Consider the following 72089-nt stretch of genomic DNA (forward strand, 5'->3'; position numbering starts at 1 on the left):
ATATATATAACATATATATATACATATATATATATATATATATATATTGTATATATATATATAACTGTTGTATATATATATATCTATATATATATATTGTATTATATATATATACACTATTTTTATATATATATATACACACATATATATATATATATAAACACATTTAATATAATATATATATATATATATATCTATAATATCATACCATAATTACCAAAGATAGTAGATATATATATATAGAGAAAGAAAGAAATACATATAGAAAGACAAAAAAGAGAACGAGAGAGAGAAATAAAAAGAAGAAAGAAAGGAACAGAAAAAATAGAGAGAGAGACAACATACATAAAGAAAAAAAATAAAGGTAAAGAAAGGACAGAAGAAATAGATAGAGAGATTAACAAAGAAAGAAAGAGAGAGATAAATATATAGAAAAAGAAATAAAGACAGAGAGAAGAAAAAGCGAGAAAAATGGAAGAGAGAGATAGGAAAGAGAGGAAAGACAGAAAGAAAGATATAGAGAGCACAGCAGAGAGAGAGAGAAGAGAGAAGTATAGATAAAGGAAAGAGAAAAATAGAGATAGAGTAGAGAGGAGAAGAGGGATAGAGAGATAGAGAAGATAGAGAGAAAAAGAGAGAGAAAGGAAAAAGAGAGAAGAAAGAAAGAGAGAAAAGATAGAAAGAGAGAGATATAGAAAGACTAAAGGAAAGAGAGAAGAAAGAGAGAATAGAGAAAAAAGAGAAAGAGAGAAAGAGAAGAAGAAAAAGCAGGAAAGAGAGAAAGAAGATAGAGATAGGAAGGAGAGAGAAAGAGAGAGAATAAAGAGAGAAAGAAGAGAGAAAGAGAGAAGAGAAAGAGAGAGAGAGATAGAAAGAGAGAACGAAAGGAGAGAAAGAGAGAAGAGAGACAGAGAGTAAAGAGAGAGACAGAAAGAGAGATAGAGAGATACATGGGAAAGAGAGAAAGAAGTAAAGGAAAGGAGAGAAAGAGAAAGAGAGAGAGAGAGAGAGAGAGAGAGAGAGAGATGAGAGAAGAGAGAGAAAGAGATAAAGAGAAAGAGAGAGAGAGAAATTAGAGAGATAGAGAGAAACAGAGAGAGATCGACAGAACAGAAAGAACAGACAGAAAAGAAAAGAGGAAAGACAGAAAGAGAGAGAGACAAGAGAAAGGAAGAGAGAGAGAGAGACGAGAGAGAAAAAAATAGAGAGAGGACAGAGAAAGATAGAGAGAGAGTAGAGGAAACAAAGAGAGAGGAGAGAGAAAAAAAGAGAGAGAGAGAACAGGAGAAAGAGAAAGAAAGGAAGAGAGAGAGAGAGACAAACAGGAGAAGGAGAGAGAGAGGACACACAGAGAGATAGAGAGAGAGACACCACAGAAGAGAGAAGAGACAGACAGAGAGAGAGAGAGAGAGACAGAATACTGAGAGAGAGGGGGAGAGAGAGAGAGAGAGAGAGAGAGAGAGAGGGGAGAGAGGAGGTCGAGGAGAGAGGGAGGAGAGAGAGGGGAGAGAGAGAGACAGGGGGAGAGAGGGAGAGAGGGAGGGAGGGGAGAGAGAGAGAGAGAGAGAGAGAGAGCGAGAGAGGATAGAGAGAGAGAGAGAGAAGAGAGAGAGATATATGAGAGAAAAAAAATACAGAGATGATAAAAAGGTATAGAGAGAAGAGACAGAAAGATAGAGAGAGATATAAAAAAGATAGAGATAAAGAGAGAGAGAGAAAGAGAAAGATGATTGAGATATTAGATTAGAGATATAAAAAGAGAGAGATAAGAGATGATAGAAATATAGATAGAAAATAGACAATATATAGACAAACAGGAGATAGAAATATAGAGAGAGAGGATATAGAGATAGATAGAGAGAGAGAGAGATACAAAATGGAGACGAGAGGAGATATATATAGAGATATATAGTAGAGATTATATATAATAGATAGAGATAGATAGAGATTAGAGAGAGCGGAGGAGCAGGACACAAAAAAAAGGAGATAGATAGAGATAGAGACAAACACATGTATAGATATAGAGTAAGATTATATATATATAGATACAACACAAAAATGTATATATAATATATTACATATATAGATATATATATTATATTAGAGACAAAAACACACACACAGGGAGAATATATATATAAGAGATGAACATAGACTATATATACAAACATGTATATATATATCATATAATTATAGCTACACACATGGAGATATATATATATATATATATACACACACACAGGTATAGATATATATATATAGATATAGATAGATAGACACACATGGAGTGGAATATAGAGATATATATATACACACATGTATGTATGTATATATAATTAGATAGATATTAGCATATATATATATTATTATACAACACACAGGGATGTATGTATGTATATATATGATATATCTATATAGATATATACACAAACACACATGTATATATATAGAATATATTATATATATATATATCTATATATAACACACACACACATGTAATATACACATGTATATATAGGGAGAAGAGAGATAGAGATAAACAGATATACATATAGAGAAAAAGAAAAAGAGAGTAGACAAGAAAGAGAAAATGAGATAAATTAAGTATAAAGAAATACAAATATATAGATAAAAATTAAAGATAGAGAATAGAGACGGAAGATAGTTGATAGAGAGGATATATATAAGAGAGTACAAAGAAATAGAGAGAGAGAGAGAGGATATGAAAAATATATATATTAAAATTAAAATAGAGAGACAGAAGATATATATATAGATAAAATATAGAGATACAGAGGAAATATAGATAGATATAGATAATATAGAAATAAGAAAACAGGGAGAGGATAGATACAGATAGACACAAAGGGAGGTAGATAGAGAGATAGAGATAGATAAGATAGAGAGATAGAGATAGAGATATAGATATATAAAGGGGTGGAATAGATAGAGAGATAGTATATATATGATAAAAATGTATATGATATATATACATATATATATATATATACATGTAGTATATATGTAGGTATATATATAGAAATGTATGGAGATATGGAGGTGTAGATTTAGGAGTAGATAGAGATATATATATAATATATAGATATATATATATATATATATATATATATATATATAATTATATAATATATATATATATATATCTATATATATATATATATATATATATATATATATATATACATACATACATACATATACATATATATATATATATACATATATATATATATACACATATATACACATACATATACATATATACATATATATATATATATATATATATATACATATACATATACATATACATATACATATACATACATACTTTTTTTATAATAAACAGCAATACTTAGAAAATCTCTTATATGTTGAGATAATATTGAAAAATGTGAAAGGCCAAGACATCTGTGAAAATCTACTGATCAGACCTGATTAAACATATCCTCAATATACAGATAAATAGAGGAAAAGGCACTTTGAGTTTAAGAATACGCGGATTGCTTTCACAGTCTTAACTCACTGAGGTTTATTCAAGTAATGTGTTAAAACAATGAACATTGATAGACAAAGATTCAGGGTGCTTTCGCACCTGACCATCTATGTGCAGTTCAGACTAAATCTGGTGCATATGCCAGTTTGGTTTGATTCATCTGGGCTTGTGTGAATGCTGTCAGTCAAACAGCTTGGTCTTCCCCGTTCAAACTGGTACTGATCCCATCACCTTGCATCCAACCTACATCAGCCCCACATACCTTGTATGTTGTTGAGTATTTCCTTGAGGTAGCCAAAGCTGTTAAGTAAAGGGTCCTGTTCTTCATCCTGGGGAGAGAAATAAACATTATGAGTGATTATGACATCTAAGACATCATTTGCCATTCAGAGTAGTTTTATCTAATTTAATACTTTAATATTCAGTTTCAGGCTCTATTATGTTGAATGTGTGCTGTAAAACCAAACTTTTCTAATAATACGTACATCAATTTATTAAGAATATTCTGCATAAAAACAGACATGGCTGATTCAAAAATGTATCAATAGGACCAGAGATAGTTATCATTTAAAATAATTACGATACCAATACCCTTAAAGTGATACAGGTACAAATAGAGTACTTTTTTTCTACTTCATTCAATTACTAGCATGTACTCCTCCCCATCCAGAGAGAGAGAGATTTTAATAAAATGCCAAATCTGCAACCACCACCAGCAAATCATTCAGCCATCAGTACTGTGGCGAGCGATTGCGAGTTGAGGGAATGAGCCTGTGTGTGCAGTGAGTGTGAAGTCAGCTGTAATGTAGTCGTGCAGTGTGTGCAGTTTATTTGTAGGTGAATAAATGCTACAACTCCTCAACACCTGATGAATTGAAGGGGCTCTAGCTAGCCCCGACAAAAACGACTCATGCTTAAGGTGGGCTGATTGTTAAGGTGGACCAGCTATTCTCTTGTGACAGGCAGCTCCTCAGAGTTTTTGAAGTGAAGCATGATGTCATGAACATAGATAGAGATTGCTCCAGTCTCATTCTACTAGACTTAAGTGCAGCTTTTGATACATAGGTTAATGGAGCCTTTATAAACAGACGTTTGCAGCGGTTTTTTTAGCACATTTGTCATATCTTAGGTTTTTTGTTTCAATTAGTGACAGTGTCTTTAGCCCTGATAAGTGTTCCAGATTTACAGTTTAGGACCAATCTTTTTTTGTATATGCTTCCCTTAATAACCTGTGCACAGCCTGAGGTGCTCAGACAACCTGCTGGCTGTGTCCAGATTTAAGACCAGAGGGGGTGTGCATTTGTTGTCAGGTCAGCTAAATGCTGTCTTTACATTACTTTTTAAAACTTGATTTTTATCAGTTAGCATGTGACTAATTGTTGTGTATGTTTGTCATCTTGTGTTTTATAAGCTTCACATTTATTTTATTTTTTAACATCTTGTTTCTGCCCTTTGTTTTCATTATTCATTTTGGGTAAGGCACTGGTGTTAATGGTTTATGCCTTTTGATTTTATCCCTGTATCTTTGTTTAGATTATAGTTTGTTGTGTCTAAAGCACTTTGTAAGATGTTTTAAACGGCTATACAAATAAACTAAATCATTTATTATGCACCTATATAAACTATGCTTTTTTAAGATGATGTTTTAAGATTTAAGGTACGACATGCAACAAAGGTCACAAGGCTGAAATTGAACCCAGGACGTTGTGTTCATGTGGCATGAGCTGTGACCCTTCGGCTACGAAGACAAAATATGTTTCAATTGCACTATTTTTGCTTGTTGATGTGATTAGTGATCCAGTACCTGCAATAAGGATAGTTAATGCTAATATAGCATTATTAACACATAAGACTTATAAAAGGTCCTTATTACCAGCTTTTTTTGGCCTATCCAAAACAGCACATTTAAAGAATTGTGCTACAGTGTAGTGACATCAGTGCCAGAGGTAGCGGAGTGAAGGAGTTTAACTGTGAGATCACTCCATGTGCAACACATCACCTTCCGTCAAGAGACCAATCTTGAGACTATCAAGCAGACAGGCATAAGCTTACGTGGTTTCAGACCAATTTTTAAATAAGTCAATAACACCAGAAAAAAAGTATTTAAAAGGACACTAGACCTGGGCCCTGTTTCAGAAAACAGGTCTAACAAACTCTGAGCATAAGACTGACCTCTGAGTTGACTAACCCAGAACAGCTGATCAGAAATAGTAGGCTGAACCTGAACACAAACAGCCATCACCAATGGATCTCCAATATTACGATTCACCATGGCAACAGGGAAATAAAAGGCAGTAACCATTTGAATCCAGAGGTTGTAGAGATTTTAATGGATGTATATGTGGACTGTCCACGTTTATCTTTAAAAAAAAGAGCTTGAGTTGAGCGGGGAAAAGTTTCAATAAGTTCATACCAAGTATTATTCAGTGTTGTCCATTATGTCATCATTTGCCAGACTAACGCTTCCTTAGAGGATGATACAGTGGTGGAATCTGACTGATTGGGATGTAGCCTTCAATACATTTTAAATATATTCCATCATATTTATCTGATGGGGACAAAACACAGGATTCAGCAAGTGAAGAGTAGTTGAAGATTTAATACATAATAGGAGATCAAACTCATAGAGACATGACTGTAAGATCACAATGCAGTAATTATGCATTTGTGGTTTGCACTTTAAAAGGTGTCAAGGTTCATTTTAAACAACTGTTTGGATCTTTATTTCAGCTACTTCAACAAATGATGTTAATACTTGTTCAGACTATATGCAGCCTATTTAAAAAACGCACTTTCAAACTAATACATTCTACAGCTGCACCGATATTATAATCATGCTCCATCAGTGCGACCAATCTCATCAGGAGTGATAGAGATAATTATTCATGGATCATTCGTGTTGAAATCTTCATAGGTGTTTTTAAAATGGAACTGAGATTACACATTATGTGCAATAAACATTTCAGTGGAACTGCTCTAACAAACTAACAGCTGTTTTATGCGCATGACGTCACAATAGGAAAAAGTTACTTTGAAAAAGAACTTGCATAAACTTAATTAAATAAAACCTGCCAGCCAGCAGGTTAAGTTTGAGTTTAAGTTAACTCTCTTTCTGGAACTAAAAACCCAGAATTTCCATCATCTCAGGCTTAACAAACTCAAGAGTTTTCACTAATCCCTATAATGTCTTGAACAGGGCCCTGACACATGCCGTTTCTTCTACACCAGTATACAAAATATGTAAGTGGATGACAAAAATAAGGAGTGATTTAGAAATTATTGTGGATGTCATTCCTGTGATTCTCACTGGAAAAGGTTTCAGGAGTAATTTTGAACTGAAAAAAAATGAGTGGGTAAAAAAATCAGAAATCTTTCTGCCCGCTGAACAGTGGCTCTCTTGTCGTTTGGAAGCAGACCATTAAATAATAAAAAAGACACCCGCCAATATATTCATCAAATCGCCCAACCATCTAACCTTAATTCAGTTAAAATTAGCAATAATATTTTTTGTGTTTAACTCACCAGTGTTGTGTGGGTATTCCATCTGGAATTCCTCTTGATAGCTCCAACAACAGTACTAATTTCACCCTGGACGATGTAGATATTCTTGTCCACCATGCTGCTTTCTGAAAGAAGAACAGAGGAGGGGATTGTTGGCTTTGGCAGAAAATCAAGCCAGGGCTTGGCGATAATTATATATCAACACGTATAGTTCCTCTATACAACCGTTTTGTCATTAAAATCTCATATCAAGATATCATGGTTAAAAATATTTTTGTAGATTGAACTTCTGACATCAGTCAGCCTGGCAAAGACCGTCTATCCTGCTGTCTTTTAAACTCTTCAAAAAACCTTAACTGATGTCAGTCGGTAAGATCATCACTTCAGAAGCATTTAATTCACTGATGTCTGGTGTTAATTTAAAGTAAAAAAATGTGGGTAACTAGACTATACACAAATACAGAATTTACATGAGAGATTAGCATATACTGGCTACTACATACCACTGACCAATCATTTAAACTGTCTGATAGTGCTTCTCATTGCAAACATATTTTATCTACAACAATTCATGTGCGTACACTGGAATTCATTTTAAGCTTTGGATAAACAATCATTTAGACAAGTATCCAATATCAAAATCTGAAATTCTGTATATGAAAATTAAGTCTGTAAGCTTAAAGTCAAACTAAAGAACTCTCTATCTCTCTAAATGAATATAGATTCTACGAACCAAACAGAAAATTGCCATGTGTACCTTGACAATTCCTAAAACCAATAAGGATAACCAAACAAAATCAAAATGACATACTGTTCATATTTGACAAGCAGTATACTGCAAAATTGTTGGATTAACCTTTTTCCCTGTGTCATGAAAGCCATGCCAGATAATACTCTTACATTACAGGAAGATTTATGAATATAAAGACTAGGTGACGGAGGCCACATTCTTTTAAATTCAGGGTAAGCAGCCTATTCAAAATAATAAGACAATGAAGATATGGAAGGTAGAGGCCAAGATGTGGAGGCATAGGGATAGGCTTATAGCTGATAAGACTGTCATATATATGAGTCTTTACTAGCGATTAGGTTTTTTTTAAACCACCAATTCCAATCTGAATCAGTGATGTTGAGTCCTGGTCTGAAATGATAGTTATCAAGACAGCCGCACAATGCACACAGCAACAGTAACCTTAGTTTAAACAAATCAGTTCAGGTAAAATATTTAAAACGAAATGGCTCTGCATTACAAAAAAACTGCATGCAACACAGCTTACCGTTTCTAATTTTAATTAGTTTTTTTTAACAATAACAAAGAAGTCTCAATTTATTACATATTATAAATTAACGCTGTCATTTAATTTAGCATGTTGTCTCACAACAGTTTCTTTCTTGAGCAGGAAAAAATTAAGGGGTTCTGCAAGGTTCCTGTGAGCTGGTTAGACTATTGTTTCGTAAGTCTGGGTTCCAGACAGCAAAACAAGGCAGATTGCATAAAGACATTCTCATTTTCAATTCAGAAATGATTCCAATTAACACTCTCTACTCATTCAAACTGTTGCCAAAATCATCTAAAATGTTTACACGTCTACTTTCCAAATGAGTACCTTATACTACATTTGAATGAAAATGTTTTTAAATATTTATAGTATAAGTATAGTGACACTGACTGTTAGGCTTGCAACGAAGCACATGAACCATAGCATATTATCGAGTAAACTCAAGACTTCCTCACTTGCTCGTAGATATCAATGCTAACAAACAGCTGGATGTTAGCTGGATAGCACAACATATCTGCCTGTAACTTGTCAGACATACAGAAACCGTCAACTAAAGCCAGGGCTCATAACATTTCGTAGTTAAACTCTTAATACATGTACAATTATATAACAAAAGGAAGTGATAGAAGCCAGTTAGTTGGCTGTCATGTGAGCTAGGAATGTGCTATATGGCTAATTAGATTAACTAGCTATGTCAGTGGCGTCTACTCAAAGGCGAAGCTAACAGGCTAGCTCTCCACCACACTAAGGTGTTAAAGACTGTTGACAGTCCTCTATGACAAACAAAAACACAGTAAGAGGACAAGTCACTACTATTCAGTTAGTAACTATTATCGTACTGAAGAGTTTACAAATTCGTTGGATATATTACACTGCCCAGAAACCTCACAGCTACCTACCTAGCTTGCGTTTCAATTGTCTAAGGAGAGGTGTCTTCCGTGTTTGTACGCTGAGACAACAGTCATTCATTTTCTTGATTTAATAAACAAAACGCCTGTTGACAGATATACAAGCACGCTTTAGTGGTTCTCTAGAAATAGTTATATTACCTGTGTGTGGCTGCTATTTCAAAGATGGAGTCCTGCTGTAGCTAATGCTAGCCTATCTCGGTGAACTAGCAGGCTAGCCGGCCAACAGTGAATGAAGAAGACCAAAGTTCAGCTCACTACGACAACAGGACAAACTAATATTTTCGGACATTACACTGCATGATGACGTAAAATTTCCAAACACCACGTATTCATTCACTCTCCAAAGAAGTGCTCCATAAGTGAATAAATTGAACACCTTCCTGCAGCTGTCAATCTGGTTTTGGTAAACACACTGACGTGGAAGAGCTCTGCAGTCTCAACCTAGCCGGATGACAGAGTATTGATTGGCAGGCTACCAAACTGATCGCTTTAAGCGTGATATAGGGCTTTAAAATGCAAGAAGATATCAGAGAATTAAAGTTTAAGGTTTGTTAGCGTTTGCACATTTTTTCCAATCATATTAACTGGCAGAGATTCTCCAAAAAGAAAATAGTCCCTGTGTTACAGCAAAAATAAGGGCGGGACAAAGGTAGCAGTAGTGGAGTAAAGGTTGGTTGCGCCGGGTTGATGACGAAAGCACGGTCTACAGCTCAGACCAGTCTCATCAGTAAAAAGAAAAGATACCAGTTTCACACTGACAACTGGACTATGTGAATGCTACATATTTTCTTGTCGGTTTCTTTTCACAGGCTCCAGTTTACTTTAGTGAAACTCAGCGCAATGATTGTACAATGATAGAAGTGACTCTATTTGTGGAGTTAAATAATGTGAAAAATGGGTCCTTTCCAGACAATAAATGTACTTATTATTATTTGTATTTAATTTATTTTTTATATTAATATTAATATTTCTTGCAGCAAATGTATATTACTACACTAATAACGTTTGTATTAATGACAAGTCTCATGCTGTTTTGCTTTGCCATGAATTATAAATAAAATACGTTATATAGCCTATTTCCCTTCTGGAGGTTGTGGGACAAAAGAGGGGTCTTAGGACCGCAACGGAGTGAAAGGTGATGACTTTGTGATGAATTTGTCTCAGAATTATGTTTGGGTTTTACTGATTAATCAATTAGTCAACTATTTTGATAATCAGTTAATAGTTTACGTCACTTTCTAGTAAAAATGCAAAATAATCTTTAATTCCTTCTTCTTAATTGTAAGGATTTGCTGCTTTTCTTTGTCTTGTGCAAAACTGCAGTAAAATGTATATATCTTTGGGTTTTGGACTGTTGGTCAAATAAAACCAGCAACTGTATGGCATCACCTCAGGTTTCAGGAAATGTTTATGAATATTTTTCATTATATTTAGATATTCTGCATATCAAACAATTAAATCGATAAATTGAGAAAATAATTGGCACATTCATCGATTATAAATAGATAATCGTTTGTTGCAGCCCTATTTGGGTAAGAGCTTAGCTAACCATCCCACAAACCATATAACATGACCTTGCACACATGGGATATATACACTGGTTGTAGAAGTGAAAAGTTAGATGTCTACTAGTTACTGAACAAAATCAAACATATTTTATAATGTATAGATAACAGAAGTAACTTACTAAGTGGAAACCCAGTATTTAACCCTAATAACCGGACATGTGACTTTTCTGACATTTGGTCCAAGTCTCAAGTAAGTAATATATAGCCTATTTTTCTATAGGGTTGTATGTAATCAAACAATAAAATATTTTAATTGAAAACATCAAATGAACACAGACACATTTTGTGTTATCATGCTTCAAGTCAAGTAACTTCCGAGTCCAAGTCGAGTCTCAGGTAATCTATTGTCTTTCAAGTCAACTTGCAAGTCATCAAAACAGCGACCTGAGTCGACTCCAGTCCAAGTCATAATGATGCGAGTTCACATTACTAGTGATAACCATTTTGACATGACACATTCCTACGTGTGTTGAGAATGACAAGGTGGATTCAGCCATCAAAATGTTACCTTTTACTCAGCCTAATACTTTTGTTACAAGGTTCATGGACTTTCTAGTCATCTCTTTCTTGTTTTGTTCTTCCAGAGCCATTTCTCTGGCCATCCACTGACTCTTGGTCCATGACCTTTGACCTCTTCCTAGTGGATGCTGTGAGCAGTTTTGGTCAGGTGTTCACAGACAGCTGATGTATGCTTCTGCTGTTCATCTAGTCCTGCTGCTTCATTAATGTAGTGATCCCCAAAGTTGTCACATTCACAATTTAGGAAAGATGGAATGCTGGAAAGCTCTGGACAATGCTAGTAATTGAGTTGAAGTGAAGATTATTTTGTCAAACTATTACTCCCAAGGTCAAGAATACATTTTCCCTCATCAACCTGAATGATGATAAGGCCATGAATGGCTTAAGCAGGATTTTCAACTGGAAAAAAGTTTGGTATTATGCGAAAAGAATCAGTAGATCAGAAAAATCTAAATGATAGATAATATAAAGTAATTAGCATGTACCAAACTCAGTGTGCCAGAAGTGCCACAGACAGTATGAGAAAAAAAAGCTACAATCCTACATCACTCAAAGTGTTGCTTTGTGTTTAAAGCTTGTAGAATCTGTGCGTGTCAGACCTCTGTTTGCTCTTTGCAAAGTGTTTGATCACCTTCGGGATTTATATTTGCAACATTTCATCAGCAAATATCTGCATATCTGTTATTTTCCACAGTAGCAGATACGTCTGCCCCTCTAAGGCAATAACAACTTTATTTTTTGTCATGCACTTGTGTATACATTGCAATGCTCTCACAAATAGTATAGAAAATCTATCCACATGTGGATTTAATCCCCACTGGCTAAATAACCATTTTAAGTCATCAAAGAAACAGTATCTTTCTTAGAAATCATCTCTAACAACCATGAAGTTGTGTTACATATCTTTATTTGATCCACCATATCCTTGTCTAATCCCTGTTCTGCTGGATATGAAACAGCTGGAATCCTCTTGATTACATTTTCTTCATCCAAACTGAAAATATTTATGCAAGCTAGTGTCTTTGACGTGAGTCTTGTCATCATTAATTACAGACATGAGATTAAGAGCAGTGAGATTCCTTTCATTTTTACAATCTAATTATCTAAAATCCTTAAGACAAAAAACACAAATGACACATTTACACCACTTTGTCCCACTCCAGATGACACTTGAGTGAATGATGCCCATGTCAGATTGAGTTTCTGCTTTGCCCTGTAGTGTATAGTTTATAGGATGTAGTAAAGTTTATAATATGTCCTGTTGCTAAGAAAACAATGAATTTGCATTTTGGCTTTAAGAAACATACAAACATAAACCTAAACAATGTAATAGGCTTGGTGTTGCAAAAAGGTTCTGTCATATTTGGCGGATATATTTTTGTTTGAAAGATGTAGAAGTGATAAATTGAGGATTGTTTATCACAAGTCCCTCCAACATTCTTAGAGATACAGTATGTTTGTGCACTGTTAAGGGCATATTCATGGCTGTACAAATGTGTGCATGACAGAATATAATAATTGTCTAATTTATAACCAATCAATTATAGTGTTTTTTTCCCCATTCTGTATTCCCATGTTATTATTTTCTTTCAATGATATCTTCAACGTTACTGAACAGAAGCACAGCACTCTCCTGTATAATGTGACAATCCTAAAGGTTTCTGTTGTGGCCAATTGGGAATTAAATCTGGCATCATAATTGTTAAATTAACCATAACATCCACAACCGACTCTGATGATAATCTTATTCTAAACATATTTTCCAACGTTTTTAATTACATGCATACATTTACCACAGGTTGCTAAACCCACTAAATGCTCAGAATAAAAACAGGGGAAATAGCAAAAGATTAACGCTAGAACAGATGGTCCGGAGGGACAAGCGGTTGAATCAAACTGGATTTCAGTCAAGAAGGCGAATATCGGCCCAACATTGGTATTGGTCGATATTGCTGACATAAGGCTATTCCACTACCCAGCTTGCTCCTGGCTGATATCTGGTTGCAGAAAAATAAGATGGATGAAATAAGAACCATCAACGTGAGATCAGAGACTGTTGTGCCCACATCTTTACAGAGACCTGGCTCCGTCAAGGTATCCCGACTCAAGCTATTGTTGTTGCTGTTTTCTTCTGTTTTGTCATGTTTTTCTGAGTGGTAAGCTGAGTGCAGCGGTGCAGAAGCATGCTGGGATGCCATAGTCCTGCCCTGGGCCCGGATAGCTGAGGCAGCGAGGCCCAAGACTTCACTTACATCTGGTCTGACTCTTTGGGCTTCAAATACCGAACGGCGTCTTGATACCTACGCACAATGCATAGACTCTAAGAGATATGGGCGTATCTGTTTCCAATAGCTTTAACATTTACATTTAATTATTACATTTAATTTATGTTTCACAAAGCAAATTGTTTTTGTTGTTCTATGTAAGTACTGAACCATTCTGAGTACATAGTGGTACAGCAGGCTTAAAGGGTTTTGCAAGCAGTTATTTGTTTGTTTTTTAATTTGAAAGGTTATATTAAAGTTATCTTAAATTGTCAATGTGTCAATATACATGGACAAGATTGCCATTCTTTGGCCTGGCTAGTAGTCCAATGACTATTAGCCAGGCCAAAGAATGGCAATGTTCTATGGTTGGTTGGACGGTCAGTCCCTACAATACAATGTTTTAATGATGGTGGTGGAGAGCACAACTTTTTACTCCAGCACTCACATAACAAATGTTCCTCACCTTCGCTATTTTTCAGTATCGCCTGACCTGCAGAATGCTGTAAAGCACTTTATCAGTCCTGCCATGCATCATGGGCTCCTTTACACACACCAGGTGATACAAAGAAATACATTTTCATACCTAAACTTCTCTGACTATATTAAAACCCTCAAAGTTCCAGCATCACCAGCAGAGGTAATTTAAAGATGACCAATCTAAGTGTTATGTACACCAACAATATATCCCAAAGCCTACAGCTGTGTTTTTTGAAACAGTGTAACTGCAGGACGATTACTCTCTCTTTACATTTGTATCATACGCTTCCACTGCCCATACAATAAAAGTCCCAAGTGAGTTTCCCTTTTTGATCAAATACTTGGCACAATAGGAAACAAGCACAATTTTTTATATTTGACCTTTAACAGATATTTCCCCATGTAGGCTTATGGCAGATATAAAACGTTTAGATATAAAAACAAAATTATTATTAAGAGGCTGTATTTAGGCACACATGTGCTTTGAGCTACAGTAACACCAGCGTTCTAACGATGATATGCCTAACATGCTAATGTTTACCAGGTATTATTTTTACTATCTTAGTTAAGCGTGTTAGTCTGCTAAAGTTTGCATATAAGCACAAAGCTGATGGCAATGTTATTAGTTTTGCAGGTATTTGGTTATAAACCAATTTATTGGATAAATGGAAAATGTTGACCTGATGATGTTAAGGATCACTCAAGTTATTACATTCATCATGAAGAAAAAAATGAAAGTGTGTACCTCATCTAACACCATCTAAAATCAGAGGATTACCAAAGTCGTACCTGTACAAAGTTTGATGACAATCCATCTAAAAATTGTTGAGATACTTCAGTCTGGACCTAAGTGGTGGGCCGACCTACTGAGAGACCGACTTTGCCATTCCTAGAGCTGTAAATGTTGAAAACAGTCATGCAATTGTAAGAATACATGTGAGGGTGAAATACTAACACTGTATATTTGTTTTTGTGGTGTAATGACAAGCCTGCTTTAACTTACTTATAAGCCTTTACTTATAATTAAGGACACTATCTGGATGAGTTATTCTACTCAGTTTTAAAAAACAGGCACTGGTCAAGGGAAGAAGGGTGAGAAAGGGTGCCTCTGCTCTCTTATTATGTATAAGCTACAACCCTTTGTACATCAACAAGTGCTAAATTGGGACAAATTCTTTTTGGCCAAAATTGATTGTTGGCTGGGTTTAGCTTGAATTCCGACAAAATAATATTAATAATAATAAAACAATCAAATGTGGATCTTTAAGCTATCATGTAGCTAGCTCCACTAAAGTTTCAACTGTTTCATCTCTTACTCTTCAAATGAAGCTTAGCGGAAGTTCAGTCAGGAAGACTCTCATTACACTCATTACTGTCAAATTTGAAAACTGTTCTCTTATCTGCTGCTTTCAGTTGTCATTGCAGTATGACATCAGTATCCGCAATCCCCCTGTGCTCATCTCATGCACACACTCGCCGCTGAATTGTCTTGAACTTTTTTCTGCGCGACCATACACAACTAGGGTAGGCTAGCAACTAAACTCAACTCACTAGTCAACTTACTTTCCATTACATTTCATTTAGCTATCGCTTTTGTCCAAAGCGACATGAGGATACAACTCTGAACAGCAAGAATCTTGCAAGTACATTAACTTAAAATAAGCCAAACAATGCAAGTGCTACAGACGGAAATAAGAATATTTATTTATACTATTGGCCAAGTTACACATGGATTTTCAGTCTGCAACGGAAGGTGTGAAGACTGTCTGCTGACCTGACATCAATGGGGAGGTCATTCCACCATTTTGGAGCCAGCATAGGAAACAGGCGGGTTTTGTTTGAGGGGAATCTGGGTCCCACTCGCAGTGATGGAGCAGCGAGCTGATTGGCTGATGCAGAGCGAAGTGAGTGAGCTGAACTAGGAGAACTAGCTAAACTAATGTAAAAGTAAATAGTTATTTTATTTAGTTATAGTTATATTAGTTATAGACTCTTTCTTTCTTTCAGTACAGAACAGATACAGGTAGTGATCAGAAACCGCTTCCGTGATTAACACACATACAGGGCCTGACGTTTTCTGGCGGAGAACTGATCTGTTTGTCTCTTCACTCGGGGAGCACTGACCTGTCTGTCTCTTCACTCGGAGCAAATCAAATCAAAGAGCAGAGAGGTGGCAGTCTAAGCCTATAGCTAGGGGCTGGTCCCAGGCAAGCCTGAGCCAACCCTAACTATAAGCTTTATCAAAAAGGAAAGCACTGACCTGTCTGTCTCTTCACTCAGAGCACTGACCTGTCTGTCTCTTCACTCGGAGCACTGACATGTCTGTCTCTTCACTTGGGGAGCACTGACCTGTCTGTCTCTTCACTCGGAGCACTGACCTGTCTGTCTCTTCACTTATGAGAGACACTGACCTGTCTGTCTCTTCACTCGGAGAGACACTGACCTGTCTGTCTCTTAACTCGGAGCACTGACATGTCTGTCTCTTCACTTATGAGAGACACTAACCTGTCCGTTTCTTCACTCGGAGAGACACTGGCCTGTCTGTCTCTTAACTCGGAGCACAGTGAATGACTTTCAACTACTTTCATTTCGTACTTCTCAACTGACAATTAAACTGCTTTCACTTGACATTAAAATGGTTTTATCTCTTCGACTGTGTCGGCATTAAGCAGTCAAAACCGTTTTTGCGGGAAAATTACTTGCATTAACATTAGCATTTCCAAGTTGTTGTAGACCTTTGTCCAAAGTGACACTCCTTAACAATAGAGAAACAGCTAAATCTCCTCTTGTTTTCAGTTGGCAAACAACAAAACTGCATCACAGCCAACATCCAGTAAGACAGACACACCTGGCTGACCAAATCAATATTTTCTGATTAAGACGTCGTCTGATAAAATAGCTGAAAAAACAGGTTAACAGTTATATCAAAATTTTAAATGAGTGATCACAGAGAAAGTCAGAGTCTTCTTAACTTCAGTGCCACACAGCTAACTTCATAGAAAAATATGAAAAGATAAATCAAAATTGTACAAATAAGCTACTTTAGAGGAAGTTAAACTGTGGTTCAACTACTTTTACCGTCTACATTTGAATGCTTTTCATCTCTTTCACAAAGTCTAGGAGAAATAGCAGCTTCAGTGCTCTGCCTGTGTTTACACAGCATGTGTTCAGGCATGGTATTGGCTGTAAGTCGCAGGCATTTTGTCAACGTTCACAGGTCAACACAAATGCACTGTAGTTACATGAGAAAAGACAGAATAAAATACGCTTTGGGTTGCGTCTAGTATGATGTATAGTAATGTATAGATTAAATATTGATCCGTCAGATGTGTGTTAGACAGACACACAGGGCAACACGCAGTTGAAGCGCATCTTGTGTAGACACTCTAGACCAGGGGTGTCAAACTCTTTTTAGTTCAGCCCAATTTCAACTCAGGTGGGCCGGACCAGTACATATCAGTACAATGAACTATCTTTTTACAAAACATTATGAACAACGTGAAATTTCTTAAGAAGAATAAGTTTATCATTTACACATGTGCATTGCAACTTACAGATCACAGTGTATCTACAAAACATTTAGTCACAGGTGTCTGCTACTGAACGATATAGTATTTTACTTTATGATCAAAACAAATTGTCAAGATATAGAAATTATTTTAAATGTACGTAAATGTAAATCCTGAATGAACAATAGTGTTCCACCAAACCAAACTCTTTTGTACTAAAGCTGCTTACTGACATTATATTGCACAATGTTCAATGTCTTTAAATCTAAAAAATGTTTACACTTTGCAAAGTCATCCCACGGGCCGTATGTTTGACACCCCTGCTCTAGACACTGCTTCCATCTCTTATTCTTTAACTGAGAGCTCATCTGATTTGTGTGATTACACTTCAACTGACACTCCTAGCTCAATTAATCAATTACACTTACACTGATTCCTGTTTTTTAGTGCTTAAAGGTATGAAGCATTCTGAGCATTACAGTAATGTAGCAGTAAACAACTATTACCTGAACAGCAGTGGTGGACAGTAACTAAGTAACATTTCTTACTTTTGAATCCACTACATTTATTTGACGGCTTTAGTTACTTTGAAGATTCATTATAATACAAATAATTTATCAATCATGTATTATTGCACTGTGGACAGAAATGGAGAGAGGAGTGTTCGTAGACAGAGAGCCAATGAAAAGGGAGATGGGGGAGTGTGTGTGTGTGTGTTTGCACTTATTGTGTGAATGCGTGTGTGTGCCTAATGTGTGCAGAGAGATAGAGAGACAGATAGACACAGAGAGAGAGAGAGAGAGAGAGAGAGAGAGAGAGAGAGAGAGAGAGAGAGAAAGAGAGAGACAGAGAGACAGACAGAGAAGAGAGAGAGAGAGACAGACAGACAGACAGAGACACAGAGAGAGAGAGAGAGAGAGAGAGAGAGAGAGAGAGAGAGAGAGAGAGAGAAACATATAGAGAGAGAGAGACAGAGAGAGACATATAGAGACAGAGAGATATTTTATTATTTTAATTTTTCAAAAACACTTTATTTACAAAAATAAATGTAAACTCACAAACAGTTTACAAATAAAGTGCAAGGAAAATCCATTTCTGTTTTAATATATATATATATATATATATATATATATATATATACACAAATTATTATTATAATTTTTTTTTTTCTTTGTCCAACCCAAAAAACAAAAACAAAAAAACCTGTACAAAGTGTAATTCATCGTTATCACTAAAAAAACAATATTAAAACTACATCAAGGAGACTAAAAAAGAGAGAAAGAAACTTGTGAGATTACAAAATGGACACTTGTAAAAATCAGCAGGATCAATGATGGAAATAAAAACGTTGGAAGCGATAGCACCTTGTAAAAACCTCCACTGAAGGTCGGCAGTCCGCATTTTGAGGGGAGGTTTATATAAAATCCTCCGCTGTGGACCCGGTCCGCTTTGTCCACCAAGTCTGTTGCTCCACACAGTGGAGGGTCTGCTGCACAGGCCTTTTCTGTTGATGCCTTCAACACAGTTAGTATAGAAAGTTATTTTGTCGGCTCTGTGCAGCAACAGTTTTTCTGGATTAATGATCTTGAGCAGGGGGCCGGTCAGTTCTCCCAGCCCTGGGTTCAGGAAGACTTTGGGAAAGGGGTCCGCTGGGTCTGGATCAGCCTCTCCCTGGCTGTGTTTGGTGAGGAGGCTCCTCTCTTCTCCAGTGAGCCTCTGGCTCCAGAGCTGCAGGAACCTCTGATCCACCCGGCCAGAGTTCTGATCCAGAACCCAAGGCCCCGGGCATCATTCAGCGCCGACCCCACTGCATCCACCAGCTGCTGCAGGGTCTTAACTAAAAGCAACCTCCCCTCGATAAAATGCTCGACCTTCAGTGAGACTGGAATAAAATCATATACTTGTGCTCTTTTTTTTAAAACTCTTGCTCCATTCACCTTTAAAACACCCACTCTAAAAGTATCCATAGCAAGTGAGATGATAAAAACAAAAATAAAAACTAATTAATTAATTAAGATAGACATCATCAACGTTTGCTTGTTTTTTTTTAACTTTTAGCACAAGTTTCTTTCATCTAAAAACCTCCTAGTCAGTGAGGCCAGACTCCTCTCTTTAGCTCATATGGAGTCTGGCTGAGATATTAAAAACGGCCAAATCTGGAAAGTATTCCTCCACTTTTACCCCATGTCGATTTTTTGTTTGCTGTAGAAACGCTTTAAAACTTTTAGCCGTATAATAAAAAATGTAGGGATGTCACTGCTATCTGAGACACACTCCTCTTCACTCAGACTTTCATCCACCTGCCCCTGCTTTCTTAAAGTCTGCCCCTCATCCCCAACTTTGCAATAGTTTTTTTCTCACTTGATGCATTATTTATTTTTCTCCTGCGTTTTATAGCAGGCTTTTATTTTACCTTTAATGTTATCACCTCCTCCTCCATCTCTACCTCCTCAACCTGTTCTCCCCATGTCATCTTTTCAACTGTATCCACTTTACTTTCACCTGCCTCACCCAAACCACTTTCCTCACTTTTCTGTACATCATTATTAATACACACACCCTGTGAAACATCACCACCTGCATCATGCACCAGGTCGGACACAGCAGTGGCGCGGCACGCGAAGCAGCCACAGGCTGTCCAGATGAAGTTATTAAATCCGCGGCAGCGGCCACCGCTAGGGGGGGAGGGGTACCCCACCACCAAAGCAGCCGAGTCAGTGGTCGCCCCCTGCGGTGAGATCTCCACCTCAGCAGCAGCCACTCGCTGCTCGACTACAACCGGCGGAGCCGTCCAGCAGCCGCCGCCCCTCCTGAACCAGACGGAGCTGGCTCCCTGCGCGTCGGACAGGCTCTCGCGGTGTGTCCCTCCTCTCTGCAACCAAAACACTTCATAACTGATGAAGTCGCAAAAATCACATAGTCATAATCATCTACTTTAACGTAGAAGCGGAGGTTGAGCTCCACATCCCGGTTATTAAGTATCATATATACCTGTCTACGGTGCGACACCACGTGTTTCAGTAACTGAGACTTACATCCAGACAGGATCTTTTTCACCAGGGAAACAACTTTCCCGTGTCTTTACAGCTCTCTACTGAGGAATTCATCAGAACGGAGGGACGTTAGATATAACTACTCTGGTTGCGGGCAGGGCCAGTGGCAACACCTGCACAAGAAAATCATTCACCACGATACCTGTCTCGATGACACGGTTCACCTTCTCCAGCTGGTCCAGGAAAATGACAATGGCGCTGTTCATCCGCGCCAGTGATTTTATACTGCCTTGTCCGACCTTTTCCGCCACAGCTAAACCTACATCTTCTACACTACACGGGAAGCCGGCTGAGATTTTTATACTGTGCTTCCTCGTCAGCTTGGTGAATTCCCCATTTACCATGGCGTCAGGCGACGACCGGCGAGACACCGGCAGGAGAAAACCCCACAAACACCCCAACCACCACACCCAAACTCACCAAAAGTAAAACTAAATCAAACTATCACCAATAAATTGCGTTAAATTAAACCCCATTACAAAACAAACATATCACAAAGATTGAAAACGAGCATTGTGTGTGAGCGTCTCACTCTCACACAAACTCCCAGCATGCACCAAGAGAGAGAGAGAGAGAGAGAGAGAGAGAGAGAGAGAGAGAGAGAGAGAGAGAGCGAGAGAGAGTAGGGGCCGTCCTTTCTAAAGTGGACCTGTCACGCACAATATTTAGCATGAAGTCACCCCCCACCCCCTCCACCCCCCTCCCTATACTCTGTGTGGGGATCAAGCCTCACTACTCCACAGCCTTCATGTCTGACAACACAGAGGGAAGAAGAAGGAAACTGACTCACTGACTGACGCTTTTTCTGACTTTTTCACGCACCGGGGAACTTTTTGTCCATGTCACCAGCAAACCTGAGGCCAGGACACCCATCAGCCTGTAGCAAAGTTCTTTGCCTTTTCCACGGATTAATTTAACCTGATCGGGATTTGATGTAAGTGCAATAACCACATTCCTCATTTTCTCTCTCTTTTTGTCTTCATGCATCTGGGATCAACACAGCAATTATTTTTATTTGTGCATAAAAGTTGACTAAATCTAACCGAGATGTAGGCTAAAGTAGTGCCTTTATTAACTTTCCCACAATTTACAACTTTGACGTTTAAGTAACCTACCATCAATACGATTTTAATATGATATGGTTTGAAAGAAATAGAAAATGAGTTTTCTGTCCACGGAGCAGATTATTATTATTATTGTTGATGAGAGGCGACACGTTAGGCAATGTGACATATTTAAAAAGTGTGTAGGCTTGTGCATCTTCTATTCAGACAAAATGATTACAAATTATTAAAAATATTGCAAACTCTTAATTAATTCAAAGAAGAAAACACGCTCTGCGTAAAGGCCCCTGTCACTTGGGCCTCGCTAAATCTTATGGTTTATTACTAACAATAATGCTGTTTTGTTCAATTATAAAAGTCCTCCTACATCCTAAATCCTCCGCCTGCCTGTGTGTACACAGTTTAGGGAGTGGGTGAAGCAGGGTTTCCACGCCCAAAAAGCTTGTTTCTCCTCTAGTGTTGTACCGAATTATCATGTTTAGAGCTTGGTATGTTTTCTCCAAAATGCTGAGACTTCGCAGAGGCGGACGTTTTGAAAATATTTGGGAGGTCAAAAATATTTGGGGTTTTGATAAAATTGATAGGTGGCAGGTGGCTGCCGTAGCCACAGGAGACTGCCGACAGAAAAACAAAGCTCTGTCCGCAGTCTCTCCCCCCCCCCCCCCCCCCCCCCACACACACACACACACACACACGTGAGCGCGCGCCACAAACAAACTTATCCACAACTTCATCCTTATAATATTTGCATCCATATTGCGAACATTATGACTCGATCAATTCCGGTTATTTAAAGTTATAATATTCAAGAGTGAATATTATTTCTTGACAATGGAAACAGTATTTAAAAAATAGCCTAAGAAAAAAAAAAATATATATATATATAATAATAATATTAATAATAATAATAATAACACTGAAATATAATGAAGGTTCACTTGCTAGATTTTTTGGGGGCTTTCAACAACATCTCATGGTCTTCCTCAGCAGATAGATAGTTTCAAAATATGTATATCTCGGTCAATACTGATTTTAAAAATAGTTCCTTATTACCCACGGCCGGAGGTTCATACATTGTGAAACCTGGAGCCATTACTTCAAAGAAAATGCTTGAATAATAATACTGTGATTGAATCAAAAAATATAAATGTTAAATAGATAGGCCTAGTGGATCCCACAGAGTAAAAGTTGTAAGTCAGAAGTGTTATTATATATTTACTTTCAGAAGGCCACTGTTCCTTTCACTCAACTGTTTACTTTCGTTTTTGAAGCCCGTGCTGATAATGTTCTTTTATTTAAAAAAAGATCAAGGCAATGCAGAATCCCCGGGCTAGATTTCCTCCAGCAGGTCTTCATTTTCAGTTAGTAACCTCTTTTGCATCTGTTACCAGGTCAGCACATATGAAAATAACATTTGTTTAATTGAACTTTTCGTTTGGCCTCAGGGTAGAATGTAAATATTTCTTTTAGCCGTGTGCAACAGAGACAAGTGTGAAGGCCACGGCCCGCAGCGCTGAGGCCAATACTGCAGCAGCAGTGCATCTATTAGTCGTTTCATTTAATATATATATATATATATATATATATATATATATATATATATATATATATATATATATATATATATATAGATATATATAGATATAGATATATACATATAGTTTGTTATTGTAACGAAGGAATCAACCTCATTGTCCTAAACAGGGAACAAGGGAACTTGCATTTGACTTTAACCCGCATAATGTAATTAAATGACATAATAACAAGGCTTTTGACATCACTTAAAGACATCAGCATTTGCAGCAAAAAAAGATGCAATCACATTCAAAACAGTAGTCTTTAACTCTATGGTGCATCCGTTAATAAGATCGATAATCATCATGTCCTTTTTACTTGGATATGTTAAAAAAATATATGCTGGACTCATTTGTCTAATGTAAATAATTTGATATAGGTGACATTAGATAGGTATAAATTGTTATACACTTATAGACAGAGACACAATCAGTGAATTATGGGTCTACCGTAATAAACAGTTGACATGGAAAGGCTCTGTGTTAATCACTGTTGTGGACTTCTGCAGCCAATTATTTCCCCGCTCTCTTTGCATTGAGGCAGTGATTGTGCAGGACTGCTCGGCCTCACTCCCTCAATCATATGCAAATGTCTGTTATAGGAGGGCAGAAATTAACATCTACAAACATTGGACTGAAATTCCATCTGCCGCCTCTTCGAGGAGGCCCTTAATAAGTTCTCAGACAGCAAAGTGACACACATCTTAATCAACTCTTAATCCCGGGAATTAATTCTCGACGCGTTTATGAATAATTCTTGGGCTAATGTCTGCAGTCCGTGAAAACGCAAGCAGGCTGCCGTGCGCACCGCCAGATGGACCCGGCAGTCTCCCGAAAAAACTAGAGGATTTTTGCTTCCATTATTTTTTTATTATTATCATCACCAGATATATTTTAATGAGATCGGTGTCACCGGTTTATGCAAAAAGCTTGTTCTTATGCAAACCGGAGACTCTCTTCTTGCTGTTGATTTGCGTCCATTTCTGAGCAGGAGGCCCCCAGCAGGAAGAGTAAACATACTGCCACCAGCAGGCTTTTATTCAAGTGTAGAGGCCTTACTGGCTGCATCAGTGTCACAACTGCTCCAGGAAATAGACTGGGCCTTCTGATATCCAAGATGAAGAGGAGGGTAAAAGCTTTACCAAATAAGCTTAGGTTTATTTTACATTTTTATTAACTTCCATCAGGAGTTACTTCTCACTGGGATGTGTTTCCACAGAGGGAAATCAACATCAGCACAGTCACCATGTAAGCATTAGAGTGGCTCAGAGATCTATCCGCCTGTCAGCTACTGAGCGCCTCCGCCTGCTTGTTAGCTCAGTGATAGCTTGTTGGCCATATTGAGCTCAGAGAGAGGGGGAGAAGGGCTCTTGATTTTGGAAATATAATCATGTGGCACCCCCAATGTGTGTGTGTGTAGGTGGGTGGGGAAGGGTGGGGGGGTGGAGGGTACTGACACCTTGTTCTGGACAAAATGACTGGCTTGCATCACCTGCACACCCCTCGCTGCCAAGCCTCTCAGCAGCACATTGTCACCAGGCCGTCTGTCCATCCATCACTGCCACGGCCGATTTAGCCCTCCGGACTGGCTCGCATTTATTATTCTGACCAAAATACTGGACCTTGCTCGTACTAGACCCGGGCTCTGCACTCACAAAGGGACAGCTGTTGCTCTTTCAGACAAGTACCCTAACTGAACTGTAGCAGCCACTGGGACCTGTGTGCGGCGAGGCTTTGATTTTAAAACGCAAAGAAACGGCTCAACACACATCTACAGCAAAGGTAATGCTGCTTAAAAACAATTACATAGTCTACTTTTGAATAAAAAAATAATTAAATATGATTTATAAGCTGCTTGTGTGTTGACTTCGTCTGTTACTTTTTGCTGTACATGTGTGCTGAGCTGTTCTTCAACAAAGGGAAAGCTCAGTTTTAGCTTTTTCAAAAGGACATAAAACAGTTTGGCCTTTCTTGAAGTAAATCAAAAGAATCCTACAGCAAAGGTGATAGCATGATGGGTGGTTATATTTGCCAGCTCAGTAATTTGCCTGTAACTAATTTTGTCGTGGCAGGTTATGAACACTGCTACAGCTCTATCAGGTGAGGCTTGTCGAAAGATCTTACATTTGTCTCAGATCTTACATTTGATGTAGACAAACAAGGGGAAAGGTGATCCTTCTGACCCACAAATCCATATCAGAGGATCATTAATCCAAAGCCACAACACAGAGGCAGTGTACTTACAGAGGTAATCTCTGTACTGGGAGACTTGACCTTACCCTTAGTCTTGCATGTTTTTTCCCAGGGATGCAGGAATGGCCTCTGGCCGACAACAGAATACTCATTTTCCTGTCTCCTAATCTTTTGTAAAATGCTCCCATCATTCTCACGGATGCTAAACAAAAACAGATGCAAGTCTCTGGAAAATGTTACTTGTGTTAGCAGTGACAAATATGAGATGTGCATTTGGCAGCATTTTTAAGGGTTGAGATGCTGTTTGTGTGGCCAAAATATGATGGCAGATGTGTTTGATGGAAGAAAATGTTAACTCACCTATCAGATGTCACAGATATTCAGTGGTAATAAGGTGTTAAACCTTTAATCAGACTATGCTGGTTGGCTTCAGTGCAGCATTATGTTTCTTTGTCAGAGTGACTGACACAATGTTAAGTGAGAGTTAGGAAGAGTATAAGACAAAGTGCAGTGATGACATTGTTCATTTTTCTCTGCCAAATTCAAATCATTGTAGTCATTGAAAGTGGAAGATTATGGAACTCTGGAACAAAATGACAAAGCAACCTCTATTTGAAGAGTTTCTACCACTTTTCAAACCCGGTTTACGTGGATGACACATTTGGAACAATCATTGCAAGTCTTGCTTTTGGTCTGATTTTCTTTTAAAAACTGGTCTATTTATATCTATTCAAGATTTTTTTTAACCACGGCTCAATAATGATTTTGTAATTAAATGTATCTCAGTCCAGTTCAGATTTAACCCCAGCAGAAGTCACATGTGACTGGCACACAAAGGACTGGCATGGTGGCAAATAGAGCACAGGGAAACACGGAGGGGGGGCTCATTCTCCACAGGCGAAGAGAGGTGAGGGGGAGTGACACCTACGCCTTCCCCAGAAAAGCTAAATATGCCACAATGGTGACTGCAGAGACTGGCAGCAGGGATGAGGTTTACGGCCTTTTTAAATCTTTGATGATATTGTTTCATTGTAGCCGACAGCAGCCTTAAGACTTTCCTCTAAACTTGTAAACCTTAGCTTTTATTCACCAATGTCCTGGGAAATGCAAGGTAAATAAAAAAGGAGGGTAACCAGTAACTCCACACTGAGTTAAGGTGGGCTGAGCCTTCACTTTACACCTGCTTCATCACGTTTATTCCTCAATGTAAATACTTCCTACTTCCTTCCTACATTTGCTACAGGAGTTTGACATTTGTATGTCTTTTCTTTTCCTCAATCTAATACTTTGCCAGCTAAATAACTTCTAAGTGTGGCGAGAGATAACATGTATAATAGTTAAGTGACATGAGGACATTGTTACTTTGGATTCATTTTTGACCAAACAAATATTATGTTAATTTTTGACTTTATTAATATTGTTGCCATAACTCTTCCCAAACCTCTTTCACCCCCCCCCCATCCCTGCATATTCAAGCTGTTATCTGCTCTCGGATAAATAAACGAGCAGCTATTTTTGGGCTTTATTGAGCAACAGTTCTACCTCACCGGCTAGAATTTGGCTTGGAAATGTCATCGTGTATTTCACAGCAATAACTCTATTGCTCTCCTCATGAAGCCCGAAATAGAGTCAATTCAGGGCAGGTCTTGTTATAGCTGCTTATGTCAGGCTCATATATAGGGATCGGGATTACAACCACAACCAGGGGTGAATGGAAAGATCTAAGGGAAAATAGAAAGTGCCAAATTAAAGACACACACACACACACACACACACACACACACACACACACACACACACACACACACACACACACACACACACATCCACATCAGATGGAGTATACACTAATAGCAAATCTATACGGAGTCTCTAAGAATACTGAAGGATGTATTTTTGGGAGGTTAGGTGTTTTTTAACCAAAAACACAAAAATAATGCATTTACATCAATCAATCAATCAAAAAGCACAGGATGAAACTGAAAATCAGGACAAAGCATAATAACGGTGTAATTAATGCATTAACCCTAAATCATTTTGTTTCTTTGATATAGATTTGGTTGTATTTACATCTGTACTGAAAGACGCACTGTCCTTTAGTGCCATTTATTTGTCTGTTGGGGAGAATATAAACTGAACATTAGACACAAATTATGTCAGGCTGCACAGATTCTGACAAACTTAATGAAAAGCATCCCTCAATCCTCGTGAGATGCCTAAGAGGCAAAACTCGTATGTTCATAAAGCTCTGCTGTGTCAGATGAGGGGATCAAATAATATATGAACTCGTCTGGATTATGGAGATGTTAGTGAGTAAACAAAGTGTACAGTGTGGGGACACAGACTGCACTCATCCTGTAACAATGTGCAATGTGATAATTGCAGACTTTATTTAAAAAAAGATTTTGGGACATTCAGAATATTACAGGAACCGAGACACAACAACACACATGAATCCTCCACAAAGAAGTAGGACTGGTGACAGTTTCCCTCACTTAGTTATAGGAATATTAGAGAAGTATTAGGTGAGTAATGCAAAGTGATCTACCAACTGAAATATTATAGAAAACACAACATGATGATGTGCACTGTATATTATGCACAGTGCATTTAGAATAGTTTAGAATGGTAGTGTAGTGGAAACAGGAGAACGTAACAGTTATAGGGATGTTGTGCCATCATAATATAAGTAGATATCGATACAAATCATATTGAATTAAATTTGCTAAGTTTTGACAAGAACTTCATGGCCGCATTTATATTATTATTAAAGATGATGTTGATGTTGTTGGTCATAAAGGGCTTGCACTCAGCTGTGACTGTTAGTGTTGCAAGGATGAAGCCTGACATGTGTCTGTCTCTCTGTCTGTCTGTCTGTCTGTCTGTCTGTCTGTCTCTCTCTCTCTCTCTCTCTCTCTCTCTCTCTCTCTCTCTCTCTCTCTCTCTCTCTCTCTGTCTCTCCCTCTGTCTCTGTCTGCAGAACCTGGTTATGGATTTTAACCTGCTGACGGACAGTGAAGCCCGCAGCCCAGCGCTGTCGCTCTCCGACTCCGGGACCCCGCAGCACGACCAGGGGTGTAAAGGCCAGGACAACAGCGGTCAGTTACCAGCTGAACGTGTGCAGTGTGCATGCATCTTTATATCTGTATATCTGCCCGTAACTTTCCACTGCACTACTGGATTAACACAAAATGGTCTTGAAAATAATCAAAATAATAACTATTACGGATATTACATTTATCATGCAATAGAAACGACAATGAAACATAATAATAGACTTATAATAATAATAATAATAATAATTCCTATTATTATTATTATTATTATTATTATTATTATTATTATTATTATTATTATTATTATTATTATTATATTAATCGGGAGAAGCCTGCGTATTTCTGCACAATAGCTTCAATAAATTATGGATGCAAATTGGCTCGAAAACAAACAGCTAGTAATTATTTTTCTGCAGCCTATGTCCTCAGTATTTCTGCATGCGGCGAGGTACCAGAATACATCACTTCCTGCAATCCACCGATTACTACTCACTTTAGCTCGAGCACAGTTTAATCAGAGCCAATTGATAAAAAGAAAATATGTTATAAACTATGCAGTATTTAGCTTGTAAATGGCTTTGAGAAGAATTAAATGCGATTCGACATCCATCAGTCTGGAGGGAGACGCCGATCCTGAAATCCAAGTTTCTCTGAAGCTGTTTTTACACAGCAGCCTGTTGTGGCTCAGGCGCAGGTGATGGGCTGATTGTCTTTGAAAAATAAAATTAATTGAAAAATAGCAAAAGTTGTTTCTCCTGAGAGCATCAGACTCGCGGCGGATTGATTTGATTCAGCACACTTTATAATCAAGAACAAAAAATCAAGATTTAATAATCTCCATTTGATGTAAATCAAATCTAAATGTTCTATATTTAACCATCTACTAACCAAACGAATGAATGGTACGATATTACATCAGGACAAATTTACACCAGGACTGAAAAACAACCAAAACAAATTCAGTTTGGAGATCATTTGGGAGTTGAAACTTTAGTCACGCCATAAAAGGTCATACATGCATATATATGTAATAACGTAAATACTAACAGTTGATTGGTCAGTGTTAGTGAGAACACTTCTACTTAACCTTCCCTCTGGTATATTGAAAACTCCCGTTACATAAACTGACCGTTTTATATCACGTGTTATATATAACAAATAATCACCTTTTTTAAACTCGTTCTCTCACTTTGCCATGTAACATTTTAACCCACACATCTATCTCTTTAACTATATATGGTGTGTGTGTGCGCGTGCGCGTGCGCGTGCGTGGTATGTGTGTGTGTGTGTGTGTGTGTGTGTGTGTGTGTGTGTGTGTAACCCAATCTAATTGCTGGACTGTGTGTGGTTAGAAATCCAGCCCTAACAAACTGTCAAACACAAACTATTCTGGAAAGAAATGTGATGTAAAATGCTTTGGTGTATCTGCACCAGTCCTCGTAGGGAGGACTTGTGGAGCTCATTATCGCTTAAGAATCTCTTAAGAATTTAGTCTGAAGTAAAACTCATTGGCTGTCCTTTCTCTAATGGAAACATTTTGTACAGCCTAAATATCAAACTATGAAAAAAGGGCCAAATGGTGTGTTAGAGAGAAAGGGGAGCAGGCAGTTTTAACATGAATCCCTTATTGACAGATACAGTACCTCAGTTGCGTTTCAGGGAAATCTAGTGTTGACATATAATTATATTAAATAATGCAATCATTATTTTTTATACTTCTGTGTAAATCTAAATGTAACTTACATGTTTTATTAATCAAATCTTTATTCTCACAATAAAAGCTTAAAATATTGTTGAATTTCTACACTGTTCAATTAACCACTAGGATTTAATTTAAATAAAGAAATGTTCCTGCTTTGCAATAAAATATGATGACATATTCATCTAATAATATTATTAAACATTCTGTAATTAAAAACCTACACATAGATATTTGATAAGCTAATAGCTGTATTTTGAGAGTCATGATGAATAACTAAAGGTCCAGCATATCTCCACCCAAATGTATTAGTGGCATAGTAGGAAATAAGATGTACAAGTGTAAGTTTATTTGTACAGTTACAGAGACCTTCACTTTGGTTTCTGGGAGTGGCGAGGGTGAAATGTGGGCGGGGCGTCCTAGTGATTGCAAAATGACTATATGAATATATTTAGTCACAGAACAATATTGAGGGAACACTAGTCCTGAATGGAACAGCATTACAAATGCATTTCTTACAGTTTATTGTTGGGTTTTGTTCTCCTTTATAATGAACACAAAATACAACCTTAAATCTGGACTATGTTATACTGAAGAACAATATGGCTGCCACGCCTTGCACACCAAGCTGACGCCCATGCCACAGGCCCAGACCATGTCACTCCATGACTGCATGACCCCACTGAGGCTCTTTGTAATAAGCTTTCTCTCTGAAAATGGGTGCAGCTCCTGTAAAAACTGACTTTGATTTTAACCTTGAGAGCAAGTTTGGCAGATTGCTTTTAAAAGCTCTGATCGGACAAAATAAATATGGGATAGTATGTAGCCATTCAGTCATGACAGCTTTTCTTTCTGTGAATAAACTCAGAATTTTGAAAAGTGATTTTGGTAAAAGCCTAGTTGTTTTTCAGATTAAAGCTGTGTGAGAAGCTGACCTGGAACGGCTCTGTCATGTCGGCACATTATCAGTCAGATGGCTCCTATTGTTGGTCAGCGCGCTGCTCTAAAAAGGGCTGCCCTTTCCTCAGTATTGTGTTTTAGACTTTGGCCTTAAGTGACAGCTTACCCAGTGTCAGTTTACTGCCAGATAACAGCTTCGGCCAGGCCCTTATTGGTTTTGCCGGCGGCCCTGTGGAGCCTCTTTTTAAACCCTGCTGATCATTTTGAACAGCTCCTAGAGCTAAGCCTTCGCCAAACAGAGCCCAACTTGCCCCAGTCACAAAAGCCTGATCCGCAGGATTAGCTGGCCAACTAATTTCACTTCTTTCTGTGAGGTCCTCAAATTGTGGGAGTCAGATCTGGCAGAGAGAAGCCCTGGCAGACATAACATGGATGTGTGGTCCTTTAAACTCACTGCGCTGGGGGCCAAATGCAATCACTCACTGCTCCTGCACATCTTTGAACGTAATGCACTGTTTGAAATTATTCTCTCTTGGCGTTGCCCCAGCCATGCTTGTTGTTTTCCAGGTGTCAGAATAGCATGTTGCTTCACAGATACAGATTGTGTTCATAGTAAGAGTTCAAATCTTCTGCAGAGGAGCTTTTATAAATGTGTGTAAATACTTTTTTAATACTTTCACCATGTACTACTGGTAACATTTGATTTTACAGGTCCCATAGCATCCTGATAATTCACAACTGATATGTAATTACAATTTCTTCATTCGTTTGGATGGACTATGAAATATGGTACTAATTACAGGGGAAATAAATACAGTGATGGTAAATGTTCATTTAATTAACCTACCTAGACAGTCTATATCTTTTTACTTACTTTAAAGCAAAGCAGGTCAGAGTTCTCCAGTTATATAAGCCAATATTTATTATTGTAAATTATAATATATTTGGCTTGAATTGATGAACTAATTTAAATTTCACCCAACATTATATTTTCAATTTTCAGCTAAACTACATTTAAATACAAATACTGCAGTTTAGTAAAACAGTTGAGGTATATGCTAGTACTTCAATTTGATGCTGCTTTATAGGATCTGAATACTTCTCCCACCTTGTATCTATATCTATATCTATATCTATATATATCTATACCTATATTTATATCTATATCTATATATATATATATATATATATATATATATATACTTTATATAGACTTTATATATATCTATATCTATATATCTATATATATATATATATATATATATATATATATATATATATATACTTTAGGATAAATCTAGTTTTATCAACTTTTTGAAATTCCATTTATACTGTGCGTACATGTTACTACTACACTACTAATAAATAAACGTTACATACATTCTGTAGGCTATATGTGTAAGGGTCAAAAGTAATGACAAGTACCTTAAAACAGTGACAATAACCCTCTTGCTGGCAGAAATTATACCTTTATAATTATTGATTTGTATATTCCCTCATTGCAATTCATATAGTTCCACTTACAGTTTTGTCTGCACATCCTCATTATTCTCACAACACTCTGTAAAATATCACACTTCAGTGTATGCATTTTTACAATTCTTAATACTTTAACAATCTTTAAATGACCCAGTGATGCATTTTTTTGCATTTTGCATTTTGCATTTTGCATTTTGCATTTTATGCATTCTACTCTCATCCATCCTCCTACCTAAGATGAACCTCCCAGAGTCCTTATGAAATTATTGTTCTTTCTGTGTGTCTGCAGACACAGAGAAATCCCACCAGAACCAGCTGGATGAGTCCAGCGCTGAGGATGGCTCTCTGAAGAAGAAACAGCGGCGGCAGAGGACTCACTTCACAAGCCAGCAGCTCCAAGAGCTCGAGGCCACCTTTCAGAGAAACCGCTACCCTGACATGAGCACCAGAGAGGAGATCGCAGTGTGGACCAACCTCACTGAGGCACGGGTCAGGGTAAGTACAAACACTCTGGAACAGAGAACTTTAGCCCTGAAAAAGCACAACCCTCTCATTCATTTGAGTGAAGCCAATCTCCTAGTGCAGCTGGGGTGCCAACGCAGAGAGTAAAACAGCGCAGGGTCGTCCGACAGCTGGTAGTGTTATTACCGTGTGTGTGTCATCACAGCAAAATGTGCTCCTGGAGACACCTACTGTAGTGGGAACTACCACAGAGGATGTTTTGAGTACTTTTCCATGTATCTGTCTTTCTGTCTGTCTGTCTGTGGACAGCTTTTGTCCCTGTGATGGCGTCACAACTGTGCAAGATGCAGTCATGACACTTTACAAATGTTTAGTTGAAATCAAAATTAAGGTTGAGTCAGAGATGGGTATGGTCCGAGATAGCTCACTGTACATTGTCTCACTGTACATTGTCTCACCGTACATTGTCTCACCGTACATCGTCTCACCGTACATTGTTTCACCATACATTGTCTCACCATACATTGTCTCACCGTACATTGTCTCGCCGGACATTGTCTCGCCATACATTGTCTCACCGTACATTGTCTCGCCGGACATTGTCTCGCCATACATTGTCTCACTGTACATTGTCTCACTATACATTGTCTCGCCATACTTTGTCTCGCTATACATTGTCTCACTGTACATTGTCTCGCTATACTTTGTCTCACCGTACATTGTCTCACCGTACATTGTCTCACCGTACATTGTCTCACTATACATTGTCTCACTGTACATTGTCTCACTATACATTGTCTCGCCATACATTGTCTCACTGTACATTGTCTCACCGTACATTGTCTCGCTATACATTGTCTCACCATACATTGTCTCACTATACATTGTCTCGCCATACATTGTCTCACTGTACATTGTCTCACTGTACATTGTCTCACCGTACATTGTCTCACTATACATTGTCTCACTGTACATTGTCTCACTATACATTGTCTCGCCGTACATTGTCTCACTGTACATTGTCTCACTGTACATTTTCTCACTATACATTGTCTCACCATACATTGTCTGACTGTACATTGTCTCACTGTACATTGTCTCGCTATACTTTGTCTCACCGTACATTGTCTCGCTATACTTTGTCTCACCGTACATTGTCTCGCCGTACATTGTCTCACTGTACATTGTCTCACTGTACATTGTCTCACTATACATTATCTCACTATACATTGTTTCACTGTACATTGTCTGACCATACATTGTCTCACCGTACATTGTCTCACTGTACATTGTCTGACCATACATTGTCTCACCGTACATTGTCTCACTGTACAATGTCTCACCGTACATTGTCTCACTGTACATTGTCTCACTGTACATTGTCTCACTATACATTATCTCACTATACATAGTCTCACTGTACATTGTCTGACCATACATTGTCTCACCGTACATTGTCTCACTGTACATTGTCTCACTGTACATTGTCTCACTATACATTGTCTCACCATACACTGTCTCACTGTACATTGTCTCACTGTACATTGTCTCACCGTACATTGTCTCACCGTACACTGTCTCACTATACATTGTCTCACTGTACATTGTCTCACTGTATATTTTCTCACTATACATTGTCTCACCATACATTGTCTCACTGTACATTGTCTCACTGTACATTGTCTCGCTATACTTTGTCTCACCGTACATTGTCTCGCTATACTTTGTCTCACCGTACATTGTCTCGCCGTACATTGTCTCACCGTACATTGTCTCACTGTACAATGTCTCACCGTACATTGTCTGACCATACATTGTCTCACCGTACATTGTCTCACTGTACATTGTCTCACTGTACATTGTCTCACTGTACATTGTCTCACTGTACATTACACCCTTTTCTTGCCAAATAAACGTAAAAAAAAGGCGAGTAAGTAAACTTTAAATTCCCAATATCTGATTAGTTTATCACAAGAACGCATATTTGTAGCTTTATGACGACATCTTTCTAGCTCTGAGTAGCTGCCGGCTGTGTGAGAGTGGCCAGTCAGTGAACAACAAGCCATCCACAGTGCTTTTGTCATTACTCTCACAAGGGCAGACACAGCTCCACACTACATGTTTAACCACAGTGTAAAAAACACAGACAGGTTTCTAGATTAATTAATATTTATAAGTTTCAACTCTCTGTCTGCGTTGTCCCCTTCTGGAAGTGGGAGTTATTACAAAAACACTGTCGACATGTGCTTTGTATGTCCAACTGGCTGGTGTGCTAATATTCTTTGATACTTTTTTAGTTATTCATAGCGGAGCCATCTACACTAAGAGACACTACAAAGTTATTAAAAATGTCCTCACATTTTCATATGTTGTCCTGCCATCCACTGATGGCTAATGGATGTGGTAATGTAAAACCATCTGATCATGTGAATGTTCTCAAAGATTATTCATTGTTTGCAACGCTGCTCGTGCTAAACCGGAAGAAGGCACACAAATGCGTTTGAACCAAAAGTGAACAATTGGGCGGGGCAGCATAAGGAGAATACTGGTCCAACCCTAACCACCATTTTGTAGTAATGTCAGCCTCAGTCAAAGTATATCAATCTGTTTCTAGAGACATAACTGCACGGAAAATATATGATACCTGAATGTTTAGAAAATACAAGAAAAAAATGTCATGTACTAGGTTGATGTTTTCTTCCCTTCTACCAAAGCTTTAGTTCACACACAAAAGTTAAAAGTCAAAGTGCACCTTTGAAAGTGCCCACACCCAGTGGTTTGGTCACTGTAGCTATATGGAGCAGGAGGACACATTCTGATGGATGACAATACAATCCCTGGCCTGCCTTACAAGTAATGGATCAAATTAATGTTGGCTGGATGAAAGGTCACATAGCACACACTCTTGGTTGTTATTTTGAAAGGACAACAGACTACACATGGTGTTGTCCCTAATCAAGTCTATCAGTTGCCTTTCTAACCCCGACATGCAGGCAGCTTGATGAATGTGATTTTTGAGCTGTTAATCATTACAGTTGCAGTCTGATGGAACATATTAATAACAATCGAGGGTCTAGTGATAGAGGGTGTTGTATCGTGTGCTAAACAGACTGTAAAGACCTTTGGTAATGTATGATTTGTGAATTCAACCTGTAAAGATCAAATTCACTTCTCTTAACCTGACGGATACATTTTCAGCTGCGACCAGTAGCTCTATAAATCACTCTGTCGGTCAGTCCACACAAATTTGGTGTGGCAGTGAGAGTGGCCTATAACAAAAAGGCACAAAACTTCCACATCTATTCACCTACCATGGCCGAACTTGTAAACCGTATGTTATTTTGTGCATCGTTGCTGTCAGCAGAAATGTGTGCGTGAACAATGTGTGTATGTGGTCGCAGCTATTGCGAATTTGCGCTTGTTATCAATATCTTGTAAGGGGACCTTCAGACTGTGCCACAAACACTGCTCATATGCTCTATGTGTTCTGGTCTACATCCCTGCTAGTGGTTGTACTGAGGCACATCAGTGCTCTGAACTAACTGCTAACATCAGCATGGTAACATGCTCACAATTAAAATGTTAACACGCTGATGTTCAGCAGGTAACACTTATGATTTCCTCCTTGTTTTCATCATTGGATGACCTTAAATTGACCAAAATACCTTTACGAGTGGTAAAGGATAAGCAATATAGGTTGACTATCATTTCCCACCAATCTATCTAAACTATCAGGTATCTGTTGCATGGTAAACATGATTATAGAGCAGAAGTAGCCCATCATGGTATATAAAGCAACTTACTTGCCCGCAGAGACACTGAAATATGATCTATTGCAAATGTTCCTCATTCGTATTGTATATGTAATTATTCCTACTATATACAACAAAATTCCAGTAAGGTATTTCTAAAACTGTACTTATTAATTGTATTTCATATTAAAGTAATGTGAAAGGTGTTACTCGTATGGACAAAGCCCCAGTGGATGAACTTTACACCATCTGTCCAGCAAGAAGACAATGTTTGTGACTAGCTGGTGAACATAGTGGAGCATGTAGTAGCATATTCTTTTTCAGAAATTCTTGGAGACCAAAACAGAGCTAAAGGAAGAGTATTAAACAATTTGAAAGTCGTCAAATGGTTAAAAATACTACTGATGTGGCCGACCCGATAGCAGAGTGGTTAGGGTGCATGCTACATGGGTGCGTAGTCCCTGGTTTGTCACATTCCGGTCTCTCTTCACTATCTCTATCAAATAAAGGCATAAAATGCTCAAAAACAAATCTTGAAACAAAACAAAAATACGACTGATGAATGCTCCATGTTTATGTGATGTGGAAACTTTCTGCTAACAGTCTGCTAACTGTGTGCTAACAAGTGTACGAGGTGATAATATATCAGAAGTTTAGATCTCTACATAAATGTCTCACCACTTCCTGTATTGGCACTGAAGGTTTGGATTGGACATGTTCCAACAGAGACTGGACTGATATCAAGGGACATGACATAAGACATAAATATATATTTGACATATTTTAAAGGTGATGCTGTGCAGTGTAATCCCCTACAGAATGCTTAGCCTACATTTGAAATGAATGCCTGTGTTATATATATTTCTCAGTTAGGAACTCAGAAGTTCAAATGTTCAAACGTGTCATTCAGACATTGGGAATTGTCACTTTCTGAGCCACACAAACTCTTTGATGCTTGATTTTAATTTACATCAAATACATATCAGTGCTTTTTTAGAAGAGGTATTTTGATCTCCTTCTCACGCAATCATTTCACAGAAGATGTATAAATGTGGCTGCAGTCGAGCCATCCAATAACCTTGACATTCAGCATTTTCCACAAACCTTCCAACAGCATTGCCTCCGGGTCACCGTAACGATTGGGTAGCTTCTGTCCTCTGGCGTGGGGTTTCCCCTGCTGTCACTGAGTGGGATGGAAAACTCAGAGTCATGCACTTTATACTCATATTAATGGTCAACAGCATTCTGTTACTATAATAACAGAGGATTGGATGATACACAGCATGTATGCCAAAGGAGCAGAGAGACGGCTGAGTATCATCACAAGAAAGGCCTGTAAAAGTCTCATGGATACAAATACATATAAAGACATTATATCTTTTTCTATCCACAAATGAAAGATTGTTGTCGAAATCAGAGCAAAAAGTTTGTGCGCAACTTTACACTTAGAGGAACTTCAAGGTTTTAATTTCTTAAAATCCTCAATTTAGATTTTCCACTAAGCTTTAATCCAATTCATATCCTCCAAATATAGGACCATAAAATGACAAATGTGAAGATTGCCCTTTCCTGACATTTCTTTCATTGAGATCTCACTATTCAAATAAGTCAATGATTAGTTTTAATAAGCCTTGCCTAATATGACTGTTTGATGATACACTTCAACTTACTTTCTGGGATCATTGTGTCTTTCAAAAAATTCAAAAAAAGGCACACAATATTACTGAAAGTATTTGAGGGGGGTTAGGATACTCTGACTAGGTGTGTTTTAGAATTAGACTTTATTGACATGATAGGAAAAAGGAAAAAGTCATTTAAAAATAACCTCTTCAGTCACTTGATTTTTTCCTTATGTGCAAAAATAACATGAATCTATATTGTAGGTGAAGCTCTGAAAACACAGTGGGCAAAAAATGACTCACTCACCTGTTTAGGCATTACTGACAGGCTGTGAGCAGGCACTGATTTTACTTCACTCGTCTCTCACTGACATTTGTCAACTTTCAAACTAATCCTTGCAGCTTTTACTGTATATTGAATGAGTCTCCACTATTACAGTTTAACCCCTTCTACCTTGAATGATGCACTGCCGGCTTCATCATAACAAATGCATATTGCACATATGAGCTTTATGTAACTTTTAAACCTTTTTCACAACTTGGGTCTTACTTTTGTAGTTTTGGCCAACATTCCTACTGTGCTCAGAGATCTGGTAAAGCAGCCACATCACTACAACTAGGAAAACTACTGAACTTTTATAAGTATATATTACTATTAATATTTGTATGTATTCTATAATTTTCCATGGCCAAAAAAATTACTTTAAAGCCACTGATGAAAAATATAAACTATACTTTATGTATACATCTAGGTCCAAATCTCTCTAATTTTAGAGATGTTGGTGTGATCCCAGATCTCAACAGATACTTTGGTGAGTACAATGTTATCTGTAACTGATAGAAATGATGGACAAAACTACTAAAATAACCACGTTGTAGTAAGTAATCATTTTTGTTTAAATTATAATAAAGATTCAGAATACATTTAATTATTTTCTTTCTTTATTAAGTTTCTTTCAATGATAAATATACTTAGCACAGTTTTAGTTATTTCATCAGTTCTCTATGGATTCGGTTTGAAAAAGATGATGTCACATACTTCTGACCAATGAAGCAGAGTAAATGAGTTTTGAGTTTTAAACTTAAATAATACCGTAAGATGTTTTTTTTCTCCCAAAAAATATATAATTGTTTTTATTAAGTAATACATATTTCATGTTTTTGAGAAGAACTTGAGATTTGAAACTAAGTTTTTAGCGGCTTTGAGGGAAGCACCAGGGTTCAAAGAGGGTTCAACAAATAGAAGGTACACTGAAACAATTTTCTTCTTCTGCTTCCTTAGGTATGGTTCAAGAACCGTCGGGCTAAGTGGAGAAAGCGGGAGAGGAACCAGCAGGCAGAGTTATGCAAAAATGGCTTTGGTGCCCAGTTCAATGGACTCATGCAGCCCTATGATGACATGTACACAGGCTACTCCTACAACAACTGGGCCACCAAGAGCCTAGCAAACAGCCCGCTCTCCGCCAAGAGCTTCCCATTCTTCAACTCAATGAATGTAAGCCCCCTATCATCCCAGCCCATGTTCTCTCCCCCAAGCTCCATCCCCTCCATGAACATGGCCTCTAGCATGGTGCCCTCAGCGGTGGCCGGGGTTCCCACTACGGGGCTCAACAACCTGGGTAACCTCAACAACCTCAACAGCCCCACGGCGCTCAACTCAGTAGCGGTGACTGCGGCCACATGCCCCTATGCCACGACAGCCAGTCCCTACATGTACAGAGACACCTGCAACTCCAGCCTGGCCAGCCTGCGGCTCAAGGCCAAGCAGCACACCAACTTTGCTTATCCGGCAGTGCAGAACCCTGTGTCCAACCTGAGCCCCTGCCAATACGCTGTTGACCGGCCGGTATGAAAAAGATGCTCCGAAAACGACCCCTGACCCAACTGACCAGCTGTAAGTCCACTACTACCCCACTTCACATCTGTAAACTGCCAGATGTGCTGCAGACTGGCATATCATGTTTTCATGGTGCACAATGAGAATATTCTTCAAAACTGACACAACAAATAGACATGCCCAGATGGACCACCGCGCTTCAAAGGAATTCTTTCCAGTTTGTGGGACTTTGTTGCTGAACTGACCAACTGCTTCAAAGGATTTCTAAAGATTATATCAATCATCATTTTGTTGCCTTCTTTTGAACTGCATGATTAGAGTAAACGTAGCAAACAAGAGTAAATAAAACATGGATGCTTCAACTGGTGGTCAACATCTTGGCCCAAAAACATCAAATGCGATCTTTGCGACTGTCGCAGGAAAAGGGACCTGTGGTTGCAATGTGGGAGATATGGAGGATGTATATAATGGACTTTTTTGTTTTGTATGTGACAAAAAAATATATAATAACGTACTTTAAAGATGAGAAAAGCATGTTCTTCAAAAGCAAAGGCCCTAGGTTAATGTACTGTGAGCACATCCTTTAGGAGCTTTAAACTTTGTTGTGAATTCTTCTCCATTTGGAAGGTCATAGGTCAAAGGTCAGCTTGGATGGGCAATAGGAGGGCAGTCCTGGAAAGTGAACACAACCTCAAGCGTTTAAACACAAAACAACAATTTACTCACACACACCAGAACATCAGCAAGATTTTTCAACTCTAAAAAGCCATTGAGTATATAGATTTGTGTGGTGTTATACAAAAGGAGTCCATGACTGTAAAACATGTATGTAAGAGTGCAGTTGTCATAACAAAAAAAAAACAAGCTTTTTTTCCTGGTGTAGCCTGCTTTGTCTCATTAAAGAACCAATTAAAGGATCCGTTTTAATGAACTACAAATGGACTTTGACATTGAACAGAACAGAACATGTCCTCTGATATCTCTAATAGTCTATAGTCTATATGGCATTAGATGAGTGACACAAGCCAAAACACAATGTTCTCACAACAATGAGCACAACACCATGGAAACTCAGACTCACTTCCATGGCAACCCTTGTGCAACGATGAAAGAGAGTAGAGCTAGAGGGAGATATAGATGTTCCTGATGGCGGCTCACTGATATGTTTGACCTACACTCCGAGTGGGAACCGCAGGCTATCCAGTAACACAGCAGGAATTCACAGAGGCCGAGGCTGAAGCAGGGCCAGGATTACACAAGGGCCTGGAGGAGCGAGGTGTCCCAGCGGAGCCACAAATGAGGGGTTAGCAGCCCATCAATCTCCATCAGCCCCTGCAACTGTTTATTGCGCTGACATTTCCACTGCTGTTGTCTTTTCTTTACGCCAATGTCTAGCTAAAACATACAAAATCACATTTGTAATCACATAACTTCTCCTAAATATCTCATCATGAGGTTGGAAATGCATCAACATTTACATCAACTACGCCTGAAATTCTGCCGCTAATACAACAAAAAAAATTAATACGGCTTATACTAATATAACTACTGCTCAAAGATCTTTTTTAATCAATTGTTATTAAAATGTTCTTATTATAAACAAGTAACAATAAAAACTTAATTAGAAAGAGAGGAGAAAACAAAACAAACTAAACTTTTCAAAAGTAAGTTGAAAAAGTACAATGAAACTGAAACAATAGACTTGCTAATTAATAATTATTAATTTTGGACCTGGCAATTAGCTGTTTGACATAACAATGTAATAACTCAAGGTTTACTTGCTAGCTCAAAATGTAATTGTGGGGCCAAAATATTTTATTACATAAATTATTGTTGAAAAATCACACAATAAAAACTGATTTGTACCTTCCATTTATTAAATCTGAAGAAATTGCTCCAACTACATTATTTACATGGAATATAATATGATAATCTTAACTCAAAGCCCACCCAGCTATTTTCCAGAGCTTTCAAGTTACAAATCACAGTCTTTATCTGCGCATGGAAAAGTAAAAGTAAGGATCTTCAGTTCAGATTGCTTTTGTAAAAACAATAGGTTGTAGTGAAAAGGAACAGTACAAAAATAATAAAATAAGATGATATAGCATTTATATGAACAACACTGGAAGTCAAACAGATTACAAAGACAAAACATTAAAACAACTGTCTCTATTTTTCCTATAATGACTTCATAATTACGCATTGACCTTCTAAGAAATTATTAAATGACAGGCCCGTGAAATAAAGACTTACCCAACATGAAAGCCCTCTCCATCTTTTTTCTACCTGAGAAATACAAAATACTATAAAAGTACTTAAATCAACTTTAAAAACAATTGTAAGTTTTAACTTCTAAATGCAAACTTCCTCAAGGTGCTAATACCTACATTTGCATAAAGTAGAGTGAATGACCTCAGTGTCCTCCGGGGCAGCTGCTGACATATTATCACAACAATACAAACCCAGAGAGGCCTGACACAAATGTGCTGCTAATAATAAAGTACATCTTATCTGTTAGGAAACCTGCTGTGTTCCGAATCCAAACACATTCTAAGTAGGTTTTGAGTCTATAGTGTGTTCACACCGGTAAAGTGACAACATTCTGTACATTGAAACACACTTTGAGTGGCAGTACTCCCAGACGGTACTCACAGGTGCAAACAGTTAACATGATTGCAAATGGTGGTGAGACAGCTCCAAAAAGATACAAGTATTGTATTTTTAATTGGCACTGGTCTGATGGCGCACATATTGCAATTAAGTATGTCAATTTCTTACAATCTACAGCACATTATATAGAGTAGTACATAGTATACAAGTAATATGTAGAATGGAAAGAATAATATGCTCATCCAATACACTGAGGCCATTTTTAACCCCACACTCATAATAAATCATTAAACAATATATTTTTCACTGAGTTTGAAGAGCTCATGCAGTTAAAACAAAGTTTGAAGTGTGAGGACAAAAGGTCTAACAATATTGATATACGCTTATAGTAGAGTCTGATCAAAATGTTTCATTAAAACTCAGTTAAGGGCATTCAAGAACATCAGTCTGGGAATGATCTTGGATATGACATGGATAATCTGAATAATGAGAAAGGGCCAACCACATATATTGGGCATTTAATATTTTAATCAAGAAACTCCTGCTCCAGTTTGCAGGTTCTAGATTAAATGTATCATTACTTAATTAGACAGAGAGTAGCTATGTATCACATACACCCTTAGTAAGAGAGAGACACTTTTCAAACTGTAAAACAGGCAGCAAGGAGCTTTTTAAATCAACTTGCTGATCCAGCAGCTGCTATTCTCCTGGTGGACCAGACACAAACCTATTTTGTGGAGTGAGGTGAAGCGGTCACAGTATGTGCTCCACACTGCCACACCACACTAAAGAATCAATATTACACCGAAGGGGAGATGTGTGCCGGTCCCTGATGTTTACTCACAGTGCTAAACTACAGCAAGCGAGGAGAGAGCACAGGCCGTGGTCTGGAAAAAAATACAGAGGCATATGAAGTTCTAACGATTACCTCAGAGAATTGAGAGGAGAAAAGACAAAACAACAGATGGAGGAATTAGAGGTGGAAAGATGTGAAGATACATGCTTCTATAGGACACCAGGTCTGCTGAAATAGTTTAAATTGGACCTCATATTTCAGGAATTAGTTCTTATCTACTTTAAAAAAATAAATCTTTACAATAAATGTATGCAATCACCTCCCAGGAATATGTTATATATATATATATATATATATATATATATATATATATATATATATTATATAGATATAGATATATATCATAGGAAGTAGTTAGTACATATGATTATATATTAAGAATATAACAATTGTGTGACATCCTCTCATTGTATTTGAAAAAGTAATAATACATGCAAATGTTGACAAAGAAAGATATAGGGACACAACTATACATATACATTATGTATTCTAAAAGCTATAAGCTAAAGCAAGGTAATCATGAATTTAAGGGTACTTACAATATCCAACATCATATGTGAGCCATTAAGGCTTAATAAATGTGAATATCCTCTCTATAAAATGATATGCTGCTTAAAAGTCTATAAAATTCCCTAAATATAGACATAGCCACTTTGAGGTGCATATAATTGTAAACGTTGGGACTGCAGTATGTGCATTCCAATTGTCTAATTGTTTTCAGCATTAAATGTAAGATTCTGGGTATGGGTATAGGTAGAATTCCAAAAATAGCATATTATGTATGCATGATATTCAGGTAAATTATTAGAATAGAATGGGCGGGATGAAACCCTCTTTTTAATGGTCACACATGAAGAGCACACAGCACACACAGTGAAATTTGTTCTCTGCTTTTAACCCATCCTAGTACCAGGAGTCTACTACTAGGAGCAGTGGGCAGCTAATGTACAGCTGCCTGGGGAGCAATGGGAGTAAGGGGGGATGGGGGATGTCCAGTGCCTTGCTCAAGGGCACCACAGCAGGGCAGGAGGTGAACTGGGACCTCTACAAGTAGCAGTCACACTCCCCATTTTTCTTTTTTTTTGTAGGTAAGGTTGGTGACTTGAACCAGCAACCTACAGCTCACAGTCCAAGCCCCTACTGACTGAGCCACTGCCAGATCAATAGATTATCAAATTATTAATTAATTAATTTATATCCATACCTTTTACACACCAATTACAGTTAAAACTAAACTGTAAGAGCTCAAATAAAAAATATACTTTAATAATTAATAAAAGGGAAATATCAGCCCAAAAAATGATTTTTCTCATATTTAAGGATTACACTGGCATTATACTTTTTCTTTTCTTTAATTGCCATCAACTGTAACAATACGATCAAGACACAAGGAGGGTGGGACTCAATAGTACGACTCAGACAGAACAAAGTAAATGAGAACAGTCTTTACTGAAATTTGGCAGTAGAGTAGGTACACGAACATGCAGTAAAACATACAAAATATACAGGGTTAATCCAGGGGCAGATACACAGGTAGGTACTCAGCATAGCAACACAGCAGACAAGGATCAGGCGGAGACAGAGTCAGGTCACAGAAACAGGATTGTGGAAGCCGGTGGAACTCTTGACATGAATGTACAAAGACGAACTGGCAACAAGAGACAAACAAAACACAGACTATATACACCAGGAAGTGGAAGGGGACAACGAGACACAGGTGGAGACACTAACGAAAAGATTGGGAACACCTGGGGGCAGTAGAAAAAACTGAAACGAGTGAGAACAGGTAAGTAACAAAATAAAACAGGAAGTACACAAATAACAACAGGATGAGACTTAATAGTCTCCTGACATCCCAGGCACATCAGAATGCTGGCGGTGGAAATCCTGGATAAGGGTATGGTCCACAATTCCACACACTCTGGACCATACCCCTCCCAATCCACCAGGTACTGACGACCCCTGTCTCTCTTTATGACCACCAGGTGACGCTTGACCATGTAGATATGCCCTCCTTCGAAGAACCGGGGGGGAGGTGGGGGTTTGGTTGTGGTAACCAAATGGCTTTCCTTTACAGGTGTCACTCGAGACACGTGTACGGTGGGATGTACTCGCATGTACCGTGGTATTTGCAACCTCACTGCTACTGGGTTGATGACCCTGGAGATAGGAAACGGACCCACAAACCGTGGAGCCAACTTGTGTGATTCTATCTGTAACGGAGGGTCCTTGGTGGACAACCACACGTTCTGTCCCGGAGCATATCTGGGCGCAGGGACTCTCCTTTTATCAGCCGTCCTCTTGTAAGTGGCTGAGCTGCGGAGGAGAGTCTTGTCTTGTCCGACTCCACATCCGACGACAACGACGAACGGTGGCTTGGGCTGAGGGAACACTGGCCTCCAAATCCTGGTCCAGAAACAGAGAGGTGGCTGATACCCATACGCACACTAGAAAGGGGACAAACCAGAAGAAGAGACAGGCAAAGTATTATGGTCATACTCAACCTAGATTAAGTGCTTGCTCCAGGTTGTGGGGTTCTGGGAGATGAGACACCGTAAACATGTCTCCAACTCCTGACTCATCCTCTCAGACTGTCCGTTGGATTGTGGGTGGTATCCGGACGTAAGCCTGACCTTGGCTCCCAAAAGCTCCCAAAAATCTTTCGAAAAACGAGAAATGAATTGAGGACCACGATCGGACACCACATCCTTCAGGAAACCATGGATCCAGAACACTTGAGATAAAAGTACCTCCGCTGTCTTCTTCGCCAACGGAAGTTTGGGTAAAGCAATGAAATGTGTCCTCTTACTGGACCTGTCGACTACGGTCAAGATGGTAGATTGGCCCTCCGAAATGGGTAGTCCAGTAACAAAATCTATTAAAATCTCTGCCCATGGACGATGTTGTACTTGAAGGGGACGTAGAAGACCCGATGGCGGTTGATGTTACGTGCACATACTGGACAGGCCACCACGTACTCCCTGACCGTCTTCTCCATGGACAGCCACCAGAAACGCTGCCAGATGACAAATAGGGTCCTCTGAACTCCGGGATGACAGGAGATGAGGAATGTGTTAATCACCTGCGGACACAACTGCCCTGGCACAAACAGACGATTATCGGGACCCCCCCTCTGGAATTTGAATGTTAACATTGGCTCTTCTTACCTCCTCCTCGATTCCCCAGGTTAATGCTCCTACTACATGAGAAGGAGACAAAATGAGCGAAGGGAGTCTCAGGGTCGGGTCGGGGTCAAAAAGGCGGGACAGCGCGTCAGCTTTAATATTCTTCGACCCTGGCCGATAGGTTAGGGTAAAGTTAAAGCGGGTGAAAAAACAAAGCCCATCGGGCTGGCCGGGAATTCATTCTCTTCGCAGACTGAATGTTCTGTAAGTTCTTGTGGTCAGTAATAACCAGGAATGGTTGTTCTACTGCTTCCGGCCAGTGTTACCACTCCTCGAGCGCCACCTTAATGGCAAGTAACTCCCTGTTGCCGACATCATAATTTATTTCTGCCTGTGACAACTTCTTGGACAAAAATGCACAAGGGTGTAATTTATTGTACAAACAAAATCATTGAGACAGAAATGCTCGCAATTCACATCAGAAGCGTCCACCTCCACCACAAATTGTTGATGGGGGTCTGGCAAGATCAGGATGGGAGCGGAAGCGAAATTTGTCTTGAGTCGTTGGAATGCTTTCTCAGCCCCTTATTCCAACAGAACTTGACGGAAAGCGAGGTTAAAGCATGTAGAGGCGCGGTACAACAGTGCTGTAAATCCTTATAAATCTTGGGTAGATGTTTGAAAACCCCAGGAATCTTTGTACCAGTTTCCGACTGGTGGGGGTAGGCCACTGAGTGATTGCACTGACCTTCGCCTCATCCATTTGGATACTATCTTCAGTAATGATGAATCCCAGAAAATAATTGACATGGAACTTACACATCTCTGCCTAGACAAACAGCAGATTGTCGAGAAGGCATTGTAACACCTGACTGAAAAATGAGGATGTAGTCCAGATACACTAACACGAATCGGTTAAGCATGTCACGAAGAACGTTGTTACCCAGGAACACAGCTGGGGCATTGGTTAATCCAAAAGGCATAACCAGATACTCGTAGTGTCCACTGGGAGTATTGAATGCGGTTTTCCACTCGTCCCCCTCCCTTATCCTCACCAAATGATACGCTGGTAGGTCCAGTTTGGTGAATATCTTGGTCCCTTGTAAAAGTTCAAATGCCGAAGATATGAGTGGGAGGGGATACCGATTGTTTACTGTGATCTTGTTCAAATCCCGATAATCTATACAGGGTTGTAGGGTCTTATCCTTCTTCGCCACAAAGAAAAATCCTGCTCCAGCGTGTGAAGAAGAAGGACGAATATTCCCAGCCTCAAAAGCTCCCTCATTCCCTCATAGTCTCTCTCTCCGGAGTGGACAGGGAATACAAATGACCCTTGGCAAGTGCAGCGCCCAGAAGCAGGTTGACCGGGCAATCATACTCTTGACATGAATGTACAAAAACGAACTGGCAACGAGAGACAAACAAAACACAGACTATATACACCAAGAAGTGGAAGGGGACAACGAGACACTAACAAACAGATTGGGAACACCTGGGGGCAGGAAGTAGAAACAACTGAAACGAGAGAGAACAGGTAGGTAAGAAAATAAAACAGGAAGTACAAAAATAACACAAAACATCTAACGAACAGGACAAGAAATCTAACAGGTTGGAACCCCAAACTTCCCTTCTCTGGGCCACATCCGCCAGCTCCGACTGGGGGTTCCCGAGGCGTTCCCAGGCCAGTGAGGAGATATAATCTCTCAACCGAGTCTTGGGTCAGCCATCCGTGAGAGACTTGGAGTAGAGCCGGTGCTCCTTTGCGTTGAAAGGAGTCAGTTGAGGTGGTTCGGGCATCTAGTAAGGATGACACCGCAGTGCCTCCCTTGGGAGGTGTTCCAGGCACGTCCAGCTGAGAGGAGACCCCGGGGAAGACCCAGGACTCGGTGGTTAAAACCATAGACTGTATATAATATGGATGTAGTCTCTGTGACGTCACCCCTAGGGTTTCTGAAGACCCGCTGTGAAGCTTAAAGTGTGTGGCCCGGCTGTTGCCATCTTGGCAGTGACGGCACCGCCTAAACTCCCGGTTTATCCAAAAAAATAGCAAAGAGGTGGATCTTCAGTGGAGCTAAGGTGTGCCCTGGTGACGAACGACAGTAGACAGCACCCAGCTGTCACTCAAAGGGGCCACACCCTAATTATGTGTAACTTAAGCCTCAATATAATTTAAACGGGTGATTTATATATAAATTCACCCCGGTGTACAGTTTTCATGAATAGGGAAATTAGCTCTAGACACCAAAACCGTTTTGTTCCAGGCTGTAAACCTATTTATTTCTGCTGTAATGGCATTTGGGGATTGATTTGTCTTTAGAGGCAGCCTCAAGTAGCCATTGAATGAAATGCAGTTTTTGGCACTTCAGCGTTGGCTTAATTTTTCAGCACCAGAGGCCACTACTTGGTTAATATACACTTTGTGCTCAAGTCAGTACTCAAGTACAAAAGTACAATGGGAGCCACAGCCTAAAGCTATTAGGCTCCTCTACTGTGGAACCAGCTCCCAGTTTTTGTTCGCAAGGACACAAACTGGGACTAGTTGTGAACTGGAGGCTGACTAATGTGGCTTATAATACATTATCAATACCTATACTCATTCATTGAAAGTGTTACCAACATTTTGTCATATCTTACCCAGCAACATCAAATCAGCATTACACATAAAGGTGATGGCCCATTTTTCTACTTAAATTAAGCTCCAAAAAGGATTAATCTCTGCAGGTACAATAATACGGATGTTGAAGTGATTTAACCTCTTAAGAAAATACCTACAAACAACATACCCAAAGTAAATTGAAAGCTGCTCTTCAACCGTTTGCACCAACTGCATGATTTTGGTCTCATTCAACAGATAACTCTCTTATTGTTCTTGCAAAACATTGATGAATCACTCCAAGTGCTTCTGGTACTGAGTAATAGTGGTCTGAATATACTGAATTTGAAGAAAATACACTCCGCTTGAAGTTTTTTGTTGAAAAAGATACCTGAAGACAAGGTATAGCTGGTAGTCATGAGCTGGAAAACACAATTGAAACATAACCAAGTTCAGGTTACAATTTCAGATAAAAGGGATAAAAACATAACTTATTAGACTTATTCTAAGAGTAACACCAGGCGTTCATAAGCTGTGCATTTGGAGATATTATCATATTTATTAATAAAAAGGCCATAAATAACTATTGGCCTTTACTATAAATAACTATTATATACCCAATATACCCTGTCAGTAGTAATGATACAAAGTAAGTGAAGTATAAACAATTAAAAAATATATATTTTTGTATTTATTTTGTATTTTGTAATTAATTAATACTATTATGAAAAAAGAATAACATTTGTAAAACTAAAACCAAGCTTGAGCAGTTCATTGGCTACAAGATACGTGAGTCACCGGGAGACTCTGCAGCTGCTGGCTCCCTCTGTAAACAAAAGAAGAGGGCTGGCACTTCCTTATCAAGTTGACACTCATTGGCTCTTGATGGCTATAAATAACGCAGGGAAGCTCTGATTGGCTCAAATGAGATGTCAATCAAAAGGTCAGAGTTCGGCATCCCGTTAGCAAATATCAAAATAAAGCTAACAGCTTGCTACGTGCCGTTTTTATCGATTATCATGCAAAAATAAACACATTGATCAGCTGATTTCTAAGATTGCAACAGCTGTTCATGGGCTTTTATCAATGTGATGATGTTCAAGATGGATATATTTGGCAATGACACAGGAGTGTTTTTTTTTTTAATTAATATTGATTACAGGATTATGATGAGACTTCATAGGTGAGTTGGCTCAAAGTTATGGGTTTGATTGTGAGTGTGCTTGCTTGTGTGAGATGCCTACTATACTTGCTGTTGTGATTTTGATCTCAAAACAGTTTTTCTCACTAAATAGACGAGATTCTAAGCTTTCTAACGACATGTGGCGTTGCGTAACAACTCCATCTGGTGTTACTTTTAGAAAAACCTGTGTAATAAGTTAAGTTTTTGTCCCTTTTATCTGAAATTTTAACCTGAACTTGGTAACACTTAATGCTATGTTTATATGGTGGTTTCCAGCTCATACCTACCAGCTATACCCATATTCAGGCATATTTTTCAACAACAAACTTCAGGCGGAGTGTATTTTCTTCAAAATCAGTATATTCAGTGCCATAAGCACTTTGAGTGATTAATCAATGTTTTGTAAGAACAAAAGGAGAGTTATCTTTTGAATGAGACCAAAATCATGCAGCTGGTGCAAATGGTTGAAGAGCAGCTTTCAATTTACTTTGGGTATGTCGTTTGTAGGTATTTTCGGGGAAATTTCCCCAAATAAATAAATAAAGTATAATTTGAGGAAGTACAGTTTATTTTCATTTCACTATTCCTCAATGATATGGTAGGTAGATTATTGTCTCTGAGGAGGCGGACTAAATGAAAGCGAGAAATGTGATAAATATAATTAGGACTCTGGCAGAAAACACCTTCATGGTAATTACTGTTGAAAATACAGAGTAATTCAGCGGACTCGTATTACTGTTTGTTCCAGATCGAGGATTAGAAAAGAAATTGAACTGGCTGATACAAGCTTTTCAAAGTTATTAACTAAACAAAGTGACTTTTGGTGATACTTTTTATGAGCTGTTTGTTCAACCTATTTAAAGTAGGATAAATCTCAGGAGGTAATTGCGAGCACTGATTTTTGAAAAAGTTGCTTAGATATGAAGACAAGATGAACAAATGAATCTTTTTGCCACATGACTATGGATGTTTTCATGTAGCTGTGGTCAAGAAGAAACCTCCATCATATTAAAAGAGACAGTGTGACCAGGGTACATACTGTAATCAAATGAAAAGTTCTGACACATGAATGTTTCCATTCTTTACATATTTCTAATCTTTGCTTTTGGGGGTATATTGGATTTCAAAATTTTAAGTCTATAACATGACAAGGACCCAAACTAGACACTGCTTTTTTTGTAAAAGGTGACAAGCCAAAATGTTTGTAAACACTTGTCTAATCACATGTAAAATCTGCAAAGTGTCCAGTTACCATAGGTGTCTACCATATTTCCCTCTGGTTCTGAAATGTAGTGGAGTAGAAGTATCAAGTAACATCAGATGGAAATACTCAAGTAGGCTACAAGTAACTCAAAATTGTGAAGTACAGTACTTGAGTAAATGAGCAGCAGCGTTCTGAATCACCTGCAGCTGTCTAATCGATTTCTTAGTGAGACCTTTAAAGACACCGTTACAGTAATCGAGTCATCTGAAGATAAATGCAAGTTTTTTCAAAATTGTGCTGAGACATAAATCCTTTAATCCTTAATATATTCTTAAATGTTCAATGTGTAATGCCTGTCAGTGTGTCAGCAGGGCAAGAATACGCAAAATTCGACTGAACTGATGAAACTCTGAGAGCCGGTCAAAAACGTATAATCTTCACATGGTGCTGATCGATCTGTGTTTACTGATGTTAACCGGGCTGTAGTCCATGTAACGTTTTGTTAGTTTGTTTATTGGACTAAACTCAAAGTGGCAGAAACTAGAAAACGACCCGTTGGACAGAGCCTCCTCGACTACAAGTGACTCACTATCACCTCTAGAGGAACAAGTGGTTTTACAGACTGGATGGAGCGCAGCTAGCTGTTAGCATGCTAACTTCAGTAGATCTCTCTGCAACACAACACAGAGACGTGTTTGACATAACGTCAGCACTGTTACCTCTTCACATTCTGTTGATAATGTTAGTTCATTCTTTTAATGTTAGAAATTCTGGCAGATCTTACACATTGAACCTGTGATGGTATAGTAAGCTGCCTTTGTATTTGTCTTAATTCGACTGTTGAAATTAAGGCATGAGTCCAGGGCAAGACCTATATTTTTGGCCTTGTCCTTGGTATTTAACATGGCTGATTATGGAGCCAGGACTGTGTGGCTCCATCGTGGCATCCCGAATCAAGCTGTTCTTGCCGGGCGGACCGCAGGACAGAGCGCAGGACTCCAAGGAGGCGGATTCTGTGTCAAATTTAAAAAATGCACTACATGATACCTCTCTGGGAACCATCACCTTATCGTGGTGGAGAGGTTTGTGTGTCCCTATGAACCTGAGAGCTGTGTTGTCTGGAGCCTAGTGCTCCTGGTAGGGTCTCCCAAGGCAAATTGGTCTCAGGCGAGGGGCCAGACTAAGAATGATTCAAAAACGACTTCATGAAAGAAAGGGAAAGGAAAGGAGAGACCCTGCCCGGAGGAAGCCCGGGGCCCCGGTCTGGAGCCAGGCCCAGAGGGAGGGCCCGCCAGCGAGCGCCTGGTGGCCGGGTTTGCCACGGAGCCCGGTCGGGCACAGCCCGAAGAAGCTACGTGGTGCCTCCCATCCATCCATCCTGTGGGCCCACCACTCATGGGAAAAACCGCTGGGGTCGGGTGCGCTGTCACACGGGTGGCAGTGATGGTCAGGGACCTCGACGGACCAGACCCGGGCAGCAGAGGCTGGCTCTGGGGACGTGGAACGTCACCTCTCTGTGGGGGAAGGAGCCGGAACTAGTGCGGGAGGTGGATCGCTACCAGTTGGATCTGGTGGGGCTTACCTCCACGCACAGTCTTGGCTCTGGAACCGTATTCCTGGATAGGGGTTGGACTCTATTCTTCTTCGGAGTTGCCCAAGGGGTGGGGATACTCACCCGAACGGTCGTTTGCTGTTGGACTTCTGTGCTAGTCATGGAATGGCCATAACAAACACCATGTTCGAACATAAGGATGTTCATAAGTGCACGTGGTACCAGAGCACCCTAGGCCAAAGGTCAATGATCGATTTCGTAATCGTATCATCTGATCTGAGGCCGCATGTTTTGGACACTCGGGTGAAGAGAGGGGCGGAGCTGTCGACTGATCACCATCTGGTGGTGAGTTGGATCAAGGGGTGGGGGAAGACTCTGGACAGACCTGGTAAACCCAAACGGGTAGTGCGGGTGAACTGGGAACGTCTGGAGGAAGCCCCTGTCCTGGGGATCTTTAACTCACACCTCCGGCGGAGCTTTTCAGCTATCCCTGTGGAGGTTGGGGGCATTGAACCTGAGTGGGCGATGTTCAAAACCTCTATTGCTGAAGCTGCGGTGATGAGCTGTGGTCTCAAGGTCTTAGGTGCCTCAAGGGGCGGTAACCCTCGAACACCATGGTGGACCCTGGTGGTCAGGGAAGCCGTCCGACTGAAGAAGGAGTCCTTCCGGGTTATGTTATCCGGGAGGACTCCGGAAACAGTTGAAGGGTATCGAAGGACTAGAAGGGCGGCAGCTTCTGCCGTGTCAGAGGCAAAGCAGCGGGTGTGGGAGAAGTTCGGAGAAGCTATGGAGAAGGACTTTCGGTCGGCACCAAGGTGCTTCTGGAAAACCATCCGGCACCTCAGGAGGGGGAAGCGAGAAACCATCCAAGCTGTGTACAGCAAGGGTGGGACACTGCTGACTTCAACTGAGAAGGTTATCGGCCGCTGGAAGGAGCACTTTGAGGAACTCCTGAATCCGACTAACACGCCCTCTATGGTTGAGGCAGAGCTGGAAGCTGATGGGGGATCATCGTCAATTTCCCTGATGGAAGTCACTGAGGTAGTCAAACAACTCCACAGTGGCAAAGCCGCAGGGGTTGATGAGATCCGTCCAGAAATGCTGAAGGCTTTGGGTGTTGAGGGGCTGTCTTGGTTGACACGCCTCGTCAACATTGCGTGGAAGTCTGGGACAGTGCCTAGGGGTTGGCAGACCGGGGTGGTGGTTCCCCTATTTAAAAAGGGGGACCAGAGAGTGTGTGCCAACTACAGGGGTATCACACTTCTCAGCCTCCCTGGTAAAGTCTACTCCAAGGTACTGGAAAGGAGGGTTCGGCCGATAGTCGAACCTCTGATTGAAGAGGAACAATGCGGATTCTTTCCCGGTCGTGGAACAACAGACCAACTCTTTACTCTTGCAAGGATCCTGGAGGGGGCCTGGGAGTACGCCCATCCGGTCTACATGTGTTTTGTGGATCTGGAGAAGGCGTATGACCGGGTCCCCCGGGTGATACTGTGGGAGGTGCTGCGGGAGTATGGGTTGAGGGGGTCACTTTTGAGGGCCATCCAATCCCTGTACGCCCAAAGCGAGAGTTGTGTCCGGATACTCGGCAGTAAGTCGGACTCGTTTCCCGTGAATGTTGGCCTCCGACAGGGCTGCGCTTTATCACCAATCCTGTTCGTGATTTTCATGGATAGGATATCGAGGCGTAGTCGTGGAGGAGAGGGGTTGCAGTTCGGTGACATGAGGATCTCATCGCTGCTCTTTGCAGATGATGTGGTCCTTATGGCCTCATCGGTCTGTGACCTTCAACAGTCACTGGATCGGTTCGCAGCCGAGTGTGCAGCGGTTGGGATGAGGATCAGCACCTCCAAATCTGAGGCCATGGCTCTCAGCAGGAAACCGGTGGATTGCCTACTCCGGGTAGGGAATGAGCCATTACCCCAAGTGAAGGAGTTCAAGTACCTCGGGGTCTTGTTCGCGAGTGAGGGGACAATGGAGCGAGAGATTGGCCGGAGAATCGGAGCAGCGGGGGCGGTATTACAGTCACTTTACCGCACCGTTGTGACGAAAAGAGAGCTGAGCCAGAAGGCAAAGCTCTCAATATACCGGTCGATCTTCGTTCCTACTCTCACCTATGGTCATGAAGGCTGGGTCATGACCGAAAGAACGAGATCACGGGTACAAGCGGCCGAAATGGGTTTTCTCAGACGGGTGGCTGGCGTCTCCCTTAGAGATAGGGTGAGAAGATCAGCCATCCGTGAGAGACTCGGAGTAGAGCCTTACACATGTAAGCTAACTATTAAGACTCGGAGTAGAGCCTCCTGGCTCCTTTACGTTGAAAGGAGCCAGTTGAGGTGGTTCGGGCATCTAGTAAGGATGCCACCTGGGCGCCTCCTTAGGGAGGTGTTCCAGGCACGTCCAGCTGGGAGGAGACCCCGGGGAAGACCCAGGACTCGGTGGAGAGATTATATCTCCTCACTGGCCTGGGAACGCCTCAGGATCCCCCAGTCGGAGCTGGAGGATGTGGCCCGGAGAAGGGAAGATTGGGGTTCCTTACTGGAGCTGCTGCCCCTGCAACCCGATCCCGGATAAGCGGTAGACGATGGATGGATGGACTACATGAGTGCACAACTGCTGCTGTTGTTTTTGTTCTGTTCTGTCATGTTTCAATGGACTAAGCTGTTTTGAAACCCTGTGTTGCCTAAAGAAAACATTAATCCTGTTTGATAAGTGAGAAACCAACAAACACATCTCAAAACTAAATGACAAAACAGCCAGAGGTGGCACACCTGCACATGAAGAAAATAGACTTTAAATTTGAAGAACTGCTAGAATGTAACTTGAATCTTAAACACAACAATGCCTAAAGGTGAAGTGAACAGTGGTAAGGTAAAGTGGCATTATACAACCTTTAAAATCAAAAGTTGGCTATAAAACGGTAAGAAGATGTTGAGGCTCTGATGCAGTGTTCTTGTGAATCCCACTGCTACCGGGGTGAGTTACCGAGGTGAGTTACCGGGTGAGCTATCAGGTGAGCTACCGGTACCGGGTGAGCTACTGGGGCGCCCATATTTAATTATATTTTGATATTTTGATTTGTCATCTGGCTGCTGAATTTTGTGTTTTCCTTTACATGAATAAAGATATTTCCACCATAAATTGATGCAGAAAGAATAATCAGAATACAGGAAATGAAGTGTTTGAAGCTCACATCTTGTGAGTGAAAGATGACCTGGAGTTTTTCAAAAGGTTCCTAAGCTCTGTGCGGTTTTAGGGATTTGGGGAAATGTATGGCCCATATGCCAGGTGAGGGAAAATTCACACACACACACACACAATGATAATCAATGACCACACTTTCTATTGTTTCTATTGTGTACTTCTTTTCTCCATCTCTCTCTTTTTCACCTTCCCTGATGTCTCTTTCATACCTTTTCTTTTCTCCCCTCACCCTCCCATCTTGCTCCTTTTCCACTTTTTCTCCCTCCTCCTCCTCCTTGTGGCCTGAAGGCCTGGTTCAGCCTGTGGTCGTGCTCTTCCTCCAACTATAATACATTAGGAAGATTAACATTCCAACAGTAAGCCGTTGCAGTGCAGACCCAACCTACCAAGCTTTTCTGTCCTCTTCCCTAGCCCCTCCAGCTTGTGCTGTCGAGCAAGTAATTTCCCGTTTGCCTTAGAACTCCCCCGTCATCCTAATAATGGACTCCAACAGTCATGCCACGCAAACAGATTGTGATGTCTATTTGTGAGTGTGTCCTGCAGGTATACAGGCATTCACACTGACTGGTTTCTATTTTTACTTGTGGGAAACCAAATAATTCATCTTTTCCTTCTGATGAGTTCATTGACTGATATTGAGGGTCATTTCATAAAAAAAGTAAAACGTAAGACTGGTCTTATTCTAGATTTTTCCTATTTTTTAAAAATGTATAAAAACACACAAACCTGTGTTAGAGCATCTCTCCATACATTCTGACTTCTTTAGCCGGTCTGTGGATCTCAGCCCCAAACCCATTGGTTCCTATATGTAATCCTATATCCTATATCCTATATCTCTTTTAATACACCCGAAAAATATATATGTTTTTAAAACATTTTTAAAAGTAGTTTCCTTAACAGCTGGTCAATGAATTTTTTCTCAACGTTACTCAAACAGGAGAGGGAAAAAAAACATTTGAGAACAATTTTCAGCAGTGGATTAATACACATAAGATGATTCCAAACCAAGTTACCAAGGAGGAAATCTTTTTACATTTTCCAGGGGAAGCATGGAAAGATTGGAGTAGCTCAGCTAGTTTAAAAAAGTAGAACGTATGAAACATAAATGCACAAATATAATAAAAAATAGTTGTGAGGCTGATATTTAGTATATTTATTGTTAGAATATTCAATAAACTACCTGCTACGACCCTGTGAAAAAGAATCTAACATTTAAAAACATCCATTTTGAAAATTACTAAATCAACATCCACGCAAATACATCTGTAGTATTGTTACTGATTAGTATTGCCAGTTAGCTCCACTACGACGCCCTGCACCTGAACACTTGGTGTTGTGGTTGAGAATGTGTGAAGACTAGTTAGTCAGAATGTAGTTCAAATGGAGAGGTAAAAGTAATGAAAAATTGTTGAAATCCAACTTCCGCCACCTTAAGTGGCAAAAGTATAAATACGAACTTAACCGAACATACTGAAGGAAAGAGAGCAAGCTAACAGCATTCATTCCAGGATCACTATGTAAATATTCAATTATATATTGAATGATTTTCAAATCCCTAGATTACATTCACTGATGAATGTCTTTTTAATGTACGGCGCCATCGCACAGTATGGTTATGCTTAGGGAAAGATTGCGTTTATAGTAAACTTCCTCGTCTTCCTGAACGTTGGCATTGGAAGTAATCCTGAGTTACAGAATGGTCCAATATGAGTGCATATTGTGGGGACACATGAAACAGAAAAAAACGTTAAATATCTATTTCACGAGACAGGTGCGTAGGAGAGTGACGAGTAGTTCAAAAGTCCCTCCCTGCTCTCTTCCTTCTCTCCCTCTCTCTTCTTCTCCCTCTCTTCTTCTCCCTCTCTATCTGTATGCATTTATGTAAATGTATGTTACTAACTCACCATCCGGGGTATCATCCCCGGAGTGTCTGTCTCTCATGTGGCAGGTTGCCACTGATAAAGTTTACGTCAGGATCATGAATCGTGACAGCGCCTGCTGACCTGGTCCTGCTGGACACCGGGAAGCCTTATTGACATTTTCCTGGATTCATCCAAACTTTCTATTTCTTTTTTTTTTTCCAACACAACATAATTTCTGTCAAATGTTGTATTTGTACTATGTTGTTTATCCTGTACACACGACATCTATTGCACGTCTGTCCGTCCTGGGAGAGGGATCCCTCCTCAGTTGCTCTCCCTGAGGTTTCTTCCATTTTTTCCCCTTTAATTTTGGGGTTTCTTTTAGGAAGTTTTTCCTTGTGCGATGCGAGGGTCTAAGGACAGAGGATGTTGTAACCTGTACAGTCTGTAAAGCACACTGAGACAAATGTATAATTTGTGATATTGGGCTATACAAATAAATTTGATTTGATTTGAAGTTGCAAATTAGCTTGTGTGTGGTTGATTCAAAATAAACTGTGTGTGTGTGTGTGTTGAGGGTGATAAAGGAACATGTCAGCCAGTGCAGCAGTGTGGCTCACTGATGTGTTTTTGACAGCACAGAGGAAGAAGACAGATCAGGCTTCTATTCACACACAGTACCTGTTAGGAGATACATTCTCTGTTGGTTTGGATCTGCTCAAGGGATTTGTTGACAAAACAATATAGAATATTGCCAGCCATCTATTTAAGTCTCAATTAGTTAATGATAATTCAATTCTATATTTGTCCTTTTCACTGAATGTTATAAATCCTAGAAATAAGTGTGTTTGCATACAGTATATCTCAAAAGTGAGTACACCCTTTAGATTTTTGCAAATATTCTGTTATATCCTTTCAGGGGATAACATTATCCTACTGAAACTTTGATATAACTTAAAGTAGTCAGTGTGCTGCTTGAATAACAGTATAGATTTATTGTCCTTTGAAAATTACTCAGTACACAGCTGTTAATGTCTAAACAGCTGGCAACAAAAGTGAGTACACCCCATAGTGAACATGTCCTAATTGTGCCCAATGATGTTGTTTTCCCGCCCTGGTGTCATGTGACTCGTTAGTGTTACAAGGATTCAGGTGTAAATGATAAGCAGGGCTGTTAAATTTGGTGTTTTGGGCACAATTCTCTCTGAATGCTGGACAACATGGCACCTCATGGCAAGGAACTCTCTGAGCGGCTGAAAAAAAGGATTATTGCGCTTCACAAAGATGGCCTTGGCTATAAGAAGATTGCCAACACCATGAAAATGAGTTGCAGCACAGTGGCTAAGATCATACAGCGGTTTTCCAGGACAGGTTCCACTCGGAACAGGCCTCGCCAGGGTCGACCAAAGAAGTTGAGTCCACGTGCTCAGCGTCATATCCAGAGGTTGGTTTCCAAAAATAGACGTGCGAGTGCTTCCAGCATTGCTGCAGAGGTTGCAGAAGTGGGATGTCAGCCTGTCAGTGCCCAGACCATACGCCGCACACTGCATCAAATCGGTTTGTATGGCCGTCGCCCCAGACAGAAGCCCCTTCTGAAACCGATGCATAAGAAAGCCCGCAAACAGTTTGCTGAAGACAATGAATCCAAGAACATGAGTTACTGGAACCATGTCCTGTGGTCTGATGAGACCAAAATAAACCTGTTTGGGTCAGATGGTGTCCGGCGTGTGTGGCGGCACCCTGGTGAGGAGTACCAAGACAAATGTGTTTTGCCTACAGTCAAGCATGGTGGTGGCAGCATCATGGTCTGGGGCTGCATGAGTGCTGCCGGCACTGGGGAGCTGCATTTCATTGAGGGACACATGAATTCCAATATATACTGTGACATCCTGCAGCAGAGCATGATCCCCTCTCTTCGGAAACTGGGCCGTAGGGCAGTTTTCCAACATGATAATGACCCTAAACACACCTCCAAGATGACAACGGCCTTGCTGAAGAAGCTGAAGGTTAAGGTGATGGACTGGCCAAGTATGTCTCCAGACCTAAACCCAATTGAGCACATGTGGGGCATCCTCAAGAGGAAGGTGGAGGAGTGCAAGGTGTCCAACATCCGTGCGCTCCGTGATGTCGTCGTGGAGGAGTGGAAGAAGATTCCAGAAGCAACCTGTGCAGCTCTGGTGAATTCCATGCCCAGGAGGATTAAAGCAGTGCTAGATAACAATGGTGGTCACACAAAATATTGACACTTTGGGCACAATTTAGACATGTTCACTATGGGGTGTACTCACTTTTGTTGCCAGCTGTTTAGACATTAACAGCTGTGTACTGAGTAATTTTCAAAGGACAATAAATCTATACTGTTATTCAAGCAGCACACTGACTACTTTAAGTTATATCAAAGTTTCAGTAGGATAATGTTATCCCCTGAAAGGATATAACAGAATATTTGCAAAAATCTAAAGGGTGTACTCACTTTTGAGATATACTGTACATCATAGCACATTCCAATCTATGTCATTTTAAATCCAAACAGTTTGAAAAAGAACAGAACAGAAACGTTTTACAAACATACACAGAGTCCCAGCAGCTGAAGCTGCAGCTCTTGTCTAAAACCTATCCCAGACACCTCTAATTGGCCGGTATTTATCCAGGAGCCCAGGAGAGCAGAGTGCACGCAGGGCTGTTTTCACATGGGATTAACCCAGGTCCAAATCCCAACACACTTCACAGAGAAAACCTCAACACTCTTACTGCATCATCTGGCAAAGATTGGCCCCCACCGCCTGTTTACCCAATCTGACCGCTCTGTGAAGGCAATGCTTCATACATTATTTCATTAATTATTTACTTTGGTACAAATATTAAGACAGCATTGAGCAACCTGCAGGTTACCTCACTGTGGGTTTTAGTCATTCAAAAGGCACCTACAATAGAGACATACACATTGGAAGTTAAAAGAGTGATTGGGAAGGTAACAAAAATCAATTTAGCTATTCTCATAGCTGAGATACTGTTTTTGGTATATCATTGCTACACTTCCTTTGTGCTCAGGAGTGTTTTAAATACATTTACATTGGTTATGGAAGGGGTCAGGTGAAAATACTAATTTGCTTCAAATGTAAAACTGAGGTCCTAAACATTATATCATTGCTGGAATAGCATACACAAATCTGTTATTTGGACCTTCCATTCACAGCATCTGATATTTCAACTACATAAATCAAAGTTGCAAGCTTAGCTTGGCATACATTCATTCAGAAAGACTCTGTCTCCCCCTCTCTGCCTGTTTGTTCATCAGCTGCCTGAGGGTGTTGAGTTAAAGTTTAAAATGGTTCCTTTATGTGCTGTCAGCCATTATCTCAGTGTCGGATCGATGCGACCCTTCTCCACCCCATCCACTTCCAGTTTTCATCTCAACCAGTCTCCCCAGTTGTCCTTCCAGTGAGCTCATCAGAAGTCCTGCTCTAAATCTCGTCCATCGAGATCTTCAGCCCTTGATTCCATCAGGGGGATATTCCTGTACAGCTCATGGCATCACTTCAAATATGACGTGGTGATGGGATCTAATCGCAAAACAAGGTCTAGTTACTCGATTTTTCCAAGGCTATCTACTGCATCTCATGGTCTTCAACAGTGAATGCCGTTTGCTCAGTTGGCATGAAGATGAGTTATCATTATGTTAAAATGTAAAATGTTAAATGTTAAAATATGAAATATACTACATATCTAATATATACAGTATATGCACATTCTAAATTCAGAAATGGATCTTGGCTGCCCAAAGTCATAGAAGTGAAACCGTGAAACCAGAACATTTTGATATTGTTGGAATAACATACACAAACCTACTAATTTGAACCTTCAATTTACATAATCTGTTGCCCCAAGAATGACAATCAAAGTTCCAATAATATACAGTAAATTCTAAAGTGTAGACATGGATGCTAACTTCCTAGATTTAGTTTTTTAGATGTTATTGCTGCTCTGCTTTGTACATTGTAAAAAGTGAAAGTCGGACACCAGTGAGTACTGTTGTTGGACTTCTAGCCCACTTGCATTCAGGACATCTGCTCTCCCCCTAACTGTACTGTATTTGTTATCTTCTTTCATGTATGCTTTGCTGTAAAACCAATTGCCCTCATGGGACAAAATAAAGCCGAACTTTCAAATAAAACGCTCTTGTTGTTAAGAAATGTTCTTCTTTTTCAGTCACCACCATTGTGCATGTGAAAGAAAAATAAATATTAAATAAGAGCATGTGGAAGACAAAATAAAAAAAAAAGTTAAATGAGAGCTATGAGTTTGTCAGCATTCTTGCATGAAGATACGGCACAACCTGTGTCTATTTCTAAAATACAGGAAGTTTCAGCTCACGTCTCCGAAGCTACACAACCAGTGAAGCACAGCTTTGTAAGTGAGGTAGTGACTCCTGCATCGGGTTGTGTAGGCTACTCGTTAATAATAAACTGATTCATCAGGTCTTAATGCTGCAAGATGAGCTCAAAGCTCTAATTTGTTACAGTGCATCAAATGGTGACATTTATGTTTTAATTGACATCATCTCCATGTACAGGGTTGCATCAATATAGGAAGAAAGAAAATGCTAGATATCATAAATACCTGAATGCATTTTCTTTCCTCATCACATTTAATGAAATCATTCGGAAAATAAGCTTTAGCGGGCCATATGTGATCCGCAGGCCGCCACTCCATGATCACTGCTCTTCAGGGACAATCGAGCTTATATACTTGGAAGATCCGAGTACAGACATGCAATATGAAAGTGTAGTATCCATCAATACCACACTCACAACTGGGATTTTGTGCATAGTTTTTGTATCATTTTGTCATACTCAAAAAACGGTTAATTACCTTGCAGTATGCAGTTGGGACACAGTTGAGGGAGTTTTGGTCTCTCATGTTAGGTTACAGCAGCACCCACAACAACATCATTAGTGTAAGAAACATCCGGATTATTGCTTGCTCAGAGAAATAATTTTAAACTGCAATGTATTGTACATTTATTTTGCACATTTAGTGTTCTTTTGTAGTGGCGCTGTTTAAAGCATAATACGTAATATGACATACTGCATAGTTAGTCACTATGAGTCAAGTGATTTCATTGGTAGCAGGGATCTGCTTACACTGAGTTTTCAGCGAGGTTCAGTGATACAATGGGAGACAATGGTACATTTACTTACTCTTTAATGCCCTCTATTGGACATATATGTAATGTCCAAAAACAGAAGAGAAACAAATTACATCTATAAGGGGTAACACTTTACTGAAGTCCTCCTCATATATAAAACACATCATATACGGTTAATAACAAACTATAATATAGTTGTAAGCAAGTTTGAATTCATGTATTCATTAATAACCATGTGAATGGCAATATAGTAACAACATACAATATTACATTACATTTATCCAGAGAGACTTACAGTAACTAAGTACAGGGACAGTCTCCCTGGAGCAGCTCAGGGTTAAGTACCTTGCTCAGGGGCACAATGGTGGCAGCCCTGGTGTTGAACTCACAACCATCTGGTGTTCTGTTTGGTTAAGTTTTAACTGTTGCCAAATATTCTACATTAGAATATAAATACTAAACACTTAAAAATGCAATTATATCTACTTACAACTGCATTATAGTGTGTTATAAACCATTTTTCTAAATGTTTATATGCTGATTATAAATGTTATAGGGGGACTTACAGTAGTTTATTGGATCAGCTACAGTTCACCCGCGGCTGGCTGTGTGCTCTAAACTGTGTTGAAGCATTCTGGAGATTATATCTGCCTGCTGCTGGTATGGAATAGACCTGTGATTATGTCCTTCTGTTAGCTGAAGATATCTACTGATGTTCTGATGTTCACATCTGTTCACATTCTGAAGGTAAAGGCATTAAGTACACGTCTGAAGAACACATGTAAGCTAACTATTAAGTGACCTGTTCTTGACCTCTCACATGTCAGTCTATCTTTCACCTGTGTGTTTCCCACTGCTACGTGGGTAAAAAGGCATCTGGCTGGAGTATTTAAAGTAGTGCAGAGTTGGTTCACAACCTTCTTGTCTGGGCTCAAGGTAGGTACACAGCACGACCCTGTTCATTCCTTTGTTTCACTTCTTTACAACTAAAACTCCTCATGTCCACAGATGTTACACATGTGGAGTCTGCTCTGCTTCCTCATTGGCACATCATATGGTAAGTTGACTTGAATTTCTAGATTCAGTTTTACTGAAATGTCAAAGTAAATGAGGATTGAGGTGGTTTGTTTGTTGTTTTTAAATTTTATTTCAAGCTGCTCGTGCTTTTCTGCATTTGGAACCTCTTAACATCCAGGTTTCCTCTTTGTTTCGCTTTAAGTAGCTCTGCACTTGCTGTCTTCAAATCAAGCAAAGCTTTAATTTGCCTGACAGTATCATAAACTCATAAACTGAGTCCATGTCCCTTATGTGTGCACAATTCAATCCAATGCAAATACTCTGAATGTCTTATGCATTCTTTTTACACATGCAACCTGACATATTTGGTATATTTCTCCCAGAAAACTTTGGATATGGAGGATGGATAACATGAGATGCAGTATGTTTGTACTCTTTGTTTTGATCTGTCAGGGGACTACTGATGTGAATAAGCTTACAGCTATATTATAATAAAATAATATATATATAAAATATATAAATTAATAAAATATTATCAAGACGCACCGTTTGCAACTTTCATTTAAGGTTCATCTGTCATTTCTTGCTGAAAGTAATGTAAAAAACATTATTTAGCTCGGAAGATTAAAAACTTTAAACCTTTAAAAACTCTATTATTTTTTGTCTGAGATATCAAAACTGCGATTGAGAAATTCACTCCATATGGGAGGTGAGGGTTTTATGTTAGTGGTGTGTTCTCCACAGCGGCCGAGGTCTGTTTCAATGAGCTAGGCTGCTTTGATGACCTGGATCCCTGGGGGGGCACTGCTCAGAGACCCGCCTCCATCTTGCCCTGGCACCCCGACGACATTGGCACCCGCTTCCTCCTCTTCACACAGAGGAACCGTTACTACCAGGCAAGAGGAGGTTTTATTTTATTTTTGCCTGATTACAGCTTAAAATTAGTTGTTGTGTCTCATCGTGGATAAATACATCAATAAAAGAAGTTTCACATTTGTTCAACTCTATTTAAAAACAATACTGAAATGGTTATTGGTTGCTAAATTTTCTCTTCTTGTCCATACTCGCCACAAAGAGATCCCCTTCTAAAGCGACCTCACATAAAGGATGGGGGACTAAATCCAGTCCTCAGTCTGTGCAAAAAATACAGTCTTATGTTTAGATGGAAGCAATATGAGGCTTCAGCAGTCAGACAAATCAGGTGGGTTTCATTCATAGTTACAGTTTTTTTTTGTATTAAATTCTCTCTTCGGGCTTTCCGGCAGTGTCTCAGTCAGTAGGGGCTTGGACTGTGAACTGTAGGGTTGCTGGTTCAAGTCCCCGACCTGACCTAAAACAATGGAGTGTGACTGCTACTTGGAGAGGTCCCAGTTCACCTCCTGCCCTGCTGTGGTGCCCTTGAGCAAGGCATCGAACATCCCCCTTCCACCCTCACTCCCATTGCTCCCCGGGCGCTGTACATTAGCTGCCCACTGCGCCTGGTACTAGGATGGGTTAAAAGCAGAGAACACATCTCACTGTGTCTGCTGTGTGCTCTGCATGTGTGACCATTAAAAAGAGGGTTTCATCCCTCCCATTCTATTCTATTATTAAAAACTAACAGTGTGTCCTTGATGAGCTGTGACAGAGGGACAGTAACACAAATGCTTTGATTCTATAAGGACCACAACTCTGAAAGATTGTCTAACTCAGACTGTTGAAGCCTCACATCAACGTCACTGAATTGTCTTTGTTCAAAACTGCTCTGTGGAGTTAGTTACTTTACGAAGGGATCTCTTTGTGGCCACTGTGGACATAAGGAACATTTACAGCAACAATGCTTTTAATGTACATGTGGACACGCAAGTATTGTATTCAGACAGACTTGTAACATTGTAAACCTATCCTTTAAGCTTTTAATGTATTCATCTTTGCTTTTCTGTCGACACTGTCAGGAGATCAAGACTGACAAAAACATCGAGTCATCAAACTACAGCGGGTTGAGAAAAACTCGGTTCATCATTCCTGGTTATTTGAAAAAAGATGATGAGGACTGGCCACAGGAGATGTGTAAGGTAAGAAGGCCCACATTTAAACAATCCTTCATGGATGTTCTTTGAAGAAACACTAGACGTGAAGGCCTTCTGGGCTGTATGAACCCAAGGAGGCCCCGGGCCTATGTCTCCATCGTCTCTCTAATTAGTTTGTGGTGATCTGGTGTAGCACAAATTAGTTTAGGAATAAGCACAACATACAACACCATTCAAAAGTTTGTAATGAGCTGTAAGATTTAATCCTTCTTCTTTCCTTCAATAATATACTGTATATAATAATCATATAATTCAGACATCAAGTGTTTTATTTACATTTTAAAATAGTTTAAGACCCAAAAGAAGTCCAGAAAAGTGGCAACACAACGTGGCTCTAAAAATTCAGTTAGGAACGTTTTTTTGGGCCGTCTGTCGTCTACTCAGTGGTGACATTGAAGAGGGTTAAGCTGTGATTCAAATCAACATGTTGCCTGTTAGTTCAGCTTGTTAGAGGCATTATTGTTCACTTTACACTTAAATCTGCATACATTTTGCTGCTAAGCTTCCTTGTTTCTTCTACCAATAACTGCTGATTTCTTCTTTTCTTATTCAACGTTTGGCCCATAAAAAAATATTTCTAAGGTTTGATATAGTCAAGATTTAAGATGTTTATTGTCACTTCTGTTATACAACTACAATCAGGTGAAATGCTTTTGCTGGGAGATTCTCTTAATTAAATAAAAACTGTGATAAGTAAATATAAAAAGACACATAAAATACAATACAATAAAATAAAATATAAACAAAATATAGGAAGCAATAAAAAATGTAAATATCCCTTTGAGAAAATAAATTAATAGGCGATGAGGGTAGAAGTTCCTCCTGAGGTGCAGGCTCCAGTGATGTGTTGGCCGTGCGCTCCACCTTCCCCAGCGCCCTGCGGTCCATGCTGGTGCAGCAGGTGATGAAGCATGTCATCATACCGTGTTCTCTTGGCTTTGCTTTTATTTTGAAAAGTGCTATATGAATAAATATTTTATTTTACAGGTAAGTAACAAAATACGTTTTTGGAAATTGGGAGAACTAATCCTTTAACCCTTAATTTCATACAAATCTTTGTCGACTAACATGTTGCTGTTTCCAGGTTATGCTGAAGTGGGAGAATGTGAACTGCATTGCTGTGGAATGGAAGAAAGGTGTGAAGACTCAGTATGCCCAGGCTGCCAATAATGCCAGGGTGGTGTCCGCCCAGGTGGCATCCATGATCACATTCCTCATGGTAAATATGTCACCTCACTAACCATATCACATCACTCACACCTATATTGAGAGTATTCCTTCTCAAAGGCACTGACTTTTGGGAAATAATCTTTGTTGCTGTCTGATTCCTAGTACAGAGATACTGTAGGTATGCTTTTAACTTTTGATAAGGCTGGGCAGTCTTTTCCCTATGGTGGGCTATAAAACATCCTGGACCTCTCTCTGTAGTGGTAAAATAAAACTAATTTTCCATATAACAGCATACAAACGTATTCCCCTAACTGCTGGACAGGTTCCTTTGAAGGAGTATTCCAGCTCTAAGTATTGTACTTCCATGAAGTTCGGGTAGAGACAGATTTTTAAAAAGACTTTCAAAATTGATGGAGCACATATCTACATGCTCATACACAGAATGTATGTGAAATGTTTTTATATTACTACATTAAAACAGCTGATTATCAGTGTCATGACAGAATCCAAAAAATGTAATTCAAATTGCAGAACAGACAGGGTGGAGAGGGCACAGACAGCAGTAGCTCAGTCTGTACTGACGGGTCAAGTCCCAGAAAGGACAAAGTATGGAGTCTGGACTGGAGAGGTGCCAGCTCACCTCCTGGGCAATGCCAAGGTGCTTTATATATATATATATATATATATGTGTATATATAATGGCTGCCTGCTGCTCCTAATACTAGGATGGGTTAAATGCAGATTCTAAGTTTCATTGTGTGTACTGTTTACATGTTTGAGGATTATTTTCCATGTGACGTACTGTATGTGTGATAGTGTGGTCGATACAGTATCTTTGAATTTAACACACATGTTGCGTGACATAGGGCAACTACAAGCAACAGGCTAATAAGTTCCATATTATCGGACACAGCCTCGGAGCTCACGCTGCAGGAGACGCTGGTAGCAGGATCCCCGGCCTCGCACGCATCACAGGTAAACCTGCTGTGCAATACTCACACTTTACAAATAAGCAGTGGTGGGCCGTCAGGGACAGCAAGGCCTTCTCTGCTGGCCTAAACATCATCAGAATATTTCAGTCATAATGTGTTGCCAGGGTCCAAGAAATCTGCCCTTAGGCCTTCAGAATCAACAGTGCGGGCGCCTGTTGCATAAAGTGAACGGAAACAAAACTGTGGCGTTAACCAATCAGATTTCGAGTTGGCGACACCGGGGCCAGCTAGCAGGTGTACGATAACGTCAGCACGTCCACATCTTTTGATTGGATACGCACTATTGAGATGCAGAGCTATGCAGAGCTAGCAAACTGAACTTGAACGAGCTACTTTAGATTCCTACAAGCTGTTTTTTCCAACCCACAATGGCTGAAGGAGGAGAAGAGATCGATTTGGTCGTAGATATAATTACGCCATTTTCAAGACGAACTTTTCAAGAAAAGCTAGACACTGTGAGAAGAGAATGGCCGACCCCGATGCTAGTGAGACTATCACAGGGTTTGTCCGCCACTTTCAAATCACTAACTACGAGCGGTACCCCTGGCTCACAGCCTCCGAGAGGCACTGCAAATTGTACTGCTGGGAATGCCTGCTATTTACAACTGATCGATTTGGTGTTTGGAGCCACACAGGGTTTGGAAACTTGAGTTGTCTAACCAAGGCAGCAACGAGACACCAAAGCACGGCTGGGCACTTACAAGCAAAACCTTTGGGACACCCGAGAGGATCTACAGCTCAACGAACAAGTGCGCAGGGAAATGGAGCTCCACAACGAAAGGGTGAACAAAAATAGGGAAATACAGATTTATTGATTATAAATGCTTCGGAAATATTAATATAACTCTGTTGTACTTGACTATGCGTCATAATGATGGTATTAAGAGGTGGAATAATTCAGGTAGGAGTGTGTAGGACATCACTGAAGGCCTAGGTGGGAAATGCACGGCCCGCCACTGCAAATAAGACACCACTACTTGGTGCGTATAAATAAGATACCACTACATTCTTTTGGACCTGGTTTATATGACAATGATTTAGAAAATGTGTTTTTTTTAATCTTTTTTTAAAGAGTTTTAAAAATGTTTAAAAATACTGTTAATAATTTTACATAATAACACGTAGACTGCACCAGCGTATCACATTAGCTTCTACTTATAAGGCATTTTGGACTTGGCTAATTCTGATTGAATTGTTATTTCTCAAGGAATTCCCATCTGACACCACTATTTCTTTTTTGCAATCTACAGCATCTTAATTTTGGGTAAAGGGTGTTCTTGTTTCTACATACAGTATGTGACTAACCTTATACATGTCTGAATATGTGATAACAACAATGTTTTTTAGAAACTAGCTCCAGTAATGGGATCTGTTGGATGCAGGCCTTCCATTAAGAATAGCTTTCCTCCTGCTCAGGACTGGACCCAGCTGAACCTTACTTCCAGGACACTCATGCTACTGTACGCCTGGACACCAGCGACGCCGCCTTTGTGGATGTCATTCACACTGATGGACTTCCTTTCAACTCCAAACTTGGTACATATCACTGTTGATAATATTGAATGAGATTATGTTTGGTAGAATTCGATTAATGTCTTCACTTTTTCTACTTTCTAAAACTCTAGCTCAAATAAGTACTATATGTTGTAATAGTTTTACAATGTGATAATACTTACAGAAACAATGTAAAAACAATATTCAGTGCTTTTCAAAACAAGTATAGCCGTGTCATTAGTCTACAGCATAGGTCTTCAACAGGGGGGGTCGCGAAGTTGTTTGTAGATAATGCAAAAATAAGATAAAAAAATGAAAAACAGTCGCAATGATGGCACTTCTAACACAGGCCAAAGTAAAGGCAAAAGTGAGGAATATTACATTGCAGTGACAGATGTCGACCGTGGCCAGTTAGAGGAAAGGTAATGAACTAACTAGCCAATCTATGAAGTTGTTTTGGTTGTTTTTCAAATGTTAAAAATACCTTTTCTACTTTTATTTTGAAGCGAGAAAAAGGAGATCTCCATAGCAACCAAAAATTAAATGGAAAGACGTAGACTTCAGTTGATTGTCATTGTCAAACAACAAAGGCCATGTTATGGCAGTACTGTAAACCAGTAGTATTCTTTTCATTTTCACAAATCAGAAACTGAGTTTTAAATCATTTGTATCATTTGAACAGTCTAAGTAGAGACTGGTTGAGTCTGTGACTAAAGGCAGGCTAAACATTGAGCAACAAAACAGCAAAACTACAACTAAAGCAGAGTAAACAGACTAAAGAACGCAACGCAAGGGAAACAAGGCAAGCAGATGTATGTCGGCCTACATCCTGCAACCAGCAGAACAGCAACTGTTATAGAGCGTCTGCTACTGATGCATGCCAACCAGATGTACACACACCACACTGAGGACCGGAACATCGGCCTGACTGAAGGAGAACAGGGAGCTCACAGCATACAGAAAGGAAGCGTGAAGCTACTGAATGATATTTATCCTTGACACGAGATGAGGGAATTTTGGTTATTGGCCACACACTAAAAGGAGTAACCAGCCAATTACAAAAACATTTTCAGTCAATTTCAATTTACCATTTGTATGCTATTTGTCCAACTTGTATCATAAAGGTTAATATAAGGGAACTAAGGCTTTATCGTCTTCATTAAATCTTGATTTCTGTGATTTCTGTTGCCATGCTGTCAGGTCTGGGGATGTCACAGTCTGTTGGCCACATTGACTTCTACCCCAATGGAGGAGAACTGATGCCTGGCTGCTCTGCCAACAAAGGCAGACCCACTGACCTGGATGCCATCTGGGAGGGTGAAATAAATCGACACATTTTAATATACAAAATGGAAACACAATGATGACAATGATTTAGTATACACAATTTTAGTATAATCATATTTTTTCTGCCACCCAAACAACGATTGCAGTCCTTCACACTGTCATGTTGGCTATTTTGCTCTTGTTGTGTTTGTTAATGCTAGTTCAATAAAACCGGCAAACGCTAGAATTCGAAAAAATTATTTTACCATTTATCAAGAGCGTTATGAATTGAAATGATCACTTGAATGATGAAGGGTCCAGTAGCGATTCACTACCGAAAGGAGTTGTAACACCTCGCTGGGAAAAGGAAAACTGGGGCGCGGGGGGGGAGCTCCCTGGCGAGCCTCTGGTAGCTGGGCCAGGTGGCCTGGCTGGGCACAGCACGAAAAATACCCATACTCACAACCCTACCAGCTGAGCACCGCTGTGTTGGAATTCATCCCAGG

At 39.6% G+C, this 72089-nt stretch overlaps 3 protein-coding genes across 4 annotated transcripts in view; 2 read left to right on the top strand and 1 right to left on the bottom strand.

Moving 5' to 3' along the window:
• Positions 1–9308, bottom strand: part of gbf1 (golgi brefeldin A resistant guanine nucleotide exchange factor 1) — a 104047-nt gene extending 94739 nt beyond the window's left edge. The window contains exons 1-3 of the mRNA XM_029449238.1: positions 9198–9308; positions 7040–7143; positions 3780–3846 (exon numbers count right to left, since the gene is read on the bottom strand). Coding sequence (XP_029305098.1) covers positions 3780–3846; positions 7040–7143; positions 9198–9267 — 241 coding nt within the window. The 5' untranslated portion in view covers positions 9268–9308. The remainder of the gene's footprint in view (positions 1–3779; positions 3847–7039; positions 7144–9197) is intronic.
• Positions 9309–21325: 12017 nt separating this feature from the next.
• Positions 21326–41098, top strand: pitx3 (paired-like homeodomain 3). 2 transcript variants are annotated; one of them, XM_029450601.1, is made up of 4 exons: positions 21326–21536; positions 28414–28531; positions 32857–33062; positions 39683–41098. In XM_029450601.1, exons 2-4 carry the CDS (start codon positions 28423–28425, stop codon positions 40250–40252), a joined length of 885 nt encoding a protein of 294 aa, XP_029306461.1. In that variant the 5' UTR covers positions 21326–21536; positions 28414–28422; the 3' UTR covers positions 40253–41098. The 2 variants fall into 2 exon arrangements, with proteins under 2 accessions (XP_029306461.1, XP_029306462.1); XM_029450602.1 differs by lacking the exon at positions 21326–21536 and adding an exon at positions 24855–25022.
• Positions 41099–64583: 23485 nt separating this feature from the next.
• LOC115020198 (inactive pancreatic lipase-related protein 1-like) overlaps positions 64584–72089 on the top strand; it is an 18219-nt gene continuing 10713 nt past the window's right edge. The window contains exons 1-7 of the mRNA XM_029450146.1: positions 64584–64632; positions 65337–65488; positions 66527–66646; positions 67746–67880; positions 68698–68806; positions 70240–70359; positions 71518–71634. Coding sequence (XP_029306006.1) covers positions 64584–64632; positions 65337–65488; positions 66527–66646; positions 67746–67880; positions 68698–68806; positions 70240–70359; positions 71518–71634 — 802 coding nt within the window. The remainder of the gene's footprint in view (positions 64633–65336; positions 65489–66526; positions 66647–67745; positions 67881–68697; positions 68807–70239; positions 70360–71517; positions 71635–72089) is intronic.

Source organism: Cottoperca gobio, chromosome 15, assembly GCF_900634415.1.
Source record: "Cottoperca gobio chromosome 15, fCotGob3.1, whole genome shotgun sequence".
Lineage (NCBI taxonomy): Eukaryota > Metazoa > Chordata > Actinopteri > Perciformes > Bovichtidae > Cottoperca > Cottoperca gobio.

Excerpts from the sequence above, each read along its gene's own strand:
- pitx3 (XM_029450601.1), top strand. The coding sequence starts at position 28,423 with ATGGATTTTAACCTGCTGACGGACAGTGAAGCCCGCAGCCCAGCGCTG. Across the intron at positions 28,532-32,856 it reads TAAAGGCCAGGACAACAGCG|ACACAGAGAAATCCCACCAG; the intron begins GTCAGTTACCAG and ends GTGTGTCTGCAG. Across the intron at positions 33,063-39,682 it reads TCACTGAGGCACGGGTCAGG|GTATGGTTCAAGAACCGTCG; the intron begins GTAAGTACAAAC and ends CTGCTTCCTTAG.